Source organism: Nicotiana tabacum, chromosome 22 (assembly GCF_000715075.1).
Source record: "Nicotiana tabacum cultivar K326 chromosome 22, ASM71507v2, whole genome shotgun sequence".
NCBI classification, from domain to species: Eukaryota; Viridiplantae; Streptophyta; class Magnoliopsida; order Solanales; family Solanaceae; genus Nicotiana; species Nicotiana tabacum.
Window position 1 is genome coordinate 125,376,872 of NC_134101.1, and position 72,089 is coordinate 125,448,960.

The 72,089-nt window shown below is 37.3% G+C and overlaps 2 protein-coding genes across 3 annotated transcripts; one reads left to right on the forward strand and one right to left on the reverse strand.

Annotated features, from left to right (window-relative positions):
* The first annotated feature begins 16,576 nt into the window (after positions 1-16,576).
* LOC107803163 (nifU-like protein 1, chloroplastic) lies at positions 16,577-22,386 on the forward strand. The gene is made up of 3 exons (XM_016626802.2): positions 16,577-16,974; positions 21,752-21,888; positions 21,978-22,386. The coding sequence occupies exons 1-3, from the start codon at positions 16,650-16,652 to the stop codon at positions 22,164-22,166; spliced, it is 651 nt and encodes a 216-aa protein (XP_016482288.1). The 5' UTR covers positions 16,577-16,649; the 3' UTR covers positions 22,167-22,386.
* Positions 22,387-23,043: 657 nt separating this feature from the next.
* On the reverse strand, positions 23,044-29,505 carry LOC107803162 (SWR1-complex protein 4). Of its 2 annotated transcripts, none has more exons than XM_016626800.2 (17): positions 29,202-29,505; positions 29,021-29,110; positions 28,007-28,072; positions 27,859-27,918; positions 27,724-27,780; positions 27,171-27,300; positions 26,983-27,050; positions 26,709-26,801; positions 26,240-26,287; positions 25,934-26,101; positions 25,266-25,376; positions 24,794-24,889; positions 24,336-24,410; positions 24,137-24,185; positions 23,977-24,011; positions 23,805-23,893; positions 23,044-23,663 (listed from the first exon to the last, which is right to left on the reverse strand). In XM_016626800.2, the coding sequence occupies exons 1-16, from the start codon at positions 29,313-29,315 to the stop codon at positions 23,813-23,815; spliced, it is 1,341 nt and encodes a 446-aa protein (XP_016482286.1). In that variant the 5' UTR covers positions 29,316-29,505; the 3' UTR covers positions 23,044-23,663; positions 23,805-23,812. The 2 variants fall into 2 exon arrangements, with proteins under 2 accessions (XP_016482286.1, XP_016482287.1); XM_016626801.2 differs by having other exon boundaries at positions 23,773-23,893.
* Positions 29,506-72,089: the final 42,584 nt, after the last annotated feature.

The following is a 72,089-nucleotide window of genomic DNA, read 5'->3' on the forward strand; positions in this document are numbered from 1 at the left end:
CCCATCTGATTCCCAATCTTATTCGACCTGTAGTGCCCGAAGGGTTTTCACTATCAAGCCTCTCTCATTTTGATTTTTCTCTCAGCTTGCGTCGCCTTATGGAGTCCGTAAAAATTTTCACCGATAAGACTCTCTCATTTGTATCACTTTCCAGCTGGGGATTTGGAGTGTTGCCGGTATGACTCTCTCTGCTGGAGATTAGAGTCCTTTCTGCTATGGAACAGAATGTTATGTTCGTCGGTAAGATTCTCATTTGTCTGACTTGGCATCTTTTGCAGACTGATCAGAAGGTCTTTCTTTGGACCGTAATGTGGGTTTTTTGGATAGGCTTAAAAAGAAAGGGTATTAAAGGCTCAAAAACAAAATAAATTTGGGGTTTTCAAATTACAACATTCGGAACCAATTTTGCTTACAACGAGTACAACTCTTGCCCCAGTTTCTTGCTTGGGGATTATTTATTTATTATTTTTAATTTCTTTTTACACCATGACCGAGCCGTGAGGCGCCTATGTATCCTCTTTGAGGAATCAGGTCAAACGTAGTTCCCAATTCCTCTTTTTTCATTTGACTTTCTTTTGTTTTTTTTTTCATTTTTCTTTTTCTTTTTCGTTTTTTTTTTTTGATTTTTTCTTTACCTTCCAGGCTCGTATTTCCTAGTCGTTGCTATTGATTCCGAACGAGGGGTATGAAAGAAAATAAATAAGGCTCAAAAGGGGTAACGAAGGATAAAGTGTTTAGGTAGCAGAATAAAATCCCTTCGTCATTCCAGTCTTCAAAACATGCCAAGTGCAAACAACACAATTGAACATAGATTTATAGTCTCTTCCGATGGTGCTCGACTTGACAATTATGTTAAACAATTGCTTTTTCATTTGTCATTTCTAAAGCACTGCTGGGCGACACTCTCACTCTCATGCACGACCCTCATGCCAATTTGGCGAATCTTGCATTTAACGGTTTTCTTTATGTTTTACTTGCCCCAGTTCCACATGACTCGGGCTTCAAATAATCTCAAACCGTTCTTATTTCCTTTAAATGCTTTGATCACCTTCCCAGGGTTTTATGATTAACTTTATAGACTAGGCCCAAACTGTGTGCGCATGTCATGTCCCTAGAATCGGCATTGAGCGAAAATGACAAAAGGACTAAATAAAAAGATGACTGGAAATAATAAAAGACCGGCTTTTGTATTAGACTTCCGGCGAAATGGTTAGAAAAACAAACAAAACAACCAGAATAAAATCTTAACACAACATCAACGAGACTTAAACAAACTGATACGACAAAAATGGAAAGATAAGAAGGTTTGACACAAGACAATATTCAGATTACAACCCTAAGAATAATCCGGATAACAGAAATGACAACAAAATAAACCACCAACAGCTTCTCTCTTGCTAACCAAGGAACGGAGCGTCCTCCCATTTTATCAAAATTGGCATCTTAGCCACTAAGCTTTGCATTAGTATTGCCAAGACCATTATCAGCTTCCATATCATCAACCTCCGTCAACAAGTTCTCGATAGGGTTCGAGTGCTCCATGTTACTGTTATCGATCACAATCCGCCCTTCTTGGATCATTTTCTCTACTTCCCTTTTCAAATTACGACAACTCTCAATGTTGTGCCCTATGACATTGGAGTGGTACGCGCATTGCGCTGCCGGATCAAAGTTTCTTGCATGTGGATCTGGAGTATATGCGGGGAGCGGCTCAATCAAGCCATCATGCTTTAGCCTTTCAAACAGACTTGCATAAGATACTCCGATAGGGGTGAGATCCTTTCCTCGTTTCAGCAACCTTTCGTTCCTAAATGTTTGATTGGGCCGGAAACCTGATCCAGGGGGCTTCCGGTAGGCTTGTGAGGGTGGATAGGCCTTCTGTGGAGCTGGATATTTGGAAAGTGAAGCCCATCTTTGGGAACCTCGTGGAGAGAAGTAGCATTGGGGAGGGGAGTAACGTGGACGAGTGATGGAACTACTCGGGTAGCTAGGGAAGCTGTCATAAGTGGGTTGGGATGGAGAGTATGGGGGATGGGTAATGCCAGAGTTTGAAAAGCTTGGCGGTGGTGGGGGTGGTGCTTTCCCAGTTATCCATGCCTGATACATGTCTGCCACATGTTGTCTCAGCATTTTCACTTCTTCTACCGACCCGTTGTTCTGTTCGACCAATTGTTGTCGGTCATCAGTACCGACCCACCCTGTTCTGAGGTTCTGTGTCATTTGCTTTGCAGGGAGGAGTTACCACAACCAACCACTTTTCTATATATGAACACAGCAAAGGGAAGCCATCACGTTAGTGTCAGGGCATTTGACAGATAATCATATATTAGAGATGCAATGCACCTAAGCAGTTAAACCGTTCTATCAGAGATGCGATGCACTTGCGCTTTCCTTTATTTTTCTTTCTTCCCTTTTTTTTCTTTTTCAGTGGTGGTCGAATCTTATGGAGATTGCCTACGTATCATGACCCCGCATGAATCAGACCTTGCGTAGTTCGGACCAATAAAAGATAAACAATACTAATCATTTTTTCGATTTTCATATTAAAATAAACTGGGTTTCAAAGGTTTGAAGATGACCTACAAACTCGAAAATCAAACATCCCACATATTTTAATTAAAAGATTTACAAAATTCAAAACAAACGGCCAGCTTCCTTTCTCCGTTTGACAGATGCAACCGAACGGTTATTTTTGCAAACGTGGCCCCTTCCAAATTTTGAGGCCGGAGAGGATTATTTTATGACACTTTACACACTTGTTCGTTCTTTTACGAAAATAGCCTTTCGACAACTGAAAGATATTCTAAGGCTATTTCGGCAAGAACGGTTTAAGACGCGGCCGAAGCTGGCTTGACTTATTTTTGACTAAAAAAAATTCAAATGGTATTCACCTAACCGCTGACTCTTTGTTTTTTTTTTCAAATTACAATAAAAACCGGGTGTTGCAAACACGGCCCTTCAGCGCCTCAGGGACGAAGATTTTTTTTTTAAGGCTGTGTGGGTCAACTGGACCAAAATCCTACACATGACCCAAAAAGTGGTTGTTTATGCAAAGTCAGCCTTCCGGCGTCCTTTTCGGGAACATTCGGCTATGTCTTGATAAAACAGCGTCACCCGATTTCTTTATGACAAAATTAAAATTAGACATATTTTTTTTTTTGCTATTTTTTTTTTTAGCAAAAGGGGAGGCTGGACACTGCCCGACTTATTTATGACAAAATTAAAATTTTGACACGTTTTTTATTTATTTATTGGTTTTTGGCTATTTTAGCAAAAAAGGGGGTTGGACCCGATGAGGATTGCCTACGTATCTCACATCCGGTGAGAATCAAACCCGCGTAGTTCGGGCAGGTCATGAATAAAGTAAATAAACTAATTTTAAATTTTTTTTTTTAATTTGTAAAAGAACTGCTTTAAAAGAAGAAATGAAGTATTTATTTTTTTTTTTGGATTTTTGATTGATTTTCTTTTTGAAAGAAATATATATATTTTTTTATTTTTTTTTTGATTGATTTTCTTTTTGAAAGAAAGACTTCTAAGAATTCCTTTTCTTTTGATTTGAACTTTGAGGATTTCAAAAGTAAAAGGAAGATATTTTTTTTGTTTTTTCTTATTCTAAGAAGAAAGAAAATATTTTTTTGGAATTTTACCTTTAATAAAAGAAATGCTTTCTAAAAAAAATATTTTTTTTGAATTTTGAATTTTCTTTTCAATTTTTAAAGAAGAAGGAAAATATTTTCGAATTTGTTTTATTTTATTATATATATATATATAATTAAAAAGACTTTCTTAAAGAAGTCAATAATGGAAAATATTTTTTGGATTTTTTGTTTTGAAAATTGGGAGTCTAAAAAAAACTTTTCTAGACTTTGGCAGGACAAATATTTTTGCAACAAATAAAGATATATATACATTTTTTGGAAATAAAGAAAAACTTTTTGGATTTTTATATATATATATATATTTGCAACAAATAATAAAACCACTTTCAACGCGACTCTTTTTATTTTATTATTTTTATTTTTATTTTGGTATCTAAACAAATAAATAAATAAAAACCCATTTTAAAAACAAGACTCTTTTTCATTTTCATTTTTTATGGCAAGACAAACTATTTTTTTTTCTAATTTGTTTTTTTTTAAAAAACAAGACAGAACAACGACTCTTTTTTTTTCTATTTTTTCTTTGCTTTTAATAAAACAAACTAATAAAATATTTTTTTTCATTTTCTCAAAATTTCGGCAGAGTTTTGACAGTTATTTGGGCATTGGTTTTTTTTTCCAAAAATTAACAATCAATTCCCTAACCGCTATTTTTTTTTCAATTTTAAAATATTATTCCTGATATTCAAAAGTCAATCAGCACACAAGTACGAATCAAATAAATGCGCAAGTAGGAGCAAGTAAGATGCATCAGGATGGTCATTTTCATTTTTTGGTACACCTGTCCTAGACAGACCCAACCCCTGTGTTGAGTCTCCAAAGTCAAATGCACGTGATGCAAACAAACGCTCCTACTAGGGATCCGGCATGAAGCTGAGTTATTCTAAGTGAAAAAACCTGAGGCATATTGATCTAGCCCTGGCTTACCCAAACGGACAGTTTGAGCCGAAGCGGGGGCAACGTACCGGGAGCATGAAAGTCTACCCGGCCTAGTTACTTGTCTCAACTTCGTCTTATTTGGTATGACTTTAACAGAAAGGTGGGCCACGCGCACGTGTGCACCATAAATTTAGAAGACTCAGAAAGAAGGGGGTTTTGTAGCAGTTGTATATATTCATAATTCAAACAATATTAAAGCGGTAAAAGTGTCATTTAGCACATTGGGCATATATCATGTAAAAAAATTAGATAATAAATAAAGCCAACTATAACAATTATTTTAAGCTCGAATTCTTGAACCCTGAACCAGAGGTTCTGGGTAAAGTCCCCAGCAGAGTCACCAGAGCTGTCGCACCTCCTTTTTACATGCCCGAGAGGGTGCAAGGGAGTTTTCTCCAATTAAAGGACAGTCGAAACGGGATTTGTTTGTTTGTTTCAGAGTCGCCACCTGGGAATTTTAATGCGTCCCAAGTCACCGGTTTTAATCCCTGAATCGAGGAGAATATGACTCTGTCTATTTAACAGTCTGCGCACCAGAAATCCGGATAAGGAATTCTGTTAACCCGGGAGAAGGTGTTAGGCATTCCCGAGTTCCGTGGTTCTAGCACGGTCGCTCAACTGTTATATTCGGCTTGATTATTTTGATTTGTAAAATACATTTTTATCGCATGATTTTATTGTTACCGCTTCTATTTATATTTAAAGACCCTTCTTTGAATTGAATCATGCGTACGTGTATTCGTGTTATAAATTATATTTTTTTTTAAAAAAACATGCGGAGTTGTGTCACGCGCACGTGTACACAATAATATAGATAATATTTTTATTATAATAATTATTTTTGAAATTATGCTTTAATAAAATCAAGAACATTCGCCCTTTTTGTATAATTAAGTAGTGAACCTCACATCTCGGTTTTTTATGAAATTAATAATGATATTCTCCGAGGAATCCCTTTTATTAAATATTCGATCGAAGTTGCGCGAACGCATAATCCGAATTGCTTTTAGAAATATAATCAGGTTACGCGAACGTATCCCTAATCACAAATATATTCTTGATAAGGTTCTCTACAAATTGTTATTATGTGTTGACCGCGAGCCTTGTTTTACACATATGAATCATATACCTCAAATTTTAAAGAATTAATGACGTGAAAAAGAAAACAGACAATACGTATCTAAAACTAACATTTTTCGTGGATACAACCTTTGGATGTCCATAAATCGAATCGTGTATAAAATTGGGAAAGAACTTAAAATGGTAAACAAATTAATATATGATTCATATGTGTAAACAAATAAGAGGAACAGAATATAAGAGAAAAATACAAAGATACGAGAGAGAGAAACAAATCTGAAAATAAGAGAGAGAAAAGGGCTGAACATTTAAGAGATAGAAAATTCCGAAAAATATTTAAGCTTTCAAATAAAAAAAAACTAAGAAAAAACATTCTGCTTTCTTTTGTTGTTTGAAATTAGAATTAATTGTTGTTTCATCAAAGCTGGAAGCTTTTGTTTTTTGGGATTACTACTCCACCGGTCTGTTACTAGGTTGTTACTGTTGCTGGGCTATTGTTGCTGTGTTGTACTGATTTTACTGCTGCTGCTGATTCTCATATTCATTTTCTTTTGCTTCCAATATCAGGTACACAACTGAAAAGCTGGTTATTGTAATCCGAAATATGAAGCGTGAATACATATGAAGAATGAAAATTTGAAGTTTTAATTTCGTTTTTTTCTTTGTTCCTTTTGTTGATTGTATTTAAGCTATTTCATGAATTACTAAATAATAACTGGAATAAGAAAATAATATCATAAGTTAGTCTGTAATAAATCGGTTCGACAAAATAGGTTAATTCACTAGTTATGAAGGCTTCAAGATTATAGGCTGATCATGAACAAGTAGCTAAATTTAGCTAAGACACGAATTTAAATTAAACATCGTAAATTAGGCATTAAGGCATGACTTGAGCTTAAGCAAGATTAGAAGAACGTTTAAGTCTAATAAACTTTCTAATAAGCTTTAGTAATTATGGTTAAATTTAGTTTCAAATGATTGTGAATAATTAATCTCAATAATATTTTTTTTAAAAATAACAATGCTGAGTTTTAATCTAGCTATATTTGTTTATTTTGAATATTAGTTGTTGAATTTTTATTTAATTTATAATTTTCGAAATTTAGAATAAAATTCCTTTTTCATCAATTTGTATGAATCAAGCAATTAGTGTGTCATGTTTTCTTAAATAATAATAATAATAATAAAAAACGTAATTAATTAGGATTTTCTTTATTCATTTTAGAGACTAATTTTAAATAGCAAAATGTAGTCGCTTTAAGATTTATCCATTTAGGAAAATAAATGAGATGAGCCTCGCTTAATAAAATGTATAGATTGCGGGGCCCTCAATAAATTTACATTTAATTGCTTAGAATTAAGGAGGAGCCGTTTTAGCAAATTTTACGGCCCTACCCCAAAGTAATAAATCGCTAATTGCTTTAGGCGCGATATAATAATAATACATTCTTAAACACGGGTATGCATTTATGCGACCCAAATCCAAATCTCAAAACATTGAATAAAAATACGTTCCGGATCGTGGATGCATTTTATGTGACCCAATCCAAAGACGTGTTTTTTAAACGATGTTCACATTCTTTAAAAAATATAATAATGAAAGCGGTAAAAAGATAAAACTTGCACATGAGTCCATATTTGTATAAAATCAGACAATCAAGCCAAATATAACAGTTGAGTGACCGTGCTAGAACCACAGAACTCGGGAATGTCTAACACCTTCTCCCGGGTTAACAGAATTCCTTATCCGGATTTCTGGTGCGCAGACTGTAATACAGAGTCATTCTTTTCCTCGATTCGGGATAAAAATAGGTGACTTGGGACACCCTAAATCTCCCAAGTGGCGACTCTGAAATAAAGAAATAAATCCCGTTTCGACTGTCCTTTAATTGGAAAAACTCCCTTGCACCCTCGCGGGGGCGGAAAAAGGAGGTGTGACAGCTCTGCCTTAATGCCTAATTTACGATGTTTAATTTAAATTCGTGTCTTAGCTAAATTTAGCTACTTGTTCATGATCAACCTATAATCTTGAAGCCTTCATAACTAGTGAATTAACCTATTTTGCCGAACCGATTTATTACAGACTAACTTATGATATTATTTTCTTATTCCAGTTATTATTTAGTAATTCATGAAATAGCTTAAATACAATCAACAAAAGGAACAAAGAAAAAAACGAAATTAAAACTTCAAATTTTCATTCTTCATATGTATTCACGCTTCATATTTCGGATTACAATAAACAGCTTTTCAGTTGTGTACCTGATAATGGAAGCAAAAGAAAATGAATATGAGAATCAGCAGCAGCAGTAAAATCAGTACAACACAGCAACAATAGCCCAGCAAACAGTAACAACCCAGTAACAGACCGGTGGAGTAGTAATCCCAAAAAACAAAAGCTTTCAGCTTTGATGAAACAACAATTAATTCTAATTTCAAACAACAAAAGAAAGCAGAATGTTTTTTCTTAGGTTTTTTTTTTATTTGAAAGCTTAAATATTTTTCGGAATTTTCTATCTCTTAAATGTTCAGCCCTTTTCTCTCTCTTATTTTCAGATTTGTTTCTCTCTCTCGTATCTGTGTATTTTTCTCTTATATTCTGTTCCTCTTATTTGTCTTTTCCTTTCATAGAAATTTCCCCAGTAGAGTCTGTTGGGTCAAGACCAGTGGGAAATGACTTCAAATATTAATTTGTATGATTCATATGTAAACAAATCGAATAAGAGGACCATTGGATGTCCATAAATCGAATCGTGTATAAAATTGGGAAAGAACTTAAAATGGTAAACAAATTAATATTTTCCGCAGAATCTTCATTGTTTCATTTAAGGCGAACTCTTCTTCTATATATCTTTTACATAAAATGCCACGATTCGTTTATAAATCCTATGTCCTTCTCATGTATTTGTTTTAGTCCAAAGTTGCAATGGTTTGGTTAATGTTTGCAATGGAAGATAAGAGTCAAGTTGATAAGAAAGAGAACTATTATACAAATTGATTCAATAAAATTACATCACATGCAATATAGTTGTACGTTTGAACCATTCCTAATATTGTATCAACTCACCTTCCACATATGATTATATATATACTCATCATCATGCCATATATGAACATACAACTTATATCAATCTAAACGAAAATCAGTTTTTTTTTTTTTACAAGATATACTAATAATGTAATTTATTGATACTTCCATTCTACTTTACATTTAGCTAACAATATTACGGGATGTAATTAATGGCCCATTTTATGCCATGTTCCCTACCTTGGTATTTTAATCATGACTTCACTTAATGAAAATTCCGAAATAGATGATATTATTACAACACTTAAACGAATTTTAAGAGGTAACAATTATCTTATATTCATTACGCCAAACGTACTACTATATTAATCAACTGAAACAAAAACCAAATTTTTAACTAATGAACTTGAACGAATGGAAAACAGAATTATAATTCCCGAACTTCATTAATTTGTCATGTTGAAGCTTTTCGTGACATGAATTTACAGATATGTACCTGATATTGGAAGCAAAAGAAAATGAAGATGAGAATCAGCAGCAGTAATAACAGTACAACAGCAACAACTGCCCAGCAACAGTAACAACCCAGTAACAGACCGGTGGAGTAGTAATCCCAAAAACAAAAGCTTTAAGCTTTAAATGAAACAACAACCATTAATACTAATTTCAAACAAAGAAAGAAAGCAGTAGATTTTTAGTTTTTATTTTTATTTTTGAAAGCTTAAATATTTTTCGGAATTTTTCTCTCTTCTATTCTCTGTCCGTTTTTTCTCTCTATCTGTGTGTGTATTTTTTCTCGTATCCCCTCTCTCATTGTCTTGTGTTCAAGACTTCTTCTTATAACTCATCCCATAAACCTTTCAATTAGTTAAAATCCATACTTTTTCTCTACCCAACCCATTATCTTTCCACTCATCCCCATTATATTAAATAAACATATCACACCACCCCATTATATTTTGTCCCCCATGCTTCATTTAAAATAATGTAAGATTCCCCCTTTAAATTAAATTCTTGTCCCCCTTTATATTAAACAACTATATCACAACCCACCCCATTTCATTTTGTCCCCCATGCTTCAAATAAACAATTTCAAAATGTACAATTCCTAAACTACCCCTCACGACCTTACTGAAATTACCAAACTACCCCTGAACGTACTACAAATTACCAAACTACCCATCAGCTATAACACATCATTTAATCAAACATAACCAAAATATAGACAATATGATTAATTTCTAACAATGTTCAAATAACAAATTTCATGAACATGATTTCTTCAACATTTCAACAACAAAGCACATGAACATGATTTCAACAACATTTCAACAATAAATCACATGAACACAAATTGAACAACAAAGAACAACTATAATTTGATTGAACAATATTTTAGCAACAAACAATCCTATTTTCGGATTCAACAACAACAACAAACAAGTATATTTAGATTTCTAAATTCAATAATATTGAACTTAAAATCAACTACTCTAACAACATTACAACAAACAATTCCTATAAACAAGATTATGAGACAAATTCAAGAAATAATCATAAATGATAAACAAAAAATCAAACTATACACATTTCGGATTCAAGATCAAACAAACATAATATGAACATGAATTAAATCTAAAAAACGATGGATTCAAATGATTAAAACCAACATACTTCCCTTATTACAACTAAATTCTTTTAGGCAAATGACAAAACAAAAACCTAAGAAGAAACAATTATGAACTTAAACTTGAACTTAACAATATTAACAATTTCCGGAAAATACATAAAATACATGAAACAAATTGAAGAAACAATTAATTAAACTTCAATTTGTATCTAACTAATATTAAACTAACAAATATTCATTTAAACAATAATACAAACATGAAATAAACATGAAAACAACTAATTAAACTTCTATTTTGAAATCTGAAAATTAATTTTAACAAAGCACATGAACATGAACAAACTAGAAAAATGATTTCAACGATAAACAACGAACAAAACAAGAATCAAATATTTAACGATTTTAACTTTTAGAAATATAAAAACGAAATATGGACAAAATAAAACTCAAAAATAACTAACCGGAGATGAATCAACGAAGAACTTTGATTGTAAACAAATCTGTCCGAGCCTCGACCAAAGCTCGAACAAATGACGACGAAGACGAAGAGAAGATGAAGCAGCCCGTAGCTACTGCCGCGACGAGCAGCAACAGCAGTCCGTCCAACACCTGCTGCGACGAGCAGCAGCAGCACGATGTCGAGACAACAGCAGCGGCGGCGACAGGCAGCAGCAGCGGCGGCGACAGGCAGCAGCAGCGGCGGCGACAGGCAGCAGCAGCGCGGACAACCATGGACGACGACATGGTCGACGTCGAAGCTCGTCCATGGCTGTGTTTGTTTGGTTGTTTGGTTGAGACAGAAGCAGCAGCGACGGGGCTTCGAACAACAGAAGGAACAAACAATGGGCTGGTCGACGCACAAGCAGAAGCAACTGGTGGCGACGACGGACTGTTTTGCCGGAGAAGATGAAGTTCGACCAAACGACGACGAACTAGAGCAACAATGGTGGACGAAGAAGATGAAGTGCTTGGGCAGCAGCTGTTTGGACGATGAGGATGTGTCGAAGAAGAAGGTAAAGGGCAGCCATGGATGCTTGGTTGGAGCTTTGGAGGAAGAAGAAGAAGATAGGAGAGGGGGGGGGGATGGTTTAGATTTTAGGGTTTTCTTCTTTTAGTTTTTGTTTTGTTTTTGTAAAATGTAAGACAAAGGGGTTTGGGTCTTTTGGGTTATGGACTGGGTCGACCCAGTTCGAAATGGACTGGGTCGTAGGGAAGATTGGGCCATTTTTTGGGCCTATGGCTTGAAATCGAAGAAGAGACCCAATTCCGACTTTCTTTATATTTTCGCTCTTTTTTCTTCTTTTATTTCTCTAAAACTAAATTATAAAAATACTTAAACTATTATTAAGAATTAAATTAAGTTATAAAAGCGCAAATTAACTCCCAATAACAATTAACGCACAATTAAGTAATAATTAAGCATAAAATTGTATATTTGGACATTAAATGCTAAAAATGCAAATGATGTCTATTTTTGTAATTTTTAATTTTTGTAAAACAAATTTAATTACTAACAACTGTAGAATTAAATCCTACATGCAAAATGCGACATATTTTTGTATTTTTTATTAATTTATCAAATAAACACGCACAGACAAATACAAATAATTATTCAAAATATCACAAAATATCACAAAATTGCACACCAAAGAAAAATCATTTTATTTTTGGATTTTTTGGGAGTAATTCTCATATTGGGCAAAAATCACGTGCTTACAGATATCATCTTCAGGCACTTCATTTTCAATTGATGAACACTATGATGATTGGATTCTTGTAGTTGGTTTACTGGAAGCCTTTCTCTTTTTGGTTTTGGAGCTTTGTGTCTAGCAACCTTATCTTGCAAAGGAAAATAACTAATTAATTACTTAACTGTGGTAAGGAAAAAACAAATATATTTTGAAACTATTTTATCTTTGGATGACCCCTACAATTATGGTTAATTTCACCACAGTTGTTGCACTGTATGACTGTTCATTTTCTTGATAAACTCCACAAACCTTTTCTATTGCTTGCCTCGTCAAGTTGTCTATTTCTTTTCACTTTGGGTCGACTAACTATTTCGACAAACTCTGGTGGGTCCATAGCTTGATCAAGATCAACTTTTTAGAATTTAGGACCCCTAACAGACTGTAACTTATGCTTATATGTTAGCATATAAGCATTTCAGCTATGCCACAAATTAATCGCAGTTAAAAGGTCAACTTATTTGAAAGTCATTGCCTTGATTACATGAGGGTAAGGTATGTCACTCAAGCCCCATAGTCTACATGTGCATCTTTTTTCCATAAATCACTAACATGTACTGCTATTTTCTTTATTCACAACTGCCTAAGCAAATGCATAAAAATGGTTCATACAAGTTTGTCCAATTGCCACCAATAATTGACCCTTGCAGTTTACCTTTAAAAAGGTACCATCCAAACCAATAAGTGGTATTAAATCATTTTTCCAACCCTCTTGAAGAGCTTGGAAGCAAGTGTACATTCTCAAAAATCTCCTTTTTCCTTCTTCAAGTGCATGTTACTTACAAAGTCAGTGCCTGGATTTGAATGTTTAATTTCCCGTCCATAAGCTTCTAACTTGTTATACTCATCTCTAAATCTATCTTCTAGTCTCTTAAGGGCCAATTTTTAGCCCTTTTTAGCTTATTTTTAGACACATTCAACTCAAAAGTATTCTCCAACTGCCCTCTCATATGCTTGACAGCATACTTAGGATTGTTCTACACATGCTTCTTGAAATACAAAGCTAAAGTTTTGTAACCAACTCTAAGATTGTCAAAACAGTCATCACATAGATATTTGAACTTTAATGTTTTAATTCTACAACTAGTTGTATTCTTATCCTTTGAAATAAGACACACAATTGGACAACCAATTTGACAAATGTATCTAACTCTAATTGTATCACTTTTTTGACTTTAAGCTTCTTTTTATTAGCTAAAGCAAAAAAAAACCCACTACATATCTTACTTCATTGATGTTCTTGAGGACATACCCAATGCCAACTCTCTATAATGTTTAAGCCCATTGGTCATAACTCTTCTTTTTTCTATGCCAATTCCATCAACGTCATCATTATTATTTTCACTACCTTCCAATTCTTCTAACATATCATCCACCAGGTCCATATTCACAATCAGTCCCAACATCAATATCAACAGGATATGATTCTATGTGATGGACAATATTTGGAGGAGATAAACTAAGATCATACTCATCAACTACAAAGAAATCAATCACCTTGAACTCCTTAGATAAGAGGAATTTAAGTACCTTAATTCCTTCTTGATTTTTTATCAAATAATACATACCAGAGGCACCAGTTACTAGCAACTGCTTAATAGTAGTAAACCCTAATTTGGAAGTGAATTCTTCACAGATGTCCTTATACGAAAGTAAATGTGCAGCACAACGAAGTAAAGTGCATAAGTTTTTTATTGTATACTAGTTCAGGTAAAATGACCTCATTGCCTCCATAATGGAATAAAATTTTAACTTCTTCAATCATCTTCAATTTGCATACGCGACAACAAAAAAAGGGAAAACACAAAGGGACCATTTCAGCATTGAAGACAACAATTCAAAAATAGAGTAAAAAAAAAACCATAAAAACCCAATACATTTATTTAGGGACCGTCAACCACTACAAACAACAATTTAATACATAAAGCAATATAGTTCAGAAAAGGAATTTAAAAACACTAAGAAGCAATCCAATTTTGAGATTGAATTAAAAATTCTAAAAAATTCACTCATTTTGGGAGCGTCAACCACCAATATATATATATATACACACACTACAATAAACAAGCATATAAAGACACAAAACAAGTGAATAAACTAATAAGATGGTCACGATATCAAGAAATGTTACATGACTCTCTATTTCCCCTTTTAACTACAAACATCTATCCCCGCGATTGAAATACAAATAAACCAACAAAAAAAACTTACCTTCAACAAAAAATTCACCCTTCGATCGGAGATGAATCAACGACTTCAAAACCCTAGTTGTTCGTTCATTTGGAGATTTTGTAGGAAGAGAATGTTAAAAGGTTAAATGGTGAAAAGAATGATGGGTTAGCTATTAATTAAGTGGGTTAGGTAAAGATTGGGGGTGAGGCAGGGGTACGGTATGGAAAAAAGGAGGGGTAAAAGTGATACAGTTGCCCACAAAAACAAAACTATTTATCCATGTTTATCCATTTGTTTTTCTACCCATAAACTAATTACATTTCTTACCCATAGCAGTTTTTGTGAGGAATTTTTTTTCTTTATTCTCCAATTCTTTTTTATTTCTATGCTTCTTTTCTTTTTTCCTTTTTTCTTTTATTTTATCCTTTTCTTTTTTCTCATTTTCTTCCTATTTTTTTTTATTTTTTCTCTTTTATTCATTTATTTTTGCCCAAATCGTATTATTGTTATTTTTATCATAACTTATTTCACACTCTAATTTGACTCCTTCTTTATTTTTTATTTTTATTATTTTTCTTTATTTCTTGTTCCTTTTTTAATTCCACGTGATTGCCATGCAAACCTTGATCTCCTTCCCTACAAATATTAGTACATACTCTACCATTAGCAGTAAGACCAACCAGTGATGGAGCAAGACAATATAATCTGCGGCCACTAAATCTCCATATATACTAGTTAGAATAGAAATGATATTAAAATATTGGAAAATGCAATAAAAATATAAGTAGAAAAAAAGACTTCTAGTACCACATGATACCAATATGGTATACAAGTATACCAACAGAGTATATGATTGCTCTAGAATATTGCTACAATTATCTGTGACTATACTGCTGTACCAAAACATTAAAGGATACAATAAAAGTATGAGAAATTTACATGCTCGCATTGCAAGCTAAATATTCACAAAGCAACTTGCTCATTCCATATACTAACAGGATATATAATTGTATGGGTCGTTCCAGCAATTGCCTATAATTATAAAAACTATTACATAATACACATAATCTATATCCATCAGCACAAAAATTTTCCAGCACTGCAAATCACGTTCATATAAATAATTTTAGAATAGAATTCACTTAAAAATACAGCCAAAACAACCCAAAAAAATGTTCAAACTGCCATAAGATACCAATATGGCATATATCTATACCAACATGGTATACAGTTTTACTGGTTAATTCCCGACAACTATATGACTATACTACTATTACATAACACACATGCATAAAGAGAAAAATAAAAAAATAATGTACCACATATTAATGTAATAAAGTATTTCAAGATATTGAACTATATTACTATTATTAAAAGAAAACCAAATACTGTACTAATAAATGCAACTAATACAACCAAAAAATGATTCAACTAGCATATGATACCAATATAGTATATAGTTATACTAATAGGGTATATAGTTGGAATGAATTGTATACCAAAATGGTATATTTGTATACTATTTGAGTATACAATACAAATTCGTCTTCTTCTCTTGTTCAACTATATTCCAACCCAAACTTCTAAAATCTACTACAAAATCTCCACCAAATTGACTAAAACTTTAGATACAACCTCCAATCAACTTTCCAAACAAACTCATATAGGATCAGATCAAAATAATTAAAAACTCAAACAAATCAAGTTATGAGTTTCAAGCTTCAAGGTCCTTCAATGGTGGATTTGAATTTTTGTACAATAAAGTCAACCCACCCATAATCACGGAAAAACGCAACAACAATTCACGAAAATCATGAATATCAGGTGATTTTTTTCGGCATCTGACTAATTAATTGCGGTAACTATTAAAATCATGAACACGATATAGGAGCAGAGGGTGGTAGAATAACTTGGAACAACTTGATAACCATTAGCATAATATTCAGGTGATGATGCGGTGACGCCAGGTGGAGCAACTGGCTGAGGAAACCGATCACAGGTTGATGTGGTGGGTAACTGGTAGGTGCTTGAAAAGTTCCATATTCAGGGGGAGGAGGCGGGTAAATAGTTTGGTCCCCATGGGTATGAGTAGTAAATAGTTTAGGTATGAGTATTTAAGGTAAATAGTTTGAATTTAATGGGTATAAAGTGAGATTTTCTCTATTTTTTTTAATCCATATAGTCTTTTTAATTAAGGAATATATAGTTTTAGATTTTTAAAATGAAAAATATTATTCCACGTGGATTTAAGAGTGATTTGCTAGTGATGGAGGACATATATGAGCCTATTTGTTTCTATTTCACACAGTAAAGGGTAATTATTTTCCGTTCTATTTATAACCACAACAAACAAAAATAGAAAAAAGTCGTCCAAAAGACATAACAGAGCAATGGCGTATATAGCACCAACAATGGGCGTCTCCCAAATTTCATCTTCCATATACAAGCTGGAACTCCCACTCAAGTCCCAGAATCCAAATTCCTTTTTCCTCAAAAGAACTAAGGTAACTCATAAAAAATTCAATCTTGTTAATAAAGCAAGCAGCATCGATGGGTCCACTCCAGCTCCAGGTCTTTACTCAGCCAAGCAATTCGAGCTGACTCCTGAAAACGTGGATTTGGTTCTTGAAGATGTTCGCCCTTATCTCATTTCTGATGGTGGAAACGTCGATGTCGTTTCTGTCGAAGACGGCGTCGTTTCCCTCCAGCTTCAAGGTTAGCTTTTTATACTATTGATACCTGATTTCTTTATTGTACTTTAATATTAATCCATCCCATTATATATGAGTTTAAGTTATATACACCGTCACTAATGTAAGGAATTTTTATACCATCAGGTCACCTTTACTTGTTGCAACGTGTAGATATCCTTTGGCTGATATGATAGTGGACTAAACTTAAACTCTTTAACTAATAGTATTAGATTAAATAGTTCATGAATAAAATTATTGGAAGTGTGAACATGGTATAGAAATGTAATGTTATCAAGTTTCATACCAATTGGGACGAAGAGGTACCATGTTCATGTACATATTGTTGCATGATGCAATAGCTTCTCAGTTATACTGGTGATAACAGGCCGGTATTGTAAAAGAACTACCTGTGATCAGGATGAGGTTTAAGGTTATCGTATTATTGTCTTAGTCAACTCTAGAAGTTGAGTGTCTAACTTGTAAGACAAAAAACCAGTGTCAGCAGGAGCAATGATTCAGTCCAAAGAATTCATTAGTGAATTGAGGAGCGTTTATTGGCAGCAAGTTGTTGTCTTTGTGAGCCAGAGTCCGGAACCCAATTATTGGGTTTTTGGACAAGTGTGACGTTAATAGGTTAAAAAAATAAAGAGTTACCAAAGTATATATAACGCGGTTATAAACCGCGCTATACTTTAACGGTGTTTTATCCGTTAAAGTATAGCGCGGTTTATAACCGCGTTAAAGGTATAGCGCACAGATTTTCCGCGCTCATATATTAACCACGCTATACCCCATTTTTAAATCCCACGACAGAACACCCACTTCCCCCATTTTTAAATCCCCAAACAGAACGGTCCCCCCCCCCCTTTTTCTTCCCCCAAAAGAATTATTGTGGGCCCACAGTGTGGCAAAGCATTGTGTTGTTGTGGTTTCACTGTTTCGGACTCAAATTTTCAACTAATTCACTTTCCGAAAATCGTAAATCGAGGTATTCCGATTTAGTTTATGTCGAAACTCGTATAATAAAGCATATTAGTTGACTTGAATGTGTTTCCATGTCGTTTTGTATTTTGTTTGCGAAACTAGTATGTTATATTTATCCGGACTTAGATATTAGTGTTCTAAAAAAATATGTAAAAATTGAGAAATCATTTTTTCCTGTTAATAAAAATGTTAATTAATATCTTTTACGGTTTTATATGTATTTTCGTGAATGTTATGTGATTAAAATGTATTTGTTATTTATATTTAGTTGAGATTATTTATTAGCGTAGTACAATGTAGAGCCTTTTATCGTAGTAAACTGTAGAGTCTTTTAGCGTAGTAAAATATAGAGTATTTTAGCGTAAAATCCATGTAGTTTAAGTATCTCTTATACTGATAGATGAAATACAAACTCTGTCCAATTTATAAAAATTAATTATTTAATTTAAAAAACAAACACACAAAGGAATGAAAATATTAAAATTGACGCACATAAGAATTCATGATAGGTTGATGCTACTGGACCTCAAATATCGAGCCTGGAACCCATAGGTATATACTCTGTCCAATTTATAAAAATTAATAATTTAATTTATAAAATAAACACACAAAATTATAAAAATATTGAAATTGACACACATAAGAATCCATGATAGTTTGGTGCTACTGTGCCTTAAATATCGAGCCTGGAACCCATAGGTATATATTCTGTCGTGGGAAAGAAGAAGGAATTTAAAAAATAGGTTATAGCGCGGTTAATATATACGCTATACATATATAGCGCGGAATAACTGTGCGCTAATATATATAACGCAGTTATAAACCGCGCTATACTTTAACGGATAAAACACCGTTAAAGTATAGCGCGGTTTATTACCGCGTTGTATATACTTTGGTAACTCCTTTTTTTGACATATTAACGTCACACTTGTCCAAAAACCTAATAATTGGGTTCCGGACTCGTTTGAGATCAAGTTCAAAATTGTTAAAATTTCTTTTGGATTGCAAGTCTGCAGCAAAATAGAGCAATGGCAGCGATACTTTTGGGGTGTGTTTGTTTTTCTTGGTGATACTTTAAGCAGAAGACTCCACTGATGGATATTGCTGGACTTACTTTGATATGAAGACGGAATGTCAGAATGAGGCAAAAGGACCATATCTTCAAGAAGTTATTTGATTCTATCCATCATAATGCATCACAGAGCGCTACAGGACTTGGCAATCATGGTGGGCCAACTTGGCAATCATGGTAGGCCAAATGGTTGGCTATCTGAACTTCCACCATGTTGGTGCGAGTTCGATTCCCCGCCTTGTAATCCCCACAGAGCCACTACAAGACTTAGTTGCCAATGGACATTAGGAGTAGATGATGATGATGACAGATTGTGATGTTCGTCTTGGACATGCCTCGGGCATCTGGCAAAGATGCGTCTAGCGTAACACATGAAGTTATGTGCTGATGCTACCTAGTATCTTGTTGCGATCAACAGTACACAATGAGTCTATTCAGGGTAGTTTGGGGAGTTATGTTCTGCCTGCCAGGGTTGTGAGGGGTTAGTAAGTTAATTTGAACACTGTAGGAGGATGGTGTAATGCATAATATATGATGCTACATCTCCTAGTAAATGGCAAAGTACTCCCGAAGGCTGTGGTCCCACTGCTCTCTTGAATGTACGCAGCAAGGATTGGGGAAAAAGGTACTTGTATCCTGATTCTGTAGTCTTGGTTTTGACTAAGCACAGGGATTAGAGTTGGCATTATGTGTGCTCCAGAAAGATGGACCCAAGAAACTAGGGTCAAGAGTTTAGTTTGAGATTTAATAAAATAAGCAAGTCTCATCTGAATCTTTGACTTTGTATACTCACCATTTTAAAGGAGGAACTGCAGTTTCTGTTACCTTCAAAAAAAAAAAGGAGGAGGAACTGCAGTTGGAAGCACCAAAATATGCTGTACTTATAAGGTCACCACTCCTTACTACTTGGATTAGATGTAGTTTGTTTTCGGTAAAATATTTAATAAGTCGGATGATGTTGAGTTTTCCCACTAGAGGACTGCAAATGAGTCTCCGAGGGTCAACAGTTCCAAGCCAGCCTAAGTCTGCAGAAACTTTTTATGCAAATAATGTAAGCCAAATGGAGTTCATTGAATACTGGACATTTATACTGGTGAATGACCAACTTTTCTCTTTTATTTCTGTTGACCACTTCCAAAGCCTACACATACTGAAGTAGCCCCATAAACAAGAAAAATGATAGGATAAGAGATCTGTATTTCCTCGTGCCTCTCATTTCCTAGTATACTTCACTGGAGTGACTAATCTAAAGCACTAAAAATTATAAATAAGAGAAGATTGAAATATTTGTTTATAGATAACGTTTCTATTTTTCCTTCTTGTTTTTAAAGTATATTATTCTATTAGCATATATGGTTATTGTTTTTATTGAAGGCATAATTAGTAAATAATCCCCTCTTCCCTTCACGAAAAAGAAAAATTGTTCCCAAGTGCTTCGCCCATTAAAAAGAAAGTTAGGACCACACTTGAGGGATTGTTGCAGACTTAAATAAATAAATAAAAGTGTCATCTCTCTAACAATTTAAAATTTACAATGGTTACAATTCTATAATATCAAGTTTCCAACTTTTGACAAAACTTTAAAGATAGGAAAATTGTAACAAAGGGGTAATGTTCTAAAATTCATGCGAAAGACCGAGAGTATGGAGGAAGGTTAAAATTGCTACATTTAAATAAAATAGAAGAAGAAGAAGATGGACAATTTCTATTCAAGTCATGAAATCACTATTCATGGTTCGGACCTAAAAGCGATATTCATCTATATACAAATAGGGGTGTACATGGACCGGGTTGGTTTGGTTTTTATCAAAACCAAACCAAACCAACTATATCGGTTTGGATTGGTTCGGTTTTGTCGGGTTTTTGGGCTTTTTTGTTACATGAATATTATTTCAATCTTACTTTGTTAAAATTATAGATAAAGCTTTGATAAGTGAATATATGTTTAGTAAATATGGAAAAAAATTAACAAACATATGATCTATTAAAATATTCTAATGGGAGATTTTAGTAATACATGATAGTTATTTTCTTAGTCGTCTAACAATAATTTTTCGTTAATTTACGCTTTCAAGGTTAATACATGGGAGGATCCCAAATATTTCTACATTTTCTAAAGAAAATTCACTATAAAGTCTTAAAAATATAAATAAAATTTATATATTTATATGTCGGTTTGATTCGGATTTTTTTACTCAATACCAAACCAAGTCAAACCAAACCTAGTCGGGTTTTTATTCAATTTGGTTTGGTTTTTCGATTTGGTACGGTTTTCCGGTTCGGTTTGAACACCCCTAATACCAAATAAGATAACAGAGAGGAAGGAAGAGAGTGGAGAGAATAAAAAGTAAGAGAGGGGTTTGGGGGGGGGGGGAGGCAGGGAGAGAGAGAGACAGAATCAGAAGATTCAGTACATGCCAATAGATTTGAATCATGAATTGCATCTTTTAAACTATTTCTTATGAATGAGCAATTGTTGTTTAATGGAGTAAGGAAAGAGGTGCCATTTGGTGTGTGCTGCTAGGGTGAGAGGGGTAATGGTGGCCCCCATTTGGAACAAGTTAGTGTTCAACGAAATCTAAAAGTTGGTTGTCAGCCACCACACAAATGTTTCTCCTTAAATGCGCTCAGGGTAGCTTGAAAAATTTCTGATACATGTATGATGATCTTTTGAGTCTTGATTTATAGAAACATTACTTATTTAATTATGGAATGCTTATTGTTTCGTACACAATGAATATAGGAGCATGCGAGAGTTGTCCTAGCTCAACAACCACAATGAAGATGGGGATTGAAAGGGTACTCAAGGAAAAATTTGGAGAAGCCATCAAGGATATTCGCCAAGTATATGATGAACGTGTAGTTGAAACCACCGTTGAGGTGAATATTTTCAAAATCAGTTGCAAATTGATGCTATTGCAATTCAAATGGCTTAAAAAATGTCTAACTAAGAACTCATATTCCTGCAGGCTGTGAATGCTCACCTCGATATATTAAGACCTGCCATTAAGAATTTTGGTGGCAGTGTGGAAGTTTTATCTGTCGAGGAAGGCAATTGCAATGTGAAGTATGTAGGGCCTGACTCTATTGGATCAGGAATCAAAGCAGCAATTAAAGAGAAGTTCCCAGATATTGTCAATGTAGTGTTTACTGCCTAGCTTGCTGCGCGACAGGATTTTGTGAAGTTCTTTTGACATGTTTGAGGTTAGAAACCAACGCTATTGTCTTTTATGTAGGAGAGATGAATAGTCACAACCATTTCGAGCAACTTATTCACTATGTAAAGAGATAACCAATAACGAAGTGGCCAAGTTTCTTACCGCCTTCACTATTCTGTATTGATATGACAAGATTGTGAGAAGCAACATCTTTACAATACATTTATGCTCTCCAAATTAATGTATGTCATGGAATGAGGGTCAATTGTGCAGAACAACTGAACTTCCTCTTCAACTTGATCTGGTATCCTCTTAAAATTAGTTGGCATAATGATCTAAGCAGACAGCCGACATGAAAGGTTAATCAAAAGGGGTGAAGATGAAATAGCAAGTGATTGTCCAAGTGATTAAAAAGGTTGGAAAGTTTAAGTGCAACGCAACATGTTCTAAGTTATCAGGAGGAATGGTAGAGTTTTGCTTGCCATCCCAACACATTTACCTGGCTACTGATCTCTATGGTTGCTTGGGCATAATAACACTGGTTGAACCATCTGACATTAACCCTTTCATGAGTACACCACTATAGGTTAGCTATTTAGTTCACAACCCACCCACTCCGTGCAACCCAGATAAAAGTGATTAAGCATGAAAGATATCCTGCAAAATAAAGCTGCTATACTTCACTCTTTTTTTCTTTTTCTTTAAATCCCTTGATGTACGCATATGCTTTTGTTGTCGTCAGGAATATATATCATCCTACTGCTTTCCAGCTCTCTTTCTGGACAAGGAGCAAAAAAATTGTCTGTGCATAACCGAAAATTGATGAAATTCTTTCTTGTAGTTAACAAGCACGGAGAACCTACTGCAAATTTGAGTGTAGAAACTAAATCAGGTCTGGGACACATGTAAATACAGTACTATCTACTTTTACATCCATCAAATACAAGAACCATATACAAATAGGAAAAGAAGATAATCCAAAAAAGAGAAACAGCAGCACCATAACTATTATGATTCGTGATGAGGGCCCAAAGAAGCAGATCGCTTGCCCTTTTCACTTTCAGCTTCTATGCAGCGCCAATTCATGTCTGTCCATTCCAGTAAGCAACTTAAACGCAACTAAACCACAACTACTTCGATGTGTTAATACAAAAAAAAAAAAAAAGCCAACATGGCTCAATAATTTAATGACATGTCAAACAGATATGGTAGAAAGCGGAGGCTAACATGCTTATCACAATTTTAAGTTACAGATGTATTTACAGACTGCGTGGACTGTACTCTGAAGCAAAGGAGGACTGATCTCCACAGAAAGCATTATAGGGGCATCTCACGTTTCTTGTGTCACTTAAAAGAGAGCCACATTTGAGATTTGCAAGGTTCGATCACGTTTCATGCTGGAGGAAATCCAAATAGACATAGAACACATCACAGTGGCACCAGAAGTTGATTCAAGCAGCTTACCACAGCTCCTTGTAGCTTTCTGACGTACACAACCTAGAAAGTAAGGTGTAGAAGAAATTACACAAATCGTCTATTAAGCATCTTGCAAGAAGATTTAAGCTGTAACATCATCCTTATGGCTAAATTCTCATACACCACTCACATTAAGAGCATTGAGAGGAAAAATGTACTAACCCTCCCATTCATCCATCTGAAGTCTTTAACTTGCGGGGCCGTTTTGACTGTGCTGGCGAAGATGGAACTTCTGATAATCGCCCAGGCCCCTGGATCCCCAAATTAAAATAGTGGACTTTTAGAAATGTTTGGATAAATTTGGAGATTCATTAAAAACACTAATGTAGCATACCTTGCGTTTCTGGTCCCTTTTACCAACTCTGTCCCCTATACAACATGAAAATTATAGGCATCAGAAGATACCGTGTGAGTTTGAATGAAAGAGAGAACAGTTTGATCATAATGGAGTACACCTTTAACAGGCAGAGTAATTACTTCCGTCGTTCACTTACCTCCAAAACTTGTAGAGTCGGGGATGAATGTTCTGTCTTGTTGTGCACGCTGTCAACAAGCAGATATCAGCCCCATTAAATGCAAACACAAAGATAAATCTTTATCTAATTCATCTCGTAAAACGTAAGAACACTAAAAAATATTATTTAAAAAAAAAAGGAAAGAGGTGCAGTAAAGAGTTAGAACCAGTATCCCGACCTTAGGAGGTGTACCAGGAGTCTCAGAATATGAACCTTCACGATAAGATGAGCCTTCTGCCTCCTTGTATTGTAGCTGATTTTAAAGACAAAAAGTATTAAAGAAACTCATTAGCCTCTTCTGATAAAGAATAAGTGAAAACCAGTATTCCTTGAAGCTTCAACCTTGCAACTAAAGCATCTCTAAACACAGATGAAACAATGAGTACACTGGAGTTGAACCAAAATGAGAGAGAGAGAGAGAGAGAGAGAGAGAGAGAGAGAGAGAGAGAGAGAGAGAGAGAGAGAGAGATGAAGACAGTAGAGATGAAAATCCATCTGATCAGAGATGAAAGAAAATGATATGATGGTCAAATAGTACTGAAAATTCAATCTTAAAATCTTCCTTAGTCTAAAGCTTAACCCAACTCATGATCAAGAAAATTATGGAAAGAACTCTCAATATAAAATGCCAAATACCTGCTTTTGAAGATTTAACAGGGTTAGTATTTCTTTCCTCAGTTCAAGATGCTCCGCACAGACAAGCTTAGTTGGGACCTTTGGCTTCAAATTAACCTACAGATGAAAAAAAAACACATTCTTCTCAGTCAATTTAGCGCAAATATTTATCATATGATAAGATAGTTAAACCAGGAGGTATAAGAAAGAAATGAAAGGTGCTAAGGAACAGCAAAATTGGTGGAAGAAAATGTAGTAGAAATTGTGCCAGATGCAACTGCACAAGTATGTATAATTAGATAACTGAGATTGCACGATGTAATAGAATTTGTGCCACACGTAACATGGCACCTCAACAGCACAAGTCCCAGATGATTAGACAACTGATATTGCACCTTTGATGGTAAGTTGAAAAAGTGTGCCAGGATAAATGCCACAGTGGTTCCAAAGTAAATAAACTACAAAACTAATGTATTAGGGAGTAGAAACAAACCCCAAGATCTTGTAAAGTTTGTTCGACCCTCTTGATTGTCCGAAGTCCAGCTGAAGAGCTCGCGGCTTGCACCATTTGGTCTAGTGCATATGTTCTCAAGTACACACGCAGCTGAAAGATTTTCAGTTGGTAAGATTGACATTTGATACTATCGGATATGATTTTAAGCATTCATACTTTTTACACAAAATTTGTTTGAGCTAACAAAGGACTTCTTGAGCCTTCTATTTTGATGGGTTCTTCATACAAGTCTTGAACCCTTGACCTAGTGGAAGACTATGACGTCAATAAGCATTTACTCGATCACCAAAATCAAGGAAAACTGTGAACTTCTCGAGCCTTCTAAAGATAAGCTTTTTCGCTGAAGGAACAAAAGTTCAGCAACATATGGACCCAATACTTACTAAAATAGCTTCCTGCAGGTGCCCAAAATCCTAATCACCTCACATCTCCACTTTGACATTCTACTCACTATAAAGAGATAAATAGTACATGTACTTCAGACTAAAACAAAATCCTAATAATATAATGCATACATGACCTATGAAAAGACTACTGATTAAAGAAAGTTTGACTAGATTGCCCAGGTTCAAGAAACTTTGAATTTTTACTATAAGCAGGATAGAACCACGAATAGAGGACACTAGAAATCTTACTCTCAAACATACCATGCGAAGAGAAGCCAAAGTAGAAGCAGTCTCTGACACTGGAGGTGCAGCAAACCCAGAGGGTAATTGAGCATTTGGGGAGGTTGATATTCCATCAATACCGGCAGCTTTTTCAGCACCTTCAGGACCAGCATCAGACACAACTGGAAGTTCTGTCTCTTCAGCTGCCTGAGAAAATGCAATAACCTGGTTAGTACAGGCTAGTCAAAAAAATCCATAAAGAGGGTGATGCACACTCAGAAACTATAGTTTCCCTTGAAGAATGTTCCCAGTAAAAGTGGGTAAAAGGAGCCGTATAACACTTACCTTCACAGATTTTCGTGCAACTGATATTCGTTTTGCTTCGGCAAGAACCTAAGACCAAGGTATGAAGGGCAGATTAGTGATTTTGAAAAAATAACTGGCACCAGTAAATATTAGGCGCATGGGATCAGGAGGCTCTTTTCAAGAACTAGACATGCTGTTAAACATGGGATGATGTCTAACTTTTATCAAGGAGGGCATTCATTTAGAGAGATCAACTAGAACAATAAGTAAACGAGAGATCAACTGATATTCGTTTTGCTTCGGCAAGAACCTAAGACCAAGGTATGAAGGGCAGGTTAGTGATTTTGAAAAAATAACTGGCACCAGTAAATATTATGCGCATGGGATCAGGAGGCTCTTTTCAAGAACTAGACATGCTGTTAAGCATGGGATGATGTCTAACTTTTATCAAGGAGGGCATTCATTTAGAGAGATCAACTAGAACAATAAGTAAACGGAATGCACAAACCTCTGCATCCCTCCGCTCTTGCAGCTTTGTCTGTGAAAGCACCATCGACAGTGCACGTTTTCGCTCTCTCTCTTGAGAGACATTGTAAGGCTCCTATTATTGTAAGAAAAAATTAGAAAGACCACAAGAAACTGAAATATATAGAATAAAAGGCCAGTTAAGAAGGAGATACATGCGGAGCACAAAGCGGGGTAAGCTGGCGGTATTGCTCCAAAAGAAGTAAATAAGAAAGAAAAATAGTCCTCAGTTCAGACAATCAGAACTGTTAAGAGACCTTTACAAGGGGATGTCCAGCAACATCGGCAGGGGATGCAGCCCTAGCAGTTGTAATAGCACGAGATACTACATGTGACGAGTTCCAAAACCATCATGAAAATCAAAAGAATTTTGGAGTTAAAAACATATAAAGTAGAAGATACATTAGTTTAACCAATTTATAAGCAACGAGAAATTGTACAATACCACTGTAGTAGCGGTCCTTTAGCTCCTCAACTGTACGATTTGAAGAGAACCTATCAGCTATGATAATGAAACGGAGATCAAACCTCTTGCACAGCTCAAATAATTGATCAGTCTCTTCCTTGGTCCATGACTAACATTTGAGAACAAGCAAGGTCAGAAAGATGTATGCTGAAGAATTGAAGAAACAATAACGGATTGCCTTCCAACGACATAAGCATATGTCTGGACAAAGGAGAATGCATGGAAACTACAAGCACAATCCAAAACCAGTTCTAACAAAGATTAAAAAGATATAATTGTGAGTTGCTGAAGGATTTCAACAAAAATATCACTTCAAGCAATTGAGGGTTTCCACAAAAGCTGCAAACTAGAGGTTGCTGTTGGGTAATCATACAACATGATATTAAAGGTCATTCTGTAAACCACTACTACAATGACGATGCTGGTACAAGATTGTAATAGAGCTTAAAGTTCAATTCGAAGAATTGATACAGCTAATGATTCTTTATATCGTGTCTTCCACGAAGATAACACATCCAATTTGGATACTTACAGGATCGGACAAGAACTTCTCATACTCATCGTTAGTGTACTCAAGCACATCCACAGACTGCATTCATCAGACAGAGAGCAGATTTAACACCAGAAATAAAAGAACCTTCAGGAACAAGAAGAACCCTTGATATACCTTATTAAACTTGGCAAACGAATAGTCACCTGTAGGCGGAACACCATTAACAACTCTCACCTGGGATTTTGTCAAAGTCAATGAGTTTCTTTAGTAGATGGTTTGTCAGTTACTTTAAGCAGATTCTAAAATCAGTAGAAACACATACCCAATGATAAAGCTGTAAGTTATCTTTTCTAGCAGAGCTTGTGAAAGGAAGCCATTGCCATGTAATCTGAAATGAAAGCAGAAGAATTTATTAGCTTCTGTTAAAATCAAGAAAAAGCACCCTCGAGAAACATCCATTAGCGACACAAAAACTTTGTTAATGTGATAAACAAAGAAGGTATCCAGATAACCTACTATCGTAAAAGAAGGTGTGGTGAGGATTTGCAATTGACAGCTACACATCAACTTAGTTCCAAACTCAAATGTAACAGTTAGGAAATTATGCTGGTTTATTATTCTCATGTCCCTACTCCATTCTGGAGAGAAGATAAGAAGCTCTTCCGCTATGCTTTATATTCTGAGAAGAAAGATTCAACTGAAAATCCAATGAATAAAATCGCTTTCGATTTTGGTCTAGCAATTCTTCTATTCATCCTTCAACATAGGTTTTATTTAAGTATTCTAGAGTTTGAAGCTATTTTCATGCTACTCCGATAACACATTAGACTAGGAATTTCAACAAAGACAAATGAAGAAGTCAGTTTTCCAACAATCTCCAGATTATTTACCATATTTGTTCTCCAAAAAACTGGCGTACCACAGCGACAACTAGTTTTTTTATGTGACCAGCTATGAGAATTACTTGCAAATATTGTTGAAGCAAAATTAAATGCTTAAGACAAATAAAATTGTGGGCAGGGAGAAGCACATGTATCATCAATCCAACAATAATTAGTCCCTCCTTATTATCATGCAAATTCCACCAAGGACAGATATCTCAATCTCATCTCCAATTAATATTCACAATCAACCAATTACGTCTCAATTCCAAATTAGTTAAGGTCAACTAAATGAATCCTATTGCATTGATCCCGCTCTATTCAGGTTCAATAATTAGAGCATTCGTCATAGCATTCATCATAGTCTTACGGACTTCCAGCTAAAATTCTACCGACAGCAAAACTGTTCCTAAGAAAACACATAAAAGTGGAAAAACAGAATTAAGCAAATTAACCTTTTCGGACTCTGAAAGAGCTTTTCGTTTCAATTGATTAATATCAAGAGAAGGCATGAGAGGTGCAATACCACCTGTAAGTGCGTAAACCTGGAAATCCAAAAAGGTAATTAGAAATTCTAGAATACTCGAGAAACTACAATTGCACAGTAATGGAGAGAAAGGAGAGGATAAAACAAACTTCTCGCGAAATGCCATCAGGTTTCCTTTGAGATTCTTTCTGAGGTCTCGATTTCTTTTCTTGGGACATAATGGGTCCATTTTTGGGCAATCCTAAGATGTCCTTCGCATCCATATAGATTTATTTTCTACGAAATTAGGGTTTGCTCTAACACTCTGTAGTACTAATATTGAAGTACGATATGATAAATTAGTACAAACGTTGAAGAATTGGAAAATAGAACAGCTGAATTAGTCTACACACGAATGGGATTATCATTCAAGGAACAAGTAAGAGCGATGATCCTTTGCCCCTTTTTGAGCGCGAAATCGAAGAAGAGGATTTGTTTTTTTCTCCTCGCTTCACCCGCTAAATTGGGCCGGGTCCGGTCAGTGTCCAGGCCACCATATTGGGCCTCACCTGTTCCAATACATTGAGTAGGCTAGTCTGGACCGGGCTCCCTTCACAATCCGGATTGGGCCAAGTGTGCAGCCTATCATCTGGTCCAGAATGCTAACGGAATTATCTGAATTTCCTTTTTAACATTATTTTTGGTTCATACATTATTTTCGGGATTTTTACCCAGCTATACTCTATTAGAAATTTATTTACCAATGTTCTCTATGTTTTGTAGTTTTTAATAAGTATTTAGGTTTATCTTACAAATTGTGTAGATTGCTCCTTAAAAGGCTCTTACCTCATTATTAGTGTCTTCAATTAAGGGATCAAATTATATCCTTTCCTTTTTTGGGGGGATTTGCATCTATACCGGCTTTTTGGATCACATTTTAACTTGTGCCCGCTTTGCAAAAAACATTGCAAGCGTACCCACTTTTTCGCGTAACTTCAGCATACGAGGTTGAAGTAGCAAAGACAATCACGCAAAACTTTAGCATTCTAGTAGGCGGGCCGACTGAAGTTTTTTTGCCCTAGATAAGATGCTGAAGTTATTTAGTTCATTTGTAAAAAATTCAGCACTAAAATAGGTGAAGTTTTTTTGTCGTGGATTCATTAGTTTTATCATAAAGCTTTTTCAGAAACTTCAGCAGAAGATGCTGAAGTTATTCAGTTCATTTGTAAAAACTTCAGCACTAAATAAGCTGAAATTTTTTTGTCCTTGATAAGCTTTTTCAAAAACTTCAGCAAAAGATGTTGAAGTTATTTAGTTCATTTGTAAAAATTTCAGCACTACATAAGCTGAAGTTTTTTTTGTCCTAGATTCATTAGTTTTGTCATAAAGCTTTTTCAAAAACTTCAGCAGAAGATGCTGAAGTTATTTAGTTCATTTGTAAAAATTTCGGCACTATATAAGCTGAAGTTTTTGAAAAAGCTTTCTAACATACTAGATAAATAATCATCTTATTCTTTCATAGTGTATTACTACTATAAAATAAACAGATTGCCAACAATATATAAATCATAAATTTTGGAAATAATAAACGTGAAAAGAACAGAATTAAGTGAAAATATTCACAAATTATTGTCTACTAACTTACATAATTATTTATAATTTATTTTTAAATAATCCGATAAATATACTTATGGCAATCATCCCATGAACTGAAGTTTCATAGCAGCACCAACAGCAGCAGAAGAAATAATAATAATAATAATAATAATAATAATAATAATAATAATAATAATAATAATAATAATAATAATAATAATAATAATAATAATAATAATAATAATAAGAAGAAGAAGAAGAAGAAGAAGAAGAAGAAGAAGAAGAAGAAGAAGAAGAAGAAGAAGAAGAAGAAGAAGGGCTGAAGTTATTTAAAAGTGGGTACAAGCTAAAACTTTTTTAAAAAAATGAGTATATGTTAAATGGGGGCGACCAAATAGGGCACCCCCGTGCAATTTTTACTTTCTTTTCCCCTCTCCTCTTCTCTCTCTTTTTTTTTACAACAAAATCCCTTAATCTACGCTCAGAATCTCCATTTTTTCTCTTCCTACCATTGCCAATAGCTTTATATTATTAAATCATCAATTGCATCGTTCTTCTGCTGGGAGACCGGGCAACACTGAAAATGAAGAAATATTCAGCAATTGTATGATAAATGTATCATAATTGTATTTGAATCATATCAGATACATCAATACGTAAAACATAATTGTATCATACTTGTATCACAATTGTATCTAATTTATAGATGGTACATTAATATCCAAAATAATACCGGATACAATACTAAAAAAATAATATATAATTATCATATATTTGTGATACAAACTGTGAAATTCGTCACAAACTCACAACTGCTCATAATTAAGATACAAATTTTATATAATCCTAAAAGAATTCTTACACAATTATGATACAACTTAAATTGACTCCAAACTTAAACTGATACAATATCGTATTATACTTGTATTAGCATTGTATCATGTATTATTTTGGGTACAAATTGTAATACAATCGTGATACAGTTCTAAATTATGATACAACTTTTGATCTTTATCTTTTTCAACTTTCAATTTAAAACATCCACCAAGAACCAACTTTAAACTTAAATTATGATAAAATATTGTATTTTAATAGTATTAGTATTGTATCAGAATTGTCTTAGGTATTGATGAATCAAATACAACTCAGATACAATTATGATACATTTATTATACAATCGTAATACAATTCTGAAACTTCTTCTTCCTCGAGTTTCAATCTGAAACTCAACCTAAAACCAACTTTAAACTTAACCAATTTCCCTTCAAATTTAGATATAAACTCTAAAGGATATTTTCAATCGTTTTCAAGAACACCCAATACTTCTCTACCTACAATTTCAGAGATAATGTCAATGGATTTGTCAATAGTTGAAGTTTTTTAATGGTTATTGGTGGAATTGATTCAGAGAAATATATGATGCTACAATTTTAGAGAGATAATAATTTGATTTGTATGAGAGAGAGAAATAGAGCTATTGGTGGATTTGTATGAAAGGGACAATGGCTTTAAAAAAAATTAAAATTGGGAAGAAAATCGTGATTGTAGGAGGTTAAAGCTGATAGATGGGGATGAGAGATACGTTACAAATTAATTCCTATATTTAAGGGATCCTTCTTTTATCATATTTTGTACATAAATAGTAAATATAGATACACAATGTAATTCTTAAGGAACCTAAAGAAAAGTGGTTAATAAGTTTCTAATAGAGTATAGCTAGGTAAAAGTCCCATTAATTTCAGACTGGATAACCGAAAGACGATTAACTTATATTAACTCCTAGCTAGTAATGAAACTTTAATGTAATTGCAGATCTATTAAAGGAAGTTGGAGTTTAGCCTCTTGACTTTAATGGCTTTATTGATGAATATATAATTTTCTTGTTTGGATAATTTGCTAGGCGTTTCGACAATATTTGAGTTAAAATTGAAATGAAAAATTGTGAAAGTTTGATATTGCACTATGGATCACACAAGACTGTTACAACCTCCCTCTTCCAAAATCGGAAAAATGGCCCCTCAGCATAGGAGGGTGATTCAACTCTGCTGATTATGTATAGTGCTAGTAGAATGATTCTACGACTATTAATATTTTGTCCCTGTTTAAGGCAGTACGAAAAATAGCTCTATACAACGGGAAGAATTAAAAAATTATGCAAGTTCAATGATTCATAAGTTTTGCCAAATGGACAAAATTTAATATTAATTGGTCACAAGTTTAGTTGGATGGGGAAATTTTGCTTGGGTTATTCAATTGTTTACAAGTTTTGTTGAACAGACACAAATTGATACTATCTTCATTCTACTAATCTAGTCAGTTAAATTCTTCACAAGTTTTGGTGGTTGAAAAGATCTTGCATCTATCGTTTGTTAATAGATTTTGCCAGACAAACTCAATATGGTATATCTTCATTCTATTTATGTTGTTAAGTTGTTCATAAGTTTTACCAAAATGGGCAATTCTTGCCAAGTTTTGTAACTTCTCCATTTAAAAGTCCACTTCTTTTGAATAAGAATACCAACCTTCTGTAGAGTGTAGACAAACTAATTCAGACATTTTTTGCGGAATATTTCGCTGCAACCATATAATTGCAATATAGTTTGCCGTTACAATGTAAGAATTTGTGAAAGAGCTGATTCCTAGATGGTCACATAACTTATGAGATTATCCTACCAAAGTCACTTTTGTTTCGTTTGGAACAATAAAGTCACTCAACTATGACTCAAAAATAAAGCACCCATTTGACATGCCATGTCATTTAAAAATATATATATTTTTAATGATAAATTTTATTTTCACAAATATTTTTCTTTCCTTGCAAACATTGATCTAATTAATATGATATTTCTGTAATGTATTTTACACTATTCTAAAAAGCATTACTGATTAGATAGAATCTTATAACTTTCGAAACTTAAATTGGATATTCAGATTAAAAATGCTGATAATATATTTTTGTTTTATAATATATTAATAAGAAATTTCTAAATTTACTGCTTCATATGAATTTTTTTAAATATCTTTACTCATAAGTTTATGATGATAATACATTTATGCAAGAAATTATAATTGCATATTTGAAAATAATATATATCTGATAAGACTATCTAAATTTCACAATAGTACATCACTTTAAACAGGACTATCTAGTGAGTCTTATTCTTAGTATATGTTTCTAATTAAATATATTTAGTTTTAAATTCAAATTTAAAACTTTATTTTCAATTATCAATTTAAATTTTTATTACAATTTTATTAACTGTGTCCTAGTTTTTATTAGTTTTTTCTAATTTTGTGATATGTCCTTTTCTTAGAGCGCCACATGGTTTAACTATCCACCTCATAATAGTGTGTGTGTATATATATCTTAGTTAAAAATAAAAACTTGTTATTTAAAATTAGATTCATTTTCTTATTGGGTGGGTAAATGGGTTTAAGAGACATGCATTAAATGAGTTTTATTATAAATTATTTTTTTAAAATGACATGGCACCAAATAAGTGTTCTTTATTTTTTGAGTCAAAGAGCAATAATTGGGTGATTTTATTGCCCAAGCCAAAATAAAAGGGACTTTGAAAGGATAATCCTATAAATTAGGTGATCATCCAAGAAATTAACTCATTTGTGAAATAGCTGCAAATCATAGTTTTATTACTGAATGGTCGATTTGAGTTATCTGTAATAGTATATATTTGGGTGGCGGAATAAATGTACGGCTCCTTAAACTTGAACAAGTTTAAGAAGCCGTACTTTAAGCTAAGTGAAAGTGATCGTTCGCGCTCTCTCTATAGAGTGATTTAAAAGAGAGACATAACGTGCCATTTTCTCTCTCGTCCACTTTAAGTAAATTTTTAACTTTTTTTTATGGTCCATAATATTAGATTATTTTAAAAATCTAGAAAGAATTATTTTTTTTTAAAAAAGTTGCCCTTGGAGTATAGAGCCTAGGAGTATTTGTTGTATTTCCAATAAGCAAATTAAGGTTAATATGGTCAATTACATTGTTAATTAATGCTAAAAAATGGATTCCTTAATGTCACGACTCAAAATCTGTTAAAGGTCGTGATGGCGTCGGACAACACTGTCAGGCAAGCCAACACTAAATAGTTAATTAATTTCTCATTTTAATACTTTTTTAAAATCACAAATTTCCTTCAATTTAACTAGTAAAAGATGAACTTTACAGAATAAATAATAATATTCTCCACTTTCGATAATGAATACCCCATAATCAACCCAGAACCAGGTGTCACAAGTGCATGAGCATTTACTAGAAAATAAAATAAAATACAATAACTGTCCGGATTACAGTTTTGGACAGAAAGGATAATATAAGTACTCTAAAGGAGACTCTGTTGGTTGCAGATCGTCTCATAAGATTCAGCTCACCTAAGTCCTCGTATCAATCGCGCCGTTGCGCCCGCTAGGTCACTAGACATACATGTGACTGTACAAAAAATGTACAGCAAGCGTAGTATGAGTACGAAAACAAACCGTACCCAGTAATTATCCATTCTAATCTCGAAGAAGTAGTGACTAAAGGCCGCTCTGACACTTACTAGGGCCAACAATACAATAATATGAAGTTCTAATTAAGCATGATATGTAGAGGTAACAATAAAACTCAGAATGAGAAATATTGATCAATGCTTCACCACATTCAAGAACTCAAATTACTTTCCTCATTTAAAATAAATGATTTCTCAAACAATGAAGCTATACAAATTATAAAAAAGGGGCTTTCAATTCTATTATAACACACAAAACTCTACCAAGGACGTTCGACCCGATCCAGCATAAATTTAAATTGTGCACTGCCGAGGGTCGAACGGCGTGAATCATAGATAGAATTACCCCACTTGCAAATCATCCGCTCCCATTAGAGTAGTAGAAAGAATTACCCCGCTCGCAGAATATACTTGCGACACGGTTAAATATAAATTATCAATAAATCATAAACCTTTCTTGATTCTTTTCAAAATAAATACAATTCAACTTGAAGCTTTTAAATCCTTAAAAATCCTCGACTTAGTCCCATTTCATGTATTAACAAATATAATCAAATAACGGTGTCCACAAAGCATGGTATAAACCTAAAACTACCCGAATATAAATAAGGATAGTAGCTACGTACGGACTCTCGTCACATCGTGCGCACGTAGCCCCCACCTATGGGGTTAATTCTCTCTTACAAGGTTAGAAAGGAGATTTACCTTGCTTCGAAGTTCCATAACCGGCTCCAGCGATACTCGAACTCCTCAAACCGATGTCCAACGCTCCAAAACTAGTCAATAAATGTGCAACCCATAAAAATTATACTCTAATACTCATAACAACTCGTTTTAAACGAATTTCCAACTCCGTTCGAAAAGTTCATAAAATCACCCTCGGGCCCACGTGGCCGTATTTCAAAATTTTTTGAAGATAAACTTTATCTATAACAATACGAACTCAAATATATAATTTATTTCAAGTTCCATGCCCAAATTAATGATTAAAAATCTAAAATACCAAATTCTAGGTTTTCTATCAAAAACCCACATTTTCTACTAATTTCCATATTTAAATCATTATACAAATCATGTATTTGACTTATAATAAGTGGGAAACACTTACCTTGTGTTGCTTGATGTAAATCTCCCTTTGAAGCTCTCCAAAATCGCCCCAACCAAGTAGAAAAATGAGAGAAGAAGAGCCAAATCTCGCCCTTTAAACAATCTGCCCAACGACCTTTTGCACATGCGGTCACTTAACCGCTTCTGCGGTTCTGCAGGTGTGGCCAAAATACCGCTTTTGCAGTCCTCCTCCAGACCCCTCAACTCCGCATTTGTGGCCCCCATCTGCTTCTGCGGCTCCACGTGCGCAGGTGCAGTCCCACTTCGGCAGAACTCGACCGCATCTGTGGTCCCAGCCTTCTCCAGCCTAAGCCGCTTCTGCGACTCTTATGGCCGCTTCTGCGGCTCCTATCACGACCCAAGTTCTCCCTCCGTGAACTATCGTGATGACACCTAACCTTTACGACTAGGTAAGCCTAATGAATTGCGAAAAATGAAACAAATATATGAAAACTAACAATTTAACAGATAATGTAATTAAGAAGTTTTAAATGGTGCTCGGCATATACAATAAAACACTCTCGAACTGAACATAGGCACTCCAAAAATCCGGAATCTCATGAAATCACAAGCTACAGAAGTACGTAGTATTTCTAATCTCCAGAAAGTCTAACAATGAAGAAAAAAATACAGGAAGTCTGTAACTAAAGGAGGAATAGAGAGAGACTTCTAGGTCTGCGGATGCGGCAGATATACCAAAAATACTTTGGATTGCCTCGCCTCACTGAAAGTATGGCTGAAAAGTAGAACCTAGATCTGCACACGAAAAACATGTGCAGGAAAAGGCATGAGTACACCACAGCAGTACCTAGTAAGTGCCAAGCCTAACCTCGGTCGAGTAGTGACGAGATCAGGTCAAGGCCCTACTGGTTATATATATAACAAGATACAACAGTATGAAATAGGGCAGTGAAGATAATTGCTAACAGTCAATGAAATGAAATCACAGGAAAAGCATAACCCAGTACACAGAGAAAAGCAACAAGGGATCTCCTGGGATACCGTCCCGTAGTCCCAAATGTAAATGTACAGAGGATCTCCCGGGATACTGTCCTGTAGTCTAAATCGTAAATGTACATGGGAATCTCCCGAAATACCGCTCCGTAGTCCCAAAGTAAACATGTAGGGGGATCTCCCGGAATACTGTTCCGTAGTCCCAAATATAAATACACAATCCAATCCACACACACAACAGTCTCAGCAAGAAATATACAGTTCTATTCAAGTTCGTATCAAAGAGACAAGCAATTTCTACCCTAAACATGCTACACAGAGTCCAGGTAGGCAGTTAAAGCAAATAAGGCAGTTAAGGCACGTAAACATGCTTTCCTATGCTAAACAGGAGGCTACATATACTAGTATTACTCAGTTAAAGGAAAACTTAGGCATATACTTAACGAAAATGGGGGGTTTCAACAATTAGCACGTGTATGCACTCGTCATCTCACATACACGACATTCATATAACAACAGTACCAAAATCCTAAGGGGAGTTCCCCACACAAGGTTAGGCAATCCACTTACCTCGAACCAAGCTCAAAATCAATCTGATATCACGCTCTTGCCACGAGCATTCAACTCCGAGTAGCCCAAATCTAATCAAATCAGTTACATGACGTAAATATAGCTACAAGCAACTAATTTAATTAATGAATTTAAAGCTAAAGCGAGAAAATAGGAAAACACTCAAAAATCCTCCCCGGGCCCACGTCTCGAGATCGGATAAAAATTACAAATTATGAACACCCATTTACTCACGAGTCTAACCATACCAAATTCACTCAAATTTGATACCAAAATTTCAATCAAATTCTCAAAATTCGGCCTAAGAACTTTTCTCAATTGTTTTCAATTTTCACCCAAAATCCGAAATTAAATGAAGAATTCATATTTAGGTTAATGGGATATAATCAAAAAGGAGTTAGCAATCATTACCCACAAACTTCCTCCGAAAATCTCTCCAAATTTCGCCTTCTACCGAGCTCTCAATCAAATTTTGAAGTTATGAACTCAAACCCTCGTTTTGAACTTTAAAAAAATCTGCCCAGGGATTTCCTTAATCGCGATCGCAGAAACACCCTCGCGATTGCAAAGAACAACTTCTCTGGCTCCCAAGTTTACATTATGCGAACGTGTAACACCCTAGGCGAACGTGATGCACTCGCTGCTCAGACTTACGGAATCGCGGTTGACCTCACACGATTGGGAAGAGTAACACTCCACTCCATTGCTGCCTCACTTCTTCTTCGCGAATGTGGCATAGCCCACGCATTTGCGATGCACCATTCCACCACTACTATGCATTCACATACTCTTGCCCGCGAACGTGATGAACAAAACTTCCTTTGCCTCAGCTAAACCTACGCAATTGCGAGCCTCCTCACGCAATCGCGAAGAAGGATCTTGTGCAACAGAAATACCAGCAAAAATCTACCAACTTCTTAAGTCCAAAAATGACCCGTTGAGCATCCGAAACTCACCCGAGGCCCCCAGGACCTCAACCAAACATACCAAGCAATCCTAAAACACCATACGAACTTTGTCGAGCCCTCAAATCACACCAAACAACGCTAAAATCACGAATCACCCTCCAATCCAAACTTAATGAACTTGAAACTTCAAAATCCTACAACCGATTCCGAAACCAACCAAACCACGTTCGATTGACCCCAAATTTTGCACACAAGTCATATTCAGTACTACAAGCCTATTCCAACTTTCGGAATCGGATTCTGACCTCGATATCACAATTTTCACTACCAGTCCGAAACTCTAAAAATTCAACTTTCGCCATTTCAAGCCTAAATGAGCTACGGACTTCCAAAACACAATCCGGACACGCCCGTAAGCCCAAAATCACTCAACGAAGCTAATGGAATCGGCGGAATCCCATTTCGGAGCCGTCTTCATACTGTTCCGACTACGATCCAAATTCTAATGCTTAAACGCTCATTTAGGGACTAAGTGTCCCAAAACACTCCGAAACTCAAAATGAATCATCCCGTCAAATCACAATAGCAGAAATAAATACGGAGGAAGCAGTTAATAGGGGATCGGGGCTCTAGCTCTCGAAACGATCGGCCGGGCCATTACAGCTCCGCATCTGCGATCCTAACCTCGCAGGTGCGATTACACCAGAAGACAACAGCCTCAACACCTTCATAAGGCCAAGTTCAATCCGTTAACCATCTGAAATCCACCCGAGGCCCCCAGGACCTCGTCTAATCACACCAACCAGTTCCAAAATATAATGCAGACTTGCTCTAGGCTTCAAATCACATCAAACAACGATAAAACCATGAATCACACTCCAATTCAAGTTTAATGAATTTTAGAACTTCAAACTTCTACATTTGATGCCGAAACCTATCAAATCAAGTTTGATTGACCTCAAATTTTGCACACAAGTTACATTTGATATTATGGACCTACTCCAATATCTGGAATCGAAATCCGACCCCAACATCAAAAAGTCCACTCCCGGTCAAACTTCTCAAAGACATTCAATTCTCTAACTTTTTGCCAAACGACTCTGAAATGACCTACAGACCTCCAAATCCACATCCGGACGCGCTCCCAATATCAGAATCACCATACAGAACTATTTCAAGACTCGGAACCCCAAACGGACATCGATAACATTGAAATTCACTTCAACCCAAATTTATGAATTTCTTTCAAAATCGATAACATTCTCATTTGCTGGAACTTAGTCAACGTTTACTCAAAAATCACAACTTAGTCAATTTTTTCAACTTAAAGCTTCCGAAATGAGAATTTTCTTTCTAAATTAACTCTGAACTTCCCGAAATTAAATTTCCGACCACACGTACAAGTCATAATACCTAAAGTGAAGTTGCTCATGGCCTCAAACCGCCGAACGACGCGCTAGCGTTCAAAATGGCCGGTCAGGTCGTTACACTTAATATGTGTGAAAACAGTCAAATCACTTAAAGTGAACCAGATGAAGTATTTAAATAATAAATGAGGCTAGTTAATCTTAGATAATTATTTTAATATTCAAGTGGGACGGAATTTTTGCATTTGCAACCAAATAATCGCATCGCATAAACAAGAGTAATATATCAATTTAGTTTATCTATTTTATATCGGACATGATAGCACTGAAAGTACAACTAGTTACAAATATATCTAAACAATTATGGAGACCAACTTCCTTACCCGCCAAACTAATCAAACACTACCAAATTCCTTTTCTTTTGCCGTTCTTCTCTCTCTCTCTCTCTTTTTTCTTCTTTTTTCTCCTCTTCTTCTGGTAACGTATAACTTTTATTCAACAAAATTGCGGATAATAAGGAAAATTAGAAGCTAAGGCCGGCAATTGTGCTTTCCACATTCAATGCTTAAATCCAGGAATCAACAGAATAATGACAAATAAGAAATTTTTATAAGGTTTGTTTCAGACTTGTCTGGCCGGATTATTCCATATTTTTTCTAAAATTATAAGTTGCTTTCTCTTTCACTCCCTTTTTGGTGATCTCTTTTGTTCTCTCGGGTGGTTAACTTTCTGTGGTTAGAGCGGCTCGCACATGTCTTTGTTTCTCGTGATAGCACAGAATTATACCTTTTATACTTTAAATCAATTATACCACTGCAATCATTATGTCTTTATGTAATATGCACAAAGATAGTATTACCATAGATTTGAATTATTTAAAACATTTTAATGATATGCAAAAAACTTGAATCGAAGACGTCGAGTTTGTTTGCAGCAATGGTCGAGTTTGTAATGTCCGAGTAAATTTAGGCGCACTTCAACTAATTTTATGAATAACTCTTATCTCCTAACAATATAGTAGTATGTAATTAATCTGTCAAGGCTTGAACATATTTCTTAGAACAGTAGATTAGTCAGAAAACTGGCGGAGAAGCAATAGATTAAGAGCCTGTTTGGATTAGCTGATCGTAAATAGCTGATAAGTTTGAAGTGTTAAAAAGAGTGTCGAAACTAATTTTTTAAATAAGTATTTATACGTTTGGATAGACGTATTAAAACTGATAATAAAATAAAAATGCTGATAAGCCGTTCTATTATTAAAATGACTAAAATACCCTTAAAAACTTTACAAAAGATTCTAAAATAAAAAGTTTCTTTATAAAGAAAAGGATGAACAACGAATATAGAATGAAGAAAGAGTTAAAAAAATTATTTTGAGAAAAAAGATTTTGTGAATTAAAAAATATTATTAAGGATAAATTAGTAAAAGCCTCGGTCAAACTAAGAGCCCGTTTGGATTAGCTGATTTGAAGTAGCTGATAAACATTAGGTGCTGAAAAGCACTTTTAAGTGCTGAAACTGATTTAATAAATAAGCAGTTACGTGTTTGGGTACAAGTGCTGAAATTGATAATAAGTTGCAGCAGTATTTGACAAAAAGTGCTGATAAGCTCTTTTTCTGTTAAAATGACTTAAATAACCTTAGAACTGTTTACACTTATAAGGGCGTAATTTCTTCAAAATTTTAGATTGCGGATCGATTCAAATACAAAATATTCTATTTGTCATTTTATTTTAAATATAATTGTGCTTAGATAAAATAATTTTATGATAAACATATAACCATAAGTTATAATAATTAATAAATTGACAAAAGTTTCTCAGTAAAAAATAAACCTAAATAGGACAAATTATTTGAAGAGAAACAAACATTGTCTTCATCACCACAACACTTAGAAAGCAATACACCAAAAATTTGATATGTCCTCATTTATTACATACAGTTCAAAGATTAATACACAATCATATAGATATAAATATGCAAAGGAATAAAGAATTTGCTTATCTTAAATAGTCAAGAGAATTGTAGACTTGAAGAGGTGGGGGAGGGGGTAGGTTGAGGAAGGGGTAGGTTGAATACTTGAGGCACTAAGTATCGATGTAGGAGTTTTGTTCTAAAAAAGAATATTTAAGGATAAAATAGTAAAAATCTTGGTCAAACTTAAAGTACTTATAAGCTAGAAATTCATAAGCTGGGGGTGACCACCTTTTGACTTTTGGCTTATTTTTGTCTTTTTAGCACTTGGCTTATAAGCACTTTTAACTTTACCAAACACGTAGATAAGCCTAAAAGTGCTTATAAGCTAGTTTGATCAGCTTATAAGCTTAGCCAAACACTCTCTAAAATTGGTTATAAGTCTAAAAATCATAAGTTGGGGGTGACTAACTTATGACTTATGACTGATTTTAGCTTATAAACACTTACTTATAAGTACTTTGCGTGTTTACCAAACGCGTAAATAAGTCAAAAAATACTTATAATCCAATTTGACCAGCTTATAAGCTTAACCAGACACCCACTAATAGCCTGTTTGGCCAAGTTTTTTTCCGGCTAAAAGTGCTTTTTTTTGGCCAAAAATACTTTTGGCCAAAAATTGAGGTGTTTGGCCAAACTTTTAGAAGGAAAAAAATGCTTTTGAGAAGCAGAAGCAGTTTTGGAGAAGTAGGAAAAAGTAGCTTCTCTCCAAAAGCACTTTTTTGAGAAACACTTTTGAGAAAAATATACTTAGAAGCAATTTTTTAAAGTTTGGCCAAACACTATTTGCTGCTCAAAAGTGTTTTTCAAACTAATTATCCAAACACAAACTGCTTCTCACTAAAAGTACTTTTAAGAAAAGTACTTTTGAAAAAAAACCTAATTTTTGCAATTTGGCACTATGAGTCAAAACATAATATTGCTTTTTTCTGGTTTGGTCTCTCCATTGGCCGCAATACTGAGCCTCAACCACTCTTCACATCTTCCCACCTCTTTTTTAGCCAGCGTGCACGTGTATAAAGTACAAAGAATCTTTTTTGCCCCTTTCTATTTTGAATTTTACTTAAAAGATGAAAGAGTTATAAGAAATTAGACAGACTTTTTCTTAAATTATTAGGCGACCTCCAACCCTTAACTCCATTTTCTCCTTCAAAATGCAGTAAATTCTAAAATGGAGTAAAATTATTTCAATTGTTATTCTATTTTTTACTCCAAAAAAAAATATTTTATTTTATATTCCTCTCTCTTCAATATTATTTTATTATCTTTTAGCAACATCTAATATTTTATATTTGCACCATTTATTTTTTGAGATGATTATATATTTTTTGTACAATTATAACTTATAATAAAATTAACTTACAATTTTACATAAAAATAATAAATGCACGAAAATTAATTTATCAAAATTATATGCCAAAGTTAGATTGTAAAATTAATATTATAAAAATATTACATAAATATAATTAGGTACATATAAATAGATAAATTAAAAGAGTCGAATAAGAAAAAAAATATGAATAGTAATGGAGGAGATGAATAGTGTCACTCCATATTTGGAGTAACACTATTCATTCCCCATTTTCGGGGCAAAAATGGGGGAGCCTTTGAGCTCCATTATGGCAAAAAATGCCCCAATTATGGAGAAATGGGAAAGGGTTGAAGATGCCCTTAATAGCATCACGTAATTAAGTAAGTAGGCGGCTTTTCTGAATTAAAATAAATTTGATTGTCTAATGTCTTATATTAAGATCAAACTCACGTTATCCTACTTATTAATTTGCTTAAATTAAACGACAATTTGTTAATCAGTTTTCAGGTATAAGGTATCTTCACTATGACTAGTATTATTGTAAAAGAGAAAACAGAATCCAAGTGCAGCGGCCTGTCCGTCTATACATAGATTAATGCCTATATATGTTCTACTTTAACGATGCCAAGCATTGAAAGTGATTGTGATGATGAATCATTGAACCTTAAGACCATTTTGTCTCTCCGTAATCAATTATTTAATTCACAGCTCCTACTTTTCTTCATGTTACTTGTTTCTTCGTACTTCAACAGGCGTAATTGAGTTCCATACGATAATCAAACCATTTTATATCTTAATACTTCTTTTCAACCATACTTGGTTTTTATAGTGTAAGATGAGTACTCTCACTAGCTTTGTGGCATTAAACACTAACAGCCGAAAGAGAAAACAACAACCAATAAGGATGGTTGTAGAGTACTCCTTTGGTTCACTTTAATTAAATTTTTTAATTTTTTTAAACATATGAATATGAAAGAATCCATTTTTAGCATTAATTAATATTTATATTGATTTTGTTAATCTTAATTTGTTCATTGAAAATATAACAAATACTGCTAGACTTTTTACTCTAAGGACAACTTTGAAAAAAGAAGTTAATTCCTTCTTGATATTTGAAAAAATCAAATATTGTGGAGAATAACAAAAGACCAAAAAATTAATTAAAGTGGACCGGATGAAATAGTAAGTAATCTTTCATTTTTAATTAGAGATATCTGATTAGTCCGGAATATAAAATTGTCTTTGTTAGGAAGTGACTCACATCCAAATTTACTTAGATGAATCCCAATGCAAGTACCAGGCAGGAAAAAAAAGAAGAAGAGAAAAAAAAGAAAAGAGAAAACAGCATGTGGGATGTGATAGGCGAATGCCTCTAATGTCCTTAATTCGTCAGTTATGCTCTTTTTGCCGCTAAAGTAGAAGGCATACGTGTAGAACAAAGTCAAAATTAAAACAAGATCGATGACCAAGAAGCATATTCCTTTTTGAGTTTGTCCGAGAACAACTATGTTGACCATTTGCTAAGAAGTACAAACCCTTAATTAGTTGAATATAATATTCTAATACTATTATATTCTCTCATTCATTCGACTGGGTAACTAACTACGTACTACTATTTGTTTAATTAGCGTCAAACTCCTCATAACCACTAGGAATTTTCTTTTTTCTTTTTTTATTTGTATTTTCTTTACATAAAAGAAGGATGAATTTGCAACTCGAATTCATTCTTGTTTACCCTACAATTCGAGTAACAATTAAATTTATATTGTAGTTTTAAGGATATGTGATTTAATCCAATACCAATTGATAAACAAGGAATTAAATATATAAATTGAAGAATAAAATAAGTCAAACCAGTGCGCAAGCCAAATCTCGACCTCGAGCTATGACAACCTCGAGGTGGAATAGTGGGAATAGCAAGTTACAAAGAACTCTGATGAACAATGAATAAAATAGCTAGAGAATAAAGTGTATGTATTATCTTATTAGTCAAAACGTCTCTTACAAATGAATGGGCTCCCCTTTATATAATAGGGGAATCCTAAATAAGGTACACTTCTAATTACAGTAAGAAATCATATTTGACATGTGTCTAACCGCCAAGGATCAATCCATTTCGCAATTTACGCCGTGATCTTCGGGCCGTTGCGGGTATCTAGCTCTTTCTGTTACTGAATCACGGTATTATCTCGAGATATGCCCTCTTCCGACCTCGACAAATGATTTTGACCTCGACCTCGGTAATGGAAAGGAACCTCGACCCCAAGCTCGGCGTCCTGGCCTCTCGACGTGGTATCACTTTTTCCATCGAAGAACGAAATCGGGTAGCCACGATTTCCACCGTATACAGATAGTCCCCTTATTTTTTAGAATAAAATGATAAGAAACGACTTGAACCTCGATTTTTCGGAGACCCTGATGGTGACATCATCCCCCGTGACGTAAGCGCTCGAGGTGACCGAAACGTCCCATCGGTTCATTTCCCCAAAACATTAAATGCTTGCCAGTGGCGGTCGGCCACTAGCGCCGCCGAAACGTCACCGCGTGCCTATAAATACATGGCTTCTTATTCGAGTCAAAAACTTTGCTTCCTCCTTCAAACTTTCCTGATCTCTTCCTCTCTTCATCTCTCTCTTTCATTACCTGTTGATCCAACCCTTTTAGCGCCAAAAAATATCAAACTCCACCTCTTTCCGCTTCCTCTAACCTGAATCAATGGCGAAAACCTCCAAAATCGTTCCTAAAGAGGAGAAAGCTTCCGCCTCTTCTTCTTGGATGGCCGGTGATAAAACACCGACCCTTCATGAGACTGTCCCCGGCCCCTGTGTCACAAAGAACGACTTCAAAGTCGAGAATCCCCCCGCATTCCTCGCCGATGTTAGCATGTATCGAGATATATTTGCTCGATAACGGAGAAACAACTCGAGGCCATGAAGAGAGATTGTGGCTGGCGGGATGAGGTCGTGGTACAGATCCTCGCCCCGAGGAGAGTATCACCACTCATGTGGAGGGGTTCCTAAGTGTCTACACTTACCCTTCACACGTGGTCCAATTGATCTAGCCGTCATCGATTTTTGCAACAGGTACCAGGTCACCCTCGGCCAGATCCACCCTTCTTTCTGGCGCATAGTGATCATGCTCCATTTTTTTCCAGCAAGGCCGAGGGAATGGAGTTCACCCTCAATCATCTCATTCGATTATATCGGCCTCAGCTTTTTTGAGGGTTGATCAAGCTCTAACGTCGGGCGACCAAGGCCTTTTTTAGCTAGCAACCACGATGATAAAGATTGGGGTTGGATAAGCCGGTTCGTGCGAGTGAGGACCTGCGACATCATCCCAGAGGAGAAAATGTCATTCCCAGAGAAGTGGAACCCTGAGCATAAGTGAATTTTTTTTCCACTAGCCTTTCGTATTCCATTTTTGCATTGCGTGATGCCTTCATCTTTTTGCAGCGGTCGCTTGGATGCCCCATGCAGTCACTGACCTTGAAGACTGGGTCATGAAACTAGCCGCGACCTCCTTATATAACGAGCGCCGCTGGCGTGACTTGGCGACAGGCAGATGGGAATCCCAACATCATGACTTTCATCTTGTAAGCTTTTGATGCTTTCCTCTTTATTGGAGATTTTTCTTTACTCATACTTGATTCTCCTCCATGCAAGCATTGGAGATGTCTCTAAAATGAGGCCGGCCCCACCTGGGGAAGAGACCGAGTCCCCGATTCCAAAATCAGAGAAAGATAATAAGAGGAAAAGGGTCTCGAAGCCCGAAGACCCCCAAGATAAAAATGCTCCAGCTCGAAGACGCATGAGGAATCTCATTCCTGTGGATATAGACTCAGTCCACCAGCTGAATGATGAAGAAGAAGACGAGGGTGAAGACTCGACGCTAGTAGTTCGAGCCATGAAGATTATTGAAGTTGCCAATCCCTCCGAACCGGAAACTCTGCCTCATGATGAAGAGGCCTCGAAGAAAGATGCGGGAAAAACCCCTGAATCGCCCGAGGTCGAGATTGTTCCTCGGCCATCAACAAGCACACTGGAGGGGGCGGGTTCCGAGATCCCAGTACTGAACAGAACTCCCCAAGTGATTCTCTCGGGGCCATGACAATAGGTCACTCTCCCTCTCTACCGGCTTATTCTAAAGAGGCCATAAGGGAGGCTCGGGCTCTGCAAATACCTGACTTGGGTGGAGTCCTAGCGAAGAGGATCCCTTCCGAGATTGCTTTACCGGGGTCGATGATGCTTCCGATCTCAACGACGCATCTACCCTCTTCGAAGAGGCTCAATGCCTTTTCTCTCGAGTAAGCATTAATTCCTATCGTTGCAATTTTCTTTTTCTTCTTATCCCTTTACCCTATTTTGTATCCTTCTTTCTGTGTAGGCTTTCACCAAGTTTAGCGTTGACCTGAGCCAATGCAAGGCCGAGCTCTTGAAGACCTCAGATGAAAGGAATGCTTTGAAGATCCTTTGCAGTCAAAAGGTGGAGGAGCTCAGGAACCTTCGGGCAGAGTTGGCCAAGGCTCGTAAGGATGAGGTCGAGCTAGACAAGTAGGTAACTGTCATTTTGAAAGAGTATGGTCTACTTGACCCAACTGTAGATGTTAATACTTCAGTATCTCAAATGTAGCCAAAACTGTAGAGGATCAAGCTGCTTCGAGGGGAGGTCGGTCAAATCAAGGCCGACTGTGATCGATGGAAAGAGAACATGGGCCGCCTTGCTGCGGAGAAAGAGGCTGTTTCAGCCAAACTGGCATCGGCCGAGGCCCAACTTTGGGGAGCTAAAGAGAAAAGTTCGGCCCAGGCCAGAAGGATTGACGAGCTCTAGGTCAAGCTTGTTGAGGCCATGGTAGAGGTCGTGAGGACGAAGGTCACGACTGACAAAACCATTATTGTATACTTAAGGGATGCTGAGGCTGCTCAAATGCAGCTAAGGGAAGCCTCCAACCGAGAGCGACGAAGTAATGATTTGGCCAAGTGCCAATCCCGGAGGGAGACCCTCAAGGAAATCCATGCTCGAGGTTACGACCTCTCTGAAAAGATAGCTCAAGCAAAGGCGCTCAAAGCTGATGCTAGATTTCTCGTCTCCTCCTCCTCCTCCGACAATGATGATGATGAAGGAAGCCAAGGCAGGTCTAACAATAATGAGGGGCCCGAAGAGGAAGCTGCTCCCGAGGGTGAAACCATCCCCAGGCGTAGTTAGGATTTTTTCTTTTTCTTTTTGTAAGACCTTTGTCGGTCTTTTATACTTATATATAAAAGAAAATTTTTCTTGAATGTCTTCTCAATTTTTATGAACATGTTTTTTGTCTTGCAAAATTTTAGCATAGTCTCATGCTTTGAACGGTGTGTTCAAGACTTTGTCTCCGGTGGCTTCCTTGAAGTTACCATGGCCGAGTTCGAATAAGGTTCGAACTTTGAGGCATATACCCTTAAGGGTTTTTGTTGGATAACGGTGAGTCCCTGAGCCATAATCAAGTTATTGTTTATTTGGGCTCGGGATAATAGAACCCTTGGGTTCAGATTGAGTGAGAACAAGATCTCGAAGCCTAAGTGTATTGGCCCATAGGCTCTTTTAGATCGGGCTATTATGGCCTCTAAAAGATGGCTATTATTCCCCTCTTTTGGCTTAAAACACTTAGTGAAAATTTCTTTATGCCTTAGCTTGTGTTTTTTACCCATTTGGTTTTTTGAGGGTTTGATGTTGATTGAAACGCTTATGCTTTTTTTGCCTTAGCATGTTTGCGTTAAGATAATTTTGATACCTCTTAAGGTTTTTCGAGGGCTGATTTTATTGAAGCCCCTTTATTATTTGCCGAGGGTAGCCTATTTTAACCGGTTTTCAAAGAACTTAAAGGCCTATTTTGATTACGGGGTTCGGACGTCTCCGAGCCGCATTAGCCTTTGGGTATGCCTCTTAGGCTTATTCCCCAATAACACTTCGAATTTGTTCGAGGTGTTACTCCCCGAGAAAGATGGTCTTGGCCTATATATCGAGGGGTGCCTCTTTGAGGTCTTATGAATTCGAGTTTAGATAACTCGAATGTGTTAATTGTCAATGACAGTCCCCAAGTGTTCGAGGTGTATTTGCACTTGGCCCTTGAGCCATTTCTCACAAATCATAAGTATGAAGCTCGTATAATAGCAAATTTCTTTGAGACACAACGTGTTTGATATAGAAAGAATGCTTCTTTGAATAATTCATACATGCGTACATGTTTTGCCATCGGGGCTCGACTAATCTATATGGACACGGTTTATTCGATCGTTTGGCCCATTACAAGGTTTCCCTATCGAGACCCTTTGACATGATGTATTTTTCTCGAAAATATAACCCCCGAGGGTGATGCCCTCTAGTATTCAAGGTTGATTGAAAAGAAGCCTTGGATACTGTTGAATTTTCCTCAGGTAGCACATAATTGTTGCCTCGTTAAAAACCTCGCCGGAAAAACCCATTTGGGATAAAAATCGATCTGAGGGAAAAAGAGTGCAACGCGTGCTTTAAAACCTAAGATCTTCGTGTTGAAGAGTTTTCTTGAAGCTCCGATCGAACGCCTGCAATAAGTTAGTATCAAATACCAATGGAAAAGGGAGAAAGTCATACCTCAACAATAATATCGCTTGAGTAGTGATACATTCCAATTGTTTGGCAATTGTTCGCCCTCCATCATGCCAAGTTTGTAAGATCCCTTTCCGATGACACTGATGACTCGATATGGTCCTTCCCAATTAGGGCCTAGTTTCCCTTCGTTTGGGTCTCGAGTATTATGGGTGACTTTCCTTAGAACTAAGTCCCCGATTCCGAAGTGGCGAAGGTTGGCTCTTCTATTGTAATATCTCTCGATTCTTTGCTTCTGTGAAGCCATCCAAACAAGCGCAACTTCTCATTTTTCATCTAATAGTTCGAGGCTAGTATTCATGCATCGTGATTCGATTCCTCCATTGCATGTAGAAATCTAGCACGAGGTTCCTCGACCTCGACTGGAATTAAGGCCTCAGAGCCATATACTAAGGAGAACGGGGTTTCCCCCGTGCTGGACTTCAATGTCGTTCGATACGCCCAAAGAACTTTGGGCAGAACTTCTCTCCATTTCCCCTTAGCGTCGCTCAACCTTTTCTTTAAGTTTTAAATGATAGTCTTGTTCGTCGATTAGGCCTGTCCGTTTCCGCTTGGGTGATATGGCGTCGATAAGATCCTTTTTATTTTATGTCCCTCGAGGAACTCCGTTACCTTGCTGCCAATGAATTGCTTTCTATTGTCGCTGTTGATACCCAATTTTTCCCTAAGTATTTTTTTACACTCAAAATACTTTCAAAATAACATATATGTGCATACATAAGCATGCCCAAGTGTTTTGGTATTTTCCCAAATTTTTAAAGACTTTCAAAACCAATTTATTGTCTATTTTAGCAGCGCAAAATCCATAATTATTCCCAAAATCATTCATTTTGGTGAATAATTTATTTATTTCTCATATTTACACCAAAATATAATTAAGGTGAGTTTTGCATATTTTTACAAATTTATTTGGTATTTAAAAGCTAAATTGCATGTAATTGCAATTATAGCCTATTTTACAATTAACAACATTTCATAATTATTAAATTATTTCCAGTATTTTTAAATTAATACTTATACCTTATTAATTAGTTCAGTTCTTTTAATTTGTTTTAAAAATAATTTTAACTATTTTATATAAAATAAAAAGGGAAAACTGGCTATTTGACATTTAGCCTCATCTCATTGCAATTATAGCCCATTCAGATTTCAATTTTAGCCTCCAATTTACCCAGTCCTAACCCCAATTGGACCGACCCATATTTTCAACCCGGCCCATCTCCGATCTAATCTGAGCCATTGATCAAATGAGATCAACGGCCCAGATTTGCTTGCCTTAATTAAATCCAATTACCCCCAGACCCTTCATTTCCACGAGATTCTCTATCTCTCTCTATATCGTGTCTCACTCTCCCTTCTCTCTAGAACCTTCTGGTTCTCTCTTCTTCTCCGATGAACTCACCGCCTCTCCGACCACCTCCAGCCTCACCCCTTTCGACCACCAGTCACCGTGAAACCTTACCTCATTGATTCCCTCTATCGGTGAGACCCCAGAAGCCTCCGCCATAGAAGATGGTCACTAAAGACTTGGTCTGGTTTGTCTCCGGCCTTTCTCCGATGGGTTTTGGTCCGATGGTGCTATGGACACCATTATTGTTGAGTTGCACAGCCAGGTTTCTCTTATCTCTCACTGGTTTCTTAAGAAACCCTAATCTCGACCCAAACCGCTTAAATCTCTGTGTTTTTAACGATTTTTAACTCACTCCTTTATGTTTTACACTACTCTCTGAGCGATCTCTACGATTGTTCAAGTTTTAAACGTTTTCGTTCCCTTTTTCAAACTAGGGTTTTTGAACCCCTCTTCGAAATCACTTTATCTTTCTTATTTTGAGTACTATATGTTTGTGTTTGTATTATTTGCTCATTTGTGTGATTTTCTGGGTTGTTCTCCGAGTTCTATGCTTTAATTTTTGTTGTTAGGGTTCCAACCTTCTACTGTTTCTGTGATTTCTTGCTTAGGGTTCTCTGATTTTTATGCCTATTGTGTTTTATAGGTCTAATTGTTCATCGTTTACCAAATATTCTGCTGATTTTGTGCATCTCTTCGAATCCCTGATTTGTATATGTTTTCCTTAGAAGTTTTACACTGATTTTTGAATCACTTCCTTCTTCGTGAAATGCTCTCCTTACTTAGTACTGATTCCCTGTGACTTTCAATTTCATCCGTGATTCTTTGAACAAATTTGTATGCACAATATGCTGTCCTTATACTTTCCTTACTTGAAATATTCTGTATTCAATCCTTATCACATGCATCATACTCTTACTACTCCTATTATGGAAATACCAGTCTTGCAAATAATAATTTCCTTATTTGATACAATTTGTACCCGTTTGAGCTATGACTCCCTAATTGAAGGGAGTCCGAGGCTTTAATTGATTCTAATAGGCATTATTTCCATAACTATGATTAGTCTATACGTGTTACCTTATTTTTCACTTGTTTTCAAAAATTATAAATAGTCTACCCTCTCTTTGGCATAAGAACGAACAATCACTGTTCTGAACTCTCTCTTACACACATAAGCATCTTCACTGCTCTCTCTCTCTCTCTCTCTCTCTCTCTCTCTCTCTCTCTCTCTCTCTTATTTTTTCTACACATTCTCTCACTTCTACTAGTTACCCAGTCGGTTGAAAGCCAAGATTGAGTAGCTTGTTACTCTACTGCTGAATTGCTCTGCTTCTCTTGGTCTGCATACACTCCTGCTCTACTTCCCTGCACACCACTGCTCTATATTATCTTACTCTTGACTGGTATGTCTCCTATTTGATTTACAGTTCCCAAAACAACATGTTTTATGTGTATTGCACTTCCTCTTGTTCCTTTTTATGCTGCTACTAATGGTTCTACTGTTCTCAGTGCAATTAGCATGCCTCTGTGTTAATTGATGTGTCTATCTTTCCCTTAATTCAGCACGCCTACTACTTCCTTTATTTGTCTAATGCATGTTTTTCCTTACCCCAGTACAATTATCAGCATGTAACCTTGAACCTCTTTGGTAAAAAATATTGTGACTACCTAAGTTCTGAAATGCTTTTCTCTGATGACTGTGTATGTGCAACTGTGCTCTTACATGTGAACTACTTGTCCCCATGCCCCTGTCCCCTGTTTGTGTTTGTTTCCCTGAACTATGTGTGATGTTTTGATTCTGAGATTGTCTTACTCATCTCCTTACAAAAACGGTCATACTCTTCTATTTTTTCAAGAGCTGGTCCTATATGGATCATGTTAAACTGTTTTCTCCTCTCAACTCAATTTCTTTAAAAACTCTATCACACACTCTCACTACTCTTAGAGATTAGGTCCTACCCCCTTAGTGTAAGCATTGCTTTGGGTACCTTTTGAGTGCTCGCTGAACTTTGATGCACAAGGCTGGTAATTCCACACTGCACTTGTTCACATTTTTTGGTAAATGTTTGGGTGCTGGTATTGGCTAGGGACCCAATGGGGCCCTAGGGAGCTTTGCCTCACCCAGACTATGGTTGTGAAACTCAAAAGAAGTAAGGTTGGAAGATTGGGCCTGGTTGAAGGCTCCCTATAGAATAACTTCTTATTTTATTCTTCATTACTGTAATTCAGCTATCTCGGTTTGTAATGACTTGTAAACAACTGATTGGGGTTATAGTGAAATTGGGAGGGGTTATGCATGCTTAGTTTAAATAATGGGTAGAAAACATGCTTATAGGACTTTACTTACTTGTTTGTGCAATAGATATCGTGTATAGGACATGCATCTCATATAGTAGTAATCCTGTTTTAGACCCTTTACTTTCAGCTTGTTGTCATACTCATTTCGTAATCACGACTAGCTAATAACTAACGAATAACTATTAAAATAACTGGTGCATTCTCACTGGCATTTAGAGACCATGTTTTAGGACTTTTATGTGCATTAGACACCATGTTACTTAGGGTCTTTATTTTTGTCCGAGTTGCAATTTGCTGAACGCCTCGCTAATATGTTTAATCTAATAGTACAAGTCTGGTTAACTGCATTCTTTTAAAACTAGGGTTAATATGCATGCTCACCTTTAAGATAAGTAGGCAATACATACGACGCCTAGGCAAGCTTTAGGTCCAATAAAAATCGATTAATCATGTTTTACCAGTTTCAGACTACTCAGCCTCTTTTAACTTTCTGAACCCTGTTGCCTCTCTGAAGTTTGCTCTATTTTTCTACTAAAACTTCCGGCCTATTTTGAGATAATCTCAGAATCGTGCATCTGTTCTATCATGTTTTCCACTGGGTTATTTTTCCTGTCCAGAATCGTGCTACTTTTTCTATGACTTATCAGGATATTGCATCTTTAATGCCTCTACTATATTTTCAAAGTGTGTTTTAACAAGTTTATCTATACTTTCACTAATTCCTAAACTGCTGTCACTTATTCCTTTTCTTTTTAAAAAACTCCTATCTTTGAGACCTTAAATGTGTTTGAGACGTGCTGATTACATGCTTACTTGTGGAGGGATTTGTGAGCCTCTTATTTACCTTTGCATGTTTCCTTTATGTGTAGTCCTACTTGTTATGTATGTCGCCTAGCATTTTGCCCTTTAAACCTAAGGGTTCAACCTAGTCCTCACCCTGTAGGCATAGTAGTCCTAAATACCCTCTAGGACTTACAGGATGGGACGGGCAACAACACGTAATAAGCTTTCGTGACCCAATCACACGTTTAAATAACCTTTACGGGGTGGGAAGGGTAGAATATGGAGATGATGACCGGTGCGCTAATATCACGTGCGACCCCTCTTTTGAGGAGTGATTGCTGGGTATTGCATTGAAGTGATCCATATTAATCACAAACCTAGGACCCCTTTCCCCTTTACTTTGCTTGCATCTCTTCTTTTAAAACTCTTCAAATTCCTTTTTCATAAATTTCTGCCCTCTCTACTTGTCTTCAAAAGTTTTCAACCTAATTGCAATGTTATATGCGAGTCCTTATTTGAGCCTTGAGTGTTTACTTGTAAAGTCACAATTGTAGCATGGCCGGGAACCACACTTGTGGATCCTGAGGGGTGCCTAACACCTTCCCCTCGGGAGAATTTCTAGCCCTTACCCTAATCTCTGGTCTCTTTATCTCAAACTCTTTCTTAAAGTGTCCTAATGCACTATAATCATTAGGTGGCGACTCTTCAACTTCTAAACCTAATTCTCGAAAGGGAATAGATTTGTCCTCCCAATGTCGTATACCTGATTTCGACCCGTAGAAAAAGGGGGCGTCGACAGTCGCATACGATTTCAACAGATATCCCAAATCAACACACCATATGGTCCCAGATGAAGTCTATAACTTCTTTTTCTATGACCTTCTCGAAGGCCTGTGCTTCCACCCATTTAGAAAAATAGTCAGTCATAAACAAAATGAATTTAGCTTTACCTGGGGCCGTTGGCAGAGGGCCGACAATATCCATCCCCCATTTCATGAATGACCATGGGGATAGGACTGAATGAAGTTATTCTCTGGGCTAATGGATCATCGATGCAAACCTTTGACATTTATCACATTTTCGAACAAACTCCTTAGTGTCTTTCTCCATGCTATCCCAGTAGTACCCTGCTCTAATGATTTTGTGAATCAAAGATTCAGCGCCGGAGTGGTTCCCATAAGTACCTTCATGGATCTCTTCGTAAAACATAATCGATGTCCCCTGGCCCTAAACATACTGCCAATGGTCCATCGAACGTCCTTCTGTATAATGTTCCATCTTCATCCAATGTGAATCGGGCAACTTTGGTTCGTAGGGCCCTCGAGTCTTTAGGGTCCGATGAGAGTTTTCCATTCTTTAGATATTCAATATATTTATTCCTCCAATCCCAGGTCAAGCTTGTAAAGTTTATCTCGGCATGACCCTTCTCGACCACAGATCTCGATAATTGGACGACAGTCCCCAGGATAATATCGTCTTCCTCGACTGATGATCCTAAATTTTCGAGTGCATCAGCCTCGCTATTTTGTTCTCTAGGTACGTGATCTAGAGTCCACTCCTTGAAGCGGTGCAATGTTACTTGTAGCTTGTCCAAATACCTTTGCATTCTATCCTCCCGAACTTCAAAGCTTTTGTTTACTTGGTTCACCACCAGTAAAGAGTTGCACTTGGCTTCAATGACTTCTGCCCCTAAGCTTGTCCAAGTGCTAATTTCTCTAAGTGTGGATATCTAGTTTCTGCTTTCCCTAAGGTTCGACCTAAATAGTAAACAGGAAATTGCGTACCTTGATCTTCTCGAACTAGGATACCACTTACCACGATTTCCGACATCGCCAAGTATAAGTAGATTTTCTCATCTGTCTTCGGGGCGTGAAGAAATGGTGGGCTCGATAGGTATCGTTTTAATTCCTCTAACGTTTGTTGGCACTTCGGTGTCTAGGTGGTATCATTCTTCTTCTTGAGTAAAGAGAAAAATCTGTGGCTTCGATTCGATGACCTCGAGATAAATCGGCCTAAAGCAGCTATCTGCCCAGTTAACCTCTGCACGGCTTTTATGTTGTCCACGACGATGATGTCTTCGATGGTCTTGATTTTATCAGGGTTGATCTCGATTCCTCGATTTGATACCATGAAGCCTAGGAACTTTCCCGAGCCAACCCCGAAAGCACATTTCTCAGAGTTGAGTTTCATGTTATGTTTCCTCAAAATCTCGAACGTTTCCTGCAAATGAGCCAAATGGTCCTCTGTGCGCAGGGACTTAACTAACATGTCATCAATATGAACTTCCATTAACTTACCTATTTGTTCTTCGAACATCCTATTTACTAGGTGTTGGTAATCAACTCTTGCATTATTAGCTCGAACGACATTACATTGTAATAATATGTTCCATACTTGGTGATAAACGAGGTCTTTTCCTGGTCTTCCGGGTTCATCTTAATTTGATTGTACCTGGAATAGGTGTCGAGAAATGTAAGGATCTCATGGACAGCCATGGCATCGATTATACGATCAATGTTAGGCAGTGGAAAAGTGTCACGCCCCAACCTTGGGAGGCGTGGCTGGCACCCGGTGCCGCACCGGCCCGAGCAAACTACTCTGTAACTCATTCATTCTTTTTATAACTATCATGGGCCAACATGGCCATAACTCGTAATGTATAATTGTAAGTGGACAAATGTTATATCAATGAACCATCATTCATAAAATAAAATGAATACACCATCAAAGCCTCTGACATACTGTACATAATAAACCTGTGTCTACAAAGCCTCTAAGATTATTTGACATCAAATGGAATAGGGTACCGACCTATCCATAAGTCTGAATCATAACTCTGACACGATGGCTCATAGACTCGGCTACACTCCGAATAAGGTGGAGGCTTACCGATACTTCGATGAATGCTAACCTCGTCTACTATGAGGGTTCGTCAAATTGATTACTTATACCTGCAGGCATGAATTCAGCGTCCACTACAAAGGACGTCAGTACGAATAATGTACCGAGTATGTAAGGTATATAAATCAACATATAAAGGACAAGAAAGAAACATGCAGTACATGACTCAACCTGTGAGTCTGGATAATTCTGTATATCATTTAATGTTTATAGTATCATGAATATGCATATGAATGTCATGTCGTGCATAGGTATATGTGTTCATAACATCATCAAGCCTCTAAGGGCACCCCATCACATCATCTCGGCCACTGTGGGCAAATCATCAACGTATACTAGCTGATCAGGTGGTGGTGCGTATATAATGCCGTAACCTTTTCCCATATCCTATGTACATATATTTACATATATACGCGTATATAACACCATCTGGTGCCACTGTGGGCAAAATCATCAACGTATACCAGCTGATCAGGTGGTGCGTATATAACACAGTAACCTTTTTCCATATCCCATATATATATATATATATATATATATACGCGTATATAACGCCGTCTAAGTCATGGGTAAATGCACATGTAAATGAATGCAATGCATGAGAAATACGTTAATAAAACTTCTCGGAATATCATTGATTATACCTTCAACTACAACTGAAGTATGGTGACATTGTGTTAGTATCTTTGAGCGAGTATGTATAATTTTCTTGACGTGTACATTGCTGAAGACTTAAAACTTCGAACACAATTTTCATTTTTGCAAGATAGGCATTATCCAAATATAAAGAACGTAATTATTAGATACATACTTATACAAAATAATACATATTTAAAATACAAGTACAATTGCTATACATAATTATTCTAGCAGCATTCTTTATATATAACAGCGTACCATTAATACATATTTGAAAAAAAGGTACATATAATACATGTAAAAGTTCATAGTCATATTTTATCATAATATACATTTTACCTCGTGGGCGTCGTGGCGCTTCATTTTCTAACCATATACTGTTAAGAGTAGAATCACTTATGGAACAACATTACGTTTATGTATCGTTACTTGAATCATGCCAAAAGAAAGAAGGGATAGCCTTAACATACTTGTGGTAGTAAATCATCACTTTTGGTCGACCTCACCGTATCTTTCACTGCCTTAACCATTTTAAGGATCAGTCTAGCAGCACTACTTAAGTATCATTATATTGTGTAACATTGATATGAACTAGTCAAATGACACCACGGATACCGGAAAAAGGTTTCCATCTGTTTTGGCTCATTGAATCGATAAAACTCCATCCATTTGTTTGCATATTGCCATACTCCTTAGAACATTTTGTAGTTGATCTCTTCGATGCGGAGTTGTCTGTCTATTATGGAAAATGTTCTTTTTCATGTACCTTTGATGCTCCTACAGTCCCTGTCTTTTTAAAGGTGGAAGAGAACTTAATTGTTCTTCAATTATTTTTCTTTGTCCATCACCGATACTTAAAATTCAAAGTGCTTAGCAAATGCATAATATGAATACATGAAAGTTGATTGTTGTGTTTTATTTTTTTCGGAAAGTGCGCATGTGGGTGTTACTTATATCTTTGCTTGTATTTTGTATTATGGAATGGTTGGAAATCTCTAGTTAGAGAGCTCTTCGGTTGAATGTATACTAGTACCTAAGAGTTCATGTTTTTACAACTTTTAAGCTGAACGAAAGGCAATTTTTTTCATATCCTCCAACTAATTCAATCCATTTACTCATTTTGTAGTGACTGACAGGTGAAAAGGAACAGTTTTACTTCAATGGAAGTAGGGAGGAGGGGTTCAGGCTGATCACCAAAGACATAAAATTACACTTTAAGATATTATCATGAAGTTTTACTCACAAAATTTTAAAACTTTGACCGATTATTTTTTTAAAGATAACAAAAGTGACCAGTAGGCAATATTTCTACAATTAGGTGGGGGTCACCGTCCTCCCAAAGTTAAAAGTAAAGGACAAAAATCGTAAGGAATCAATTGGAGTATAACGACGTAAAGCAATTAACCTAAACATGGATCTCCCCAAATCTTGCCACATAATAAATAAATATGCCACCTATCACTCAATTGTAAGAGTCACAATTTAGTTATGGCCTTGCTGCCACGTGACATTTTGGTCTTTATCTAAAAGACCTTAATTAACCACTAATTAATAATTAATCAATTATCTATATAATTAAGAATTGTTTCAAATTACTTAAAATTTTACTTATTTTTAATACACTTTATACATCATACTATCATGGTCATATGGTACCACATAAAATAAATACATACACTATTATTTTTATTAAAACATCCATAAAAAAATACATATATTTTCTCAACTTATAATTTTCCTAATCTCATATAAAGAGTAAAAATTCTCATACGCCTAATTCTTAAAATGTAAAAAGATAACCTTCTCTTCTTGTGAGAAAATAATTTGTATCTTTACAATAAAGAAAATCTCATAAACTTTCTTATATTATGTGTATAATTTATCATATCCGAAAATAGTAATAACGGTAACTATCCAAAATTATATTTATAAAACTTTTACTAAAATACTCCACTTAAAAGAAAATACCACACTAACATAATATCTAACGATATTAAGGTTGTAAATATGACGACCCGGCCAGTTGTCTCATGAGTTACCGCCCCGTTTCCCCCATTTCTGGTTCTTTATGCTTCGTTATCCGTGTTTTGTGGTATTGGGTTGGTCGGATTGAATCCAGAATGATTTTTTAAGGTTTGAGACACCTAGTCTCTTTTAAGGAAGTTTAAATTGGAAAAGTCAGTCAGATGTTGACTTATGTGTTAGAGGGTTCGGATGTGCGTTCCGATGGTTCAGTTAGCTTCAGAGGTGATTTATGACTTAGTACCATGACTAGAATGGGTTTTGGAGGTTCAGAGTAGATTTAGGCTTGAATTGGCGAAGTTGAGATTTTGGCGATTTCTGGTTGATAGGCGAGATTTTGATATAGGGGTCGGAATGGAATTCCGAGAGTTACAGTAGCTTTGTTGTGTCATTTGGGATGTGTGTGTAAAATTTCAGGTTATTCGGACGTGGTTTGGTTGGGTTTTTGATCAAAAGCGTATTTTGAAAGATTTTAGAAACTTAGGCTTGAATTCGATGTGTTTTGGGTGATTTGATGTTGTTTGAGGTATTTTGATGATTGGAACAAGTTTGAATGAGGTTTTAGGATGTGTTGGTGCCTTTGGTTGAGGTCCGGGGGGCCTCGGGTGAGTTTCGGGTGGTCAATCGGATCATTTTGGAGTTTAGAAAATTGCAAAAAAATCTGTTCAGCTGTTGCAGGGATTTTACCCTTCGCGTTCGCGAGTGGAGCCTCGTGTTTGCGAAGAGGCAGTTGAGGAAGGCAAGGAGTAAGCCTTCGCATTCGCGAGAAGGGCTTCGCGTTCGTGGAGGGCTGGGAAGTGGTGCATCGCGTTCGCGAGAAGGTCTTCGCGATCGCGTAGAGGAATTTGGGTCAAATGAGTTCGAGGTCTTGTCTGCGATTTTGGGGCTCATTTCCTCCATAGTTGGCCATTTTGGGAGATTTTTGAAGGAGATTGAAGAGGGATTCAAGGGGAATCGTTGGGAGGTAAGATTTTCGGACTTAAAACGCGATTATTATGTGAATTCTACCTAGAAAATCATGGAAACTTAAGCTAAAAATGGAAGAACTAGGGTTTGGAATTTTGGACTTATGATTGGGGATTTGGAAGACCATTTGGGGTCGGATTTGAGAACTTTTGATATGTATGAACTCGTGGGGAGATAAGTAATCTATTAATGTCAAATTTTCTGAATTCCGAGACGTGGGCCCGGGGGTCGGGTTTTGGTAATTTTGGGATTTGTGCCCTTTATTGATTGTTTTCGCTTGGGCTTTATTCCCTTAGCATATTTTGACATTCTCGTTCTGATTTTGGATAGATTCGACGTGCGTGGAGGCCGATTCGAGGGGTAAAGGCATCGCAAGCTAGAGATTTAGCCGGTTCGAGGTGAGTAATGTTTGTAAATGATGTTCTGAGGGTTTGAAACCCCGGATTTCACATCGTAGTGCTATATTGAGGTGAGGCACACGCTCGATGATGAGCGTGGGGTCGTGCATTATTGGGGATTGTATTTTGGTCCGTCCCGATTGATGATTTTACCGCGTATTTGATTGAAAACTATTTGCTATCATCATTTTTTGGGCTGAATGTCATATTTGGGCCTAGTGCCAACTATTTGAACCCTTCGGGGATTTTTATTGATATTTCCTCACTATTTTGACTTTAGACTTGAAATCAGTCTTGTTATTTTTCACTGTTTTCATACTCAGCCATGTTTACTCAGTTTTAAGACTTAAATGATATTTTAAATGATGTTTGGGCTGAGAAACACTGTTTACTATTGCCCGAGGGGCTTGTGAGTATTTTTGACTAAGTAAGGCCAAGGGCCTAATTGTGAGGAAACACTAATACTGATTTGAGGCCGAACGCCTGAGATATATGCACCACGAGGTGGCTTGATTGATATGAGGTCGAGGGCCTAGTTTTGATGCCACGAGATGGCTTGTTATTGTGCTTGGGTTTTAAGGGGCCCCTCCAGGAGTCTACACCCCCCCAGTGAGAGCGAGTACCCATTATGATGTGAGATTGAGCCGAGGGGCTGGTATTGTTCTATGTGATTGCCCGAGGGTCTAGTACTGTTATGAGATGTTGCCCTAGGGGCGAATTTGTTGATACTGTGCCCAAGGGGCAAACTTTATGTGTTTATTTTTCATAATTGCTTGTCAATTACCTGCTTAATTGTTGAAAAAGGCTTTTCAGAAAGTAATATTTGATACAAAGGATTTCGCCTCTCTTCCACTGAATCACTGATTTTTATATGGTTTTACTGCTTCATTATAGAATGCGTTGTGCTTTACGTGATTTCTTGCTTTTAGTCTTTATTTAGATTTGTTACTCACTGAGTTGGATTACTCACTTTACCTGTGTGTAGATTCAGGCATTGCTGATCCTACCAGTGCGAGTTGAGAGCTCCCGGTGGATATTTGGAGTTCACAAGGTAGCTGCTTGACGTCGGCAGACCCTTGTTTCTCCCTCTTTATCATTTCTATCTCATATCAGACTTTTGTACTAGTTGTAGACCTTTCAGACTTGTATTAGGTTTTATAGATGCTCATGACTTGTGACACCCCGGTTAGGGTTGTGTTGGGTTATATTCCGCATTTTTATCGATATTATCTGCTACTTCGTATTATTAATCATGTCTTATACTGTTTTGCTGTTGTTTTAATTGTTTAACGTCGAATTAGGAATAATTGGCTGGCCTTGTCTTCACGAGAGGCGCCATCACGACCGGGTTCGGGGTTAGGGTCGTGACAAGTTGGTATCAGAGCCTAGGTTACATAGGTCTCACGAGTCATGAGCAGGTTTAGTAGAGTCTCTCGGATCAGTATGGAGACGTCTGTATTTATCCTCGAGAGGCTGCAGAACCTTTAGGAAAAACTTCATATTCTTGAAATTCTTGTCGTGCGAACTTGTTAATCTGAGTACTAAACTTCTTTTGTTCTACTGTCTCACAAATGGTGAGGACACATGCTACTGGTCGGGGTGGACACCCCCCAGTACCACCAGCTGTGGCCACTAGAGGCCGTGGTCGTGGTCGTGGTTGTGGCCGAGGTAGAGCAGCGAGGGCAACACATATAGATCTCCTAGCTACCCCAACTCAGGATCAGGCTCCAGCTATTGGATGCTCCAATAGCACCAGTTCAGGCACCAGCTATGCCCATTGTGGTTTCGGGTCTTCAGGAGGCCTTGACACAGATCTTATTAGTTTGCACTACCCTAGCTCAGGCGGTTTCAACCACTATAGCCGCAGCTACTTCTCAGGCCGTGGGAGGCAATCAGACTCCCTCCGCTCACACACTTGAGCAGGTCGTGTAGGGACTTCAGACGCCGGGGGTGCATCCAGTCCAACCAGTTGCAGTTGCTCAGGACTATGTGGTTCTTGTCATGCCGGAGGATGAGCAGCGTAGGATGGAGAGATTTGGCAGATTGCAGCCTCCGACCTTTAGTGGCGCAGAGGGCGAGGATGCCCAGGGCTTTTTGGATAAGTGTCAGAGGATGCTTTATACTACAGGTATTCTGGAAACCAGCTGGGTTGCGTTTACTACCTATCAGTTTTCAGGAGCTGCTTTCACTTGGTAGAAGGATTTTGAGAGGTGTAGGCCTGTTGGTGCAACACCCCTTACTTGGCAGCAGTTCTCTGTTCTCTTTCTAGAGAAGTATGTACTGCAGTCTCGCAGAGAGGAGCTGTGCAGGCAGTTTGAGTGGTTGCGTCAAAGGGAGATGACCGTGTCGCAGTATGAGTTGAGGTTCTTGGAGTTGGCTCGTCAAGCCATCTGGTTGGTCCCAACAGATAGAGCGAGGATTAGGAGGTTTGTTGATGGTCTTACTTATCAGCTCCGTATTCTTATGACCAGGGAGAGGGTGACTGGTGTTACTTTCGAGGAGGTTGTGGATATCGCCCGTAAGATTGAGTCTGTTCGTCGCCAGGAGCAAGAGGAGAGGGAGGCCAAGAGGCCTCGAGGATCTGGCAGTTATAGTGGTGCTCCTTCAAGGGATCAGTTTCAGCACGGCAGAGGCCGTCCATTCAGGCATGCTCAGCCAGCTCGCCCAGGTTATCATGGGGAATCTTTGGGTCATGGTTATTACGGCTCTTAGCAGCGCCAATCATTACTCAGCGCCCTTCCATCTTAGAGTTCGACCCGTGCTCCATCAGCTCAGGGCTCTTCTATGCCGAGTGTATCTGCTAGTCACTCCGGTGCGAGGGGTTCCCTTCAGACCCCTTCTCCAGCACCTGGGAGTTGTTATGAGTGTGGCGAGATGTGCCACATATGGAGGCAGTGTCCTCGTCATGTTGCTAGTTCGTCCCAGCAGAGGGGTCAGTCATCGGCTTTAGCGCTAGTTACTTCACCACCACCTTCCCAGCCAGCTAGGGGTGAAGGTTAGTCAGCTAGGGGTCGCCCCAGAGGGGAAGGTCGATCAGGGGCAGTCAGGCCCGTTTCTATGCACTTCTAGGCAGACCCGATGCTATTGCTTCAGATGCTGTCATTACAAGTATTGTTTCAGTCTGCCATAGAGATGCCTCTGTTTTATTTGTTCCCGGTTCCACCTTTTCTTATGTGTCATCATACTTTGCTCGTTATTTAGGTACGCCCCGTGAGTTTCTTGCTTTACCTATTCATGTATCTACTCCGGTGGGTGATACTATTGCCGTGGACCGTGTGTACCGGTCGTGTGTGGTGACTATTAGGGGTCTGGAGACTCGAATAGATCTATTACTACTGAGCATGGTGGATTTTGATGTCATTTTGGGAATGGATTGGTTATCTCTGTGTCGTGCTATTCTGGACTGTCATGCTAAGACATTCACATTGGCTATACCGGGTGTGCCATGGATTGAGTGGCGAGGTGTGACTGATTATGTTCCTAGTAGAGTGATCTCATTCTTGAAAGCCCATCATATGGTTGGGAAGGGTTTTCTCTCGTATCTAGCTTTTGTGAGGGATGTCGGAGCTGAGACTCCCAGTATGGATTCTGTCCCAATTGTGAGAGATTTTCCCGATGTGTTTCCTGCAGACATGTCGGGCATGCCACCGGACAGGGATATTGATTTTGGTATTGACCTGGTGCCGGACACTCAGCCCATTTCTATTTTTCCGTATCGTATGACACCAGCGGAGTTGAAGTAATTAAAAGAACAGCTTCAGGAACTCCTTGATAAAGGGTTCATTCGGCCTAGTGTGTCACCTTGGGGTGCACCGGTTCTATTTGTGAAGACGAAGGATGGCACTATGAGAATGTGCATTGATTATAGGCAATTGAACAAGGTAACAATTAAGAACAAGTATCATTTTCCTCGCATTGATGATTTATTCGACCAACTTTAGGGAGCGAGGGTGTTCTCCAAGATTGATCTCCATTCGGGTTATCACCAGTTGAAGATCAGGGACTCAGATATCCTTAAGATGGTTTTCAAGACCAGATATGGCCATTATGAGCTCTTGGTGATGTCTTTTGGGCCGACCAATGCCCCAGCAGCGTTCATGCATTTGAGGAATAGCATGTTCTGGCCTTATCTCGATTCGTTTGTCATAGTCTTCATTGGTGATATTCTGGTGTATTCGCGTAGTTAGGAGGAGCACGCAGAGCATTTGAGAGTTGTGTTGCAGAGATTGAAGGAAGAGAAGCTTGATGCAAAGTTCTCCAAGTGTGAGTTTTGGTTCAGTTCAATAGCTTTCTCGGGGCACATGGTGTCCAGCAAGGGTATTCAGGTTGATCTAAAGAAGATAGAGGCAGTTTAGAGTTGGCCTAGACCGTCCTCAGCCACAGAGATTCGCTGCTTTCTTGGTTTTGCAGGCTATTATCACCGGTTTGTTCGGGGATTCTCATCTATCGCACCGCCCTTGACCAAGTTGATTCAAAAGGGTGCTTCATTTGTATGGTCGGACGAGTGTGAGGAGAGCTTTCAAAAGCTAAAGACAGCTTTGACCTCTAGTGTTGGTTTTGCCATCAGCTTCAGGTTCATATACCATGTATTGTGATGCTTCAAGAGTTGGGATTGGTTGTGTATTGATGCAGGAGGGTAGAATTATTGCTTATGCTTCTCGTCAGTTGAAGCCCCATGAGAAGAACTACCCCGTTCACAATTTGGAGTTGGCTACCATAGTTCACACATTGAAGATTTGGAGGCATTACTTATATGGCGTATCTTATGAGGTGTTCACTGATCATCGCAGTCTTCAGCATTTGTTCAAGCAAAAGGATCTTAATTTGAGGCAGCGGAGATGATTGGAGTTGCTTAAGGATTATAATATCACTATATTGTACCATCCGGGAAAGGCCAATGTGGTAGCCGATGCTTTGAGCCGAAAGGAAGTGAGTATGGGGGGTTTGGCATATATTTCGGTTGGGGAGAGACCTCTTGCGGTTGATGTTCAGGCCTTGGCCAATCGATTTGTGAGGTTAGATATTTCGAAGCCCATTCGGGTATTGGCTTGTGTGGTGTCTCGGTCTTCCTTATATGATCGCATCAGAGAGTGCCAATATGATGATCCACACTTGCTTGTCCTTAAGGACAGAGTTCAGCATGATGGTGCTAGAGATGTAACCATTGGTGATGATGGGGTGTTGAGGATGTAGGGCCGGATTTGTGTGCCCAATGTAGATGGGCTTCGGGAGTTGATTCTGGAGGAGGCCCATAGCTCGCGGTATTCCATTCATCCGGGTGCCACAAAGATGTATCAGGATTTGAGGCAGCACTATTGGTGGAGAAGGATGAAGAAAGATATTGTGGGATTCGTAGCTCGGTGTCTCAATTGTCAGTAGGTAAAATATGAGCATTAGAGACTGGGTGGCTTGCTTCAGTAGATGGTTATTCCTGAGTGGAAGTGGGAGAGGATCACTATGGACTTTATGGTTGGACTTCCACGGACTTTGAAGAAGTTCGATGCTATTTGGGTGATTGTGGATCGGCTGACCAAGTCTGTGCACTTCATTCCTGTGTGTACTACCTTTTCTTCAGAGCGGTTGGCAGAGATCTATATCTGGGAGATTGTTCGTTTTCATGGTGTTCCGATTTCCATCATTTTAGATAGAGGTACTCAGTTTACTTCGTAGTTTTCGAGGGCCGTGCAGAGAGAGTTGGGTACTCGGGTGGAGTTGAGCATAGTTTTTCATCCTCAGACGGACGGGTAGTCCGAGCGCACTATTCAGTATTGGAGGACATGTTGTGTGCTTGTGTCATTAATTTCGAAGGATCGTGGGATGAGTTTCTACCGCTTGCAGAGTTTGCTTATAACAACAGCTACCAGTCGAGTATTCAGATGGCTCCATATAAGATTGTATGGGAGGCGATGTAGATCTCTAGTTGGTTGGTTCGAGTTGGGTGAGGCTAGGCTAGTCTATTAGGGACAGACTTGGTGCAGGATGCTTTGGAGAAGGTGAAAGTGATTCAGGAGAGGCTTCATACAGCGCAGTCGAGGCAAAAAATTTATGCTAATAGGAAGGTTCGAGATGTGTCCTACATGGTTGGCGAGAAGGTTCTGTTGAAGGTTTCACCTATGAAGGGTGTTATGAGATTTGGAAAGAAAGGGAAATTGAGTCCGCGATTTATTGGGCCTTTTGAGGTGCTCCGGAGGATTGGGGAGGTGACTTATGAGCTTGCTTTTCCACCCAGCTTGTCAAGTGCGCATCCGGTATTTCACGTTTCTATGCTCTGGAAGTATATTGGGGATCCGTATCATGTTTTGGATTTCAGCATGATTCAGTTGGATGATGATTTGACTTGTGATGTGGAGCCAGTAGCTATTTTGGGTCGTCAAGTTCAAAAGTTGAGGTCAAAGGATATAGCTTTGGTGAAAGTGCAGTGGAGAGGTCGGTCCGTGGAAGAGGCTACCTAAGAGACCGAGTGGGAGATGCGTAGCAGATATCCTCACCTATTTGAGGCTTCAGGTATGTTTCTTGACTCGTTCGAGGACAGATGTTTGTTTAAGTTGGGGAGGATGTGACGACCCGGCCAGTTGTCTCATGAGTTACCGCTACGTTTCCCCCATTTCTGCTTCTTTATGCTTTGTTATCCATGTTTTGTGGTATTGGGTTGGTCGGATTGAATCTGAAATAATTTTGGTAAGGTTTGAGACACCTAGTCTCTTTTAAGGAAGTTTAAGTTGGAAAAGTCAGTCGGATATTGACTTATGTGTTAAAGAGCCTGGATGTGAGTTCTGATGGTTCAGTTAGCTTCGGGAGGTGATTTATGACTTAGGAGCGTGACCGGAATGGGTTTTGGAGGTCCGGAGTAGATTTAGGCTTGAATTGGCGAAGTTGAGATTTTGGCGATTTTTGGTTGATAGGCGAGATTTTGATATAGGGGTCGGAATGAAATTCTGAGAGTTGCAGTAGCTTCGTTTGTCATTTGGGATGTGTGTGTAAAATTTTAGGTCATTCGGGCGTGATTTGGTTGGGTTTCTGATCAAAAGCGTATTTCGGAAGATTTTAGAAACTTAGGCTTGAATCTGATGTGTTTTGGGTGATTTGATGTTGTTTGAGGTGTTTTGATGATTGAAACAAGTTTGAATGAGGTTTTAGGATGTGTTGGTGCCTTTGGTTGAGGTCCCGTGGGCCTCAGGTGAGTTTCGGGTGGTCAATCGGATCATTTTGGAGTTTAGAAAATTGCAGAAAAATCTGTTCAGCTGTTGCAGGGATTTTACCCTTCGCGTTTGCGAGTGGAGCCTCGCGTTCACGAAGAGGCAGTTGAGGAAGGCAAGGAGTAAGCCTTAGCGTTTGCGAGAAGGGCCTCGCGTTCACAGAGGGCTGGGAAGTGGGAAGTGGTGCATCGCGTTCGCGAGAAGGTCTTCACGATTGCGTAGAGGAACTTGGGTCAGATGAGTTCGAGATCAAGTGTTCATCGCGTTCGCGAAAGAGTGAGCACGTTCGCGATGGGTAAGGTAGAGGAAGCATCGCGTTCGCGATGGTCGTGTCGCGTTCGCATAGAGGAGAAGTTGGTCAAAGTGAGTTTGTGCTTCACGAACGCGAGGGTTTGACCACGTTCGCGAAGAAGGAAACTAAGGACTGGACAGAATGTTTTTAACTCGCCTTGTCCGTGATTTTGGGGCTCATTTCCTCCATAGTTGGCCATTTTGGGAGATTTTAGAAGGAGATTGAAGAAGGATTCAAGGGGAATCGTTGGGAGGTAAGATTTTTGGACTTAAAACTCGATTATTATGTGAATTCTACCTAGAAAATCATGGAAACTTAAGCTAAAAATGGAAGAACTAGGGCTTGGAATTTTGGACTTATGATTGGGGATTTGGAGGACCATTTGGGGTCAGATTTGAGAACTTTTGATATGTATGAACTCGTGGGGAGATAAGGAATCTATTGATGTTAATTTTCTGAATTCCGAGACGTGGGTCCGGGGTCGGGTTTTGGTAGTTTTGGGATTTGTGCCCTTTATTGATTGTTTTCGCTTGGGCTTTATTCCCTTAGCATATTTTGACATCCTCTTCTGATTTTGGATATATTCGACGCGCGTGGAGGCCGATTCGAGGGGTAAAGGCGTCGCGAGCTATAGATTTAGCCAGTTCGAGCTGAGTAATGTTTGTAAATGATATTCTGAGGGTTTGAAACCCCGGATTGCACATCGTAGTGCTATATTGAGGTGAGGCACATGCTTGATAACGAGCGTGGGGTCGTGCACTATTGGGGATTGTGACTTGGTCTGTCCCGATTGATGATTTTACCGCGTATTTGATTGAAAACTATTTGCTATCATCATTATTTGGGCTGAATGCCATATTTGGGCCTAGTGCCAACTATTTGAACCCTTCGGGGATTTTTATTGATATTTCCTCACTGTTTTGACTTTACACTTGAACTCAGTCCTGTTATTTTTCACTGTTTTCATACTCAGCCATGTCTACTCAGTTTTAAGACTTAAAATGATATTTTAAATGATATTTGGGCTGAGAAACACTGTTTACTATTGGCCGAGGGTCTTGTGAGTATTTTTGACTGTGTAAGGCCGAGGGCCTAGTTGTGAGAAAACACTGATACTGATTTGAGGCTGAGGGCCTGAGATATATGCGCCACGAGGTGGCTTGATTGATATGAGGTCGAGGGCCTAGTTTTGATTCCACGAGATAGCTTGTTATTACGCTTGGGCTGTAAGGGGCCCCTCTAGGAGTCTGCACACCCCTAGTGAGCGCGAGTACCCATTATGATGTGAGATTGAGCCGAGGGCTGGTGTTATTCTATGTGATTGCCCGAGGGACTGGTACTATTCTGAGATATTGCCCGAGGGGCGGATTTGTTGATACTATGCCCGAGGGGCGAACTTCTATGTGTTTATTTTTCATAATTGCTTGTCAATTATATGCTTAATTGTTGAAAAAGGCTTTTCAGGAAGTAAAATTTGATACAAAGGATTTCGCATTTCTTCCACTGAATCACTGATTTTTAAATGGTTTTACTGCTTCATTATAGAATGCTTTGTGCTTTACGTGATTTCTTGCTTTCAGTCTTTATTTACATTTGTTACTCACTGAGTTGGAGTACTGACTTTACTCCCTGCACCCCTGTGTGAAGATTCAGGCGTTGCTGATCCTGCCAGTGCGAGTTGAGAGCTCCCAGCGGATATTCGGAGTTCACGAGGTAGCTGCTTGACGTTCGCAGACCCGTGTTTCTCCCTCTTTATCATTTCTATCTCATATCAGACTTTTGTACTAGTTGTCGACCTTTCAGACTTGTATTAGGTTTTATAGATGCTCATGACTTGTGACACCCCAGTTAGTCCTGTGTTGGGTTGTACTTCCGCATTTTTATCGATATTATCTGCTACTTCATAGTATTAATGTGAGCACGTGATTTTTGCTTCACGAAAACTACTTCAAAAGAAATCGAAAAATAAAACAAATTGCCTTTGGGTACAATTTTGAGAATTTTGTGTGACATTTTGGATAATTATTTTTGTTTGTGAATGTTTATCTTATTTTAATTAATTGAAAAATACCAAAATACACGTTGCATGTGCACTTAGGATTTTTATTTTACAATTAGGAATTAATTAACCATAGTTTGGTTTTAAAATAAAGAAAATCACAAAAAATACTTATTTTTTTTTGTATTTTTGGCATTTAAGGTCCAAATGCCCGATTTTGCTTGTAATTAATATTTTATTTTGGTGCGATATTTATTGTTAAAGGTCAATTAGTATTTTCTAAGTTAATTTTGTTTTTACAATTTATTTTAGGAATTTTGGTATTTAGGTATTAAAAGGAAAATGAAAGAAAAAGAAGAAAAGAGTGAAAATCGGATTGGGCCATTATTTTTGGACCAAAAATCAGGCCCAAATCACCCATGTACCAGGTCCAGTTGGCCTGGCCAGAGACGTCTTAAAACGATGTCGTCTGGTCACTCTTAATCGAGGCCGTGGGATTAAATCGATCCAACGGCTGAGATTCAATCTCCCTTACCCGTTCCCGAACCCGACCCGTCTACCCTGAACCAAACCCGCCTCAGTACTTAACCAAAACGACCTCGTTTGACCCCCTAACCTAATCTGGACCGATATTTACGGATCCCATTAATCCCCTCAATCTAATATACCAAAATATCCCAGACCCATTACCCCCCTCACATTACCAAACACCCCCCTGTTCAGTCGTCTCTCTCAGAGACGACCCCTCAAAACCCTAGCCGCCCTGAAACCCCTTCGCCTGAAAGCCGGCGGCAACGATGCCGTTGGCCATGAAACTAACACCCCTAGAGCACCTAACCACCCTCTCCACGAATCCCTTATCCGTTTTGCTCGAATCAGCCTGTAGCTTCTCGAATCTTCAATCGAAGATTCGAGCAGAACCTAAACCTACCCGAACCAGTCCCAAGCTTATACTGGACATCTCCCTGACCTCTCTCGTCACCAAACCACCGTTGGTTTGGTTCGAATCAGATTAGAACCGTTCGAACCCCAAATCGAACCCCCAAGAACCCTAGAAAAACAAAGTTTAAAATCTATCCAAATTAAAGGATGATTTGGGGTCTAATCGACCTTAGTCGAAGTGTTCTCAGTTGAGAACACTCGATTAAGGTCCGTTCAACCTCAAAGAGTCCGAGTCAGAGTCCAAGTCAGGGTCATCCAGTTTCCAAGTTCTTGAGGTATTTTTCCTTTCCTGTTTGTTCCATTTTGTATTTGTTTATATCTGTTTATTTGTTTAGTTTAGTTTTATTGAATTTTCAA

Excerpts from the sequence above, each read along its gene's own strand:
- LOC107803163 (XM_016626802.2), top strand. The coding sequence starts at position 16,650 with ATGGCGTATATAGCACCAACAATGGGCGTCTCCCAAATTTCATCTTCC. Across the intron at positions 16,975-21,751 it reads CGTTTCCCTCCAGCTTCAAG|GAGCATGCGAGAGTTGTCCT; the intron begins GTTAGCTTTTTA and ends CAATGAATATAG. Across the intron at positions 21,889-21,977 it reads TAGTTGAAACCACCGTTGAG|GCTGTGAATGCTCACCTCGA; the intron begins GTGAATATTTTC and ends ATATTCCTGCAG.
- LOC107803162 (XM_016626800.2), bottom strand. The coding sequence starts at position 29,315 with ATGGATGCGAAGGACATCTTAGGATTGCCCAAAAATGGACCCATTATG. Across the intron at positions 26,802-26,982 it reads CTGGACATCCCCTTGTAAAG|GAGCCTTACAATGTCTCTCA; the intron begins GTCTCTTAACAG and ends TTACAATAATAG. Across the intron at positions 24,411-24,793 it reads TGTTAAATCTTCAAAAGCAG|CTACAATACAAGGAGGCAGA; the intron begins GTATTTGGCATT and ends CTTTAAAATCAG.